This window comes from Zootoca vivipara, chromosome 6, assembly GCF_965207765.1.
Source record: "Zootoca vivipara chromosome 6, rZooViv2.hap1.1, whole genome shotgun sequence".
Taxonomy (NCBI): Eukaryota; Metazoa; Chordata; class Lepidosauria; order Squamata; family Lacertidae; genus Zootoca; species Zootoca vivipara.
The window spans coordinates 27,327,010-27,398,276 of NC_142589.1; the positions used below are offsets into that span (position 1 = coordinate 27,327,010).

General features: G+C 44.0%; 3 protein-coding genes across 8 annotated transcripts in view; 2 read left to right on the forward strand and 1 right to left on the reverse strand.

The window, feature by feature from the left end:
* Window positions 1-8,325: 8,325 nt before the first annotated feature.
* Window positions 8,326-28,374, reverse strand: CCNE1 (cyclin E1). The gene is made up of 12 exons (XM_035119649.3): window positions 28,234-28,374; window positions 27,381-27,423; window positions 26,851-26,941; window positions 24,861-24,929; window positions 16,967-17,112; window positions 16,738-16,873; window positions 14,827-14,973; window positions 13,452-13,547; window positions 12,231-12,365; window positions 12,033-12,144; window positions 11,781-11,938; window positions 8,326-8,919 (listed from the first exon to the last, which is right to left on the reverse strand). Exons 2-12 carry the CDS (start codon window positions 27,392-27,394, stop codon window positions 8,797-8,799), a joined length of 1,227 nt encoding a protein of 408 aa, XP_034975540.1. The 5' UTR covers window positions 27,395-27,423; window positions 28,234-28,374; the 3' UTR covers window positions 8,326-8,796.
* Window positions 28,290-55,482, forward strand: LOC118087211 (uncharacterized protein F13E9.13, mitochondrial). 5 transcript variants are annotated; one of them, XM_088671849.1, is made up of 8 exons: window positions 29,530-29,637; window positions 30,379-30,454; window positions 31,301-31,365; window positions 31,979-32,061; window positions 38,623-38,803; window positions 47,045-47,195; window positions 48,035-48,162; window positions 53,607-55,482. In XM_088671849.1, the coding sequence occupies exons 1-8, from the start codon at window positions 29,604-29,606 to the stop codon at window positions 53,795-53,797; spliced, it is 909 nt and encodes a 302-aa protein (XP_088527975.1). In that variant the 5' UTR covers window positions 29,530-29,603; the 3' UTR covers window positions 53,798-55,482. The 5 variants fall into 5 exon arrangements, with proteins under 5 accessions (XP_088527973.1, XP_034975544.2, XP_088527975.1 ...); XM_088671847.1 differs by lacking the exons at window positions 29,530-29,637; window positions 31,301-31,365 and adding an exon at window positions 28,290-28,580; XM_035119653.3 differs by lacking the exons at window positions 29,530-29,637; window positions 31,301-31,365 and adding an exon at window positions 28,567-28,772.
* A 13,585-nt stretch (window positions 55,483-69,067) lies between these two features.
* C6H19orf12 (chromosome 6 C19orf12 homolog) overlaps window positions 69,068-71,267 on the forward strand; it is a 6,481-nt gene continuing 4,281 nt past the window's right edge. For both annotated transcript variants that reach the window (XR_015950500.1, XM_035121025.3), the window contains exon 1: window positions 69,068-69,595. The gene's annotated coding sequence lies outside the window, so the exon portion shown is untranslated. The remainder of the gene's footprint in view (window positions 69,596-71,267) is intronic.

The following is a 71,267-nucleotide window of genomic DNA, read 5'->3' on the forward strand; positions in this document are numbered from 1 at the left end:
CTCAGTGTCCGGGATGAACGATGAGGGTAATGAATGTTGGAAAGCACTTAGCTCAGTCGGTTTGGGTCATCACCTGGGTAGCTCAGTTGGTTAGAGCATGGTGCTGAGAATGCCAAGGGTGCAAGTTCGATCCCTGTTTGGGACAGCTGTATATTCCTGCATTGCAGGCAGTTGGACTAGATGACCCTCATGGTGCTTTCCAACTCTACAGTTCTATGATTCACACAGTGTGAAGTTAAACTATACAACTCTCTCCCACAGGAGGCAGTTATGGCCACCGACCTAGAGGGCTTTAAAAGAGGGTTAGACCTGGCATCCCCAAACTTTGGCCCTCCAGATGTTTTGCACTACAATTCCCATCATGCCTGACCACTGGTCCTGTTAGCTAGGGGTCATGGGAGTTGTAGGCCAAAACATCTGGAGGGCCACAGTTTGGGGATGCCTGTTAGACAAATTCACGGAGGAGGAGGCTGTCAATGGCTGCTAACCATCATGGCCCTGCTCTGTCTCCACAGCTGGAAGGAGCAAAGCTTCTGAATACCAGTTGCTGGAAACCACAGGAAGAGAAAGTTCTCTTGTGTTCAGGTCCTGCTTGCTGGTTTCCCACAGGCACCTGTGTGGCCGTTGGGAGAACAGGATGCTAGACTAGATGTGCCATTGTTCCGATCCACATGTTGAGCATACCTTCTTCAGTGGGGACTCGGGAGCCTGAAGTTGGGAGTGGACTTGGGCCGGTCCCACTCTCATCCCGGATAGCAGATCTTCTGGGTCAGGCCAGTGGCCCATCTAGTTCAGTATCCTATTTTCACAGTAGCAAAACAGGTGCCTGTGGGAATCGCACAAGCAGGACTCCAAACACAAGAGAGTTCTCCCCCTCTTCTGGTTTTCAGCAACTGGTATTCTGAATCATTATTCAGATCATCCTGGTACATGTTGCAAGCTTCCCCCCCCCCCCAATATCGCCAAATCTTCATGCATGGCAGAAAGGAGGTTTTGAACAGAAAAGAGGTGATGCGGTGAACAGCAGCAACCGAAATAGCAAGGATCCCACATGATGGCTGGCAATCCTAACCTACCTTACAGGGTCGTTGTGAGGATAAAACCAGGAGGGGAGAACTATGCAATCTACCTTGAGCTGCTGAAAGGTAGGAGAGAAATGGACTTAATTAGAAAAAAATCAGAAGTTGTACAGATTCCTCGAGTCTTTTAAATCTCGCGTTTTGACTGTTTCATCACCTTACGCAGGTTCTTCCAGTTGAGTGATGCCAAAGGGACCACTTTCTCTGCAGATAGGGATTTGAAAAGAGATTAATTAACCTTGAGAGATCGGTGGAGGTAGAGGGGAAGTTTATTGGCTGCATTAAAGCATCTCTTTGCTGGGGTATTTTAAGCTGACAGACCCAAGCATATGGTATTTCGAGAACAGCGAGGTCTGTGCATATGCATCCTTTCACAGAGAGAGCATTAGACAAAGAGTGTAAGTATTTTACTAAGCCTGCATAATTGTGCATATGTGTGTATGTACGGGAGAAATAAGCGGAAATGAACTTCACACATAAGGGGTGGGGAGAGAGAGAGAGAGAGAAATAAATGAAATGACACAGATTTATTTTCATCTCTCAGGCAGGCTGCCTCATAGCAACCGTGAAAGCTGCGGAGATGTAAACTTGAGAAAACAAGAAATATTTTAGCAAAATCTTCCTGAATGTATGGCAAGAAGCTATAAAGTTTGCGGCAGCTTTTGATTTAGTGGGAGGAAGAAGCAGAAGGAAATCAGACCCCTGGCAGGTGGAAGGCATGCTGTACATTTGAGGCATTTGACTCCCCCCACCAAAGAATCATGGGAACTGTAGTTTGTTAAGGGCGCCAGGAACTGTAGTTCTGTGAAAGGTTAGCTGCGTTTCGTGGGAAGCTATGTCCATTGGCTAGGGAAGTAGTGGATTGCATCAACCCAGCCAAATGGATAGGAGGGCAGGTTTACTGCAGTTGAATCCTGACAAGACAGAAGTACTGTTTGTGGGGGACAGGAGGTGGGCAGGTGTGGAGGACTCCCTGGTCCTGAATGGGGTAACTGTGCCCCTGAAGGACCAGGTGCGCAGCCTGGGAGTCATTTTGGACTCACAGCTGTCCATGGAGGCGCAGGTCAATTCTGTGTCCAGGACAGCTGTCTACCGGCTCCATCTGGTACGCAAGCTGAGACCCTACCTGCCCGCAGACTGTCTCGCCAGAGTGGTGCATGCTCTAGTTATCTCCCGCTTGGACTACTGCAATGCATTCTATGTGGGGCTACCTTTGAAGGTGACCCGGAAACTACAACTACTCCAGAATGCGGCAGCTAGACTGGTGACTGGGAGCGGCCGCCGAGACCACATAACACCAGTCTTGAAAGATCTACATTGGCTCCCAGTACGTTTCCGAGCACAGTTCAAAGTGTTGGTGCTGACCTTTAAAGCCCTAAACGGCCTCGGTCCAGTATACCTGAAGGAGCGTCTCCACCCCCATCGTTCTGCCCAGACACTGAGGTCTAGGGCCGAGGGCCTTCTGGCGGTTCCCTCGCTGCGAGAAGCCAAGTTGCAGGGAACCAGGCAGAGGGTCTTCTCGGTGGTGGCGCCCGCCCTGTGGAACGCTCTCCCATCAGATGTCAAAGAGGAAAACAGCTACCAGATTTTTAGAAGACATCTGAAGGCAGCCCTGTTTAGGGAGGCTTTTAATGTTTAATAGATTATTTTATTTCATTTTTCTGTTGGAAGCTGCCCAGAGTGGCTGGGGAGACCCAGCCAGATGGGCAGGGTATAAATTATTAATATATTATTATTATTATTATTATTATTATTATTATTATTATTATTATTGTTATTTACTGTCATTTTAAATATGTCAATAAGAGTATAAAGAAAGCAAAGGCAAAAGCAATGCATTTAGGGGGTGGTGCAGGAAATTTAGATCATATTTGGTTGAGGGTAAAAACTGAGCAATGGGTCTCCCCAAAATTGAGAGCAGTTCCTCTCTATGGCTTGCATGAGGTGTGGGGAAAACCCTTTGCACCAGCTTGAGCTCCTTGGAGAAAAGGTGGGCTACAAATGCAATAATTAAATAAACCAATTTAGTTTCCAATTGAAATTAGACAAGGAACCAGCATCCATGCTTTTTAGGCAGCTATTGAAAACTCAGGCAGTTCATAACCTATACTGGATTTGTGCTTTATGTTTCCAATACTTGCTTTTAATTGCTGTGTACTGAATATACATATCCATGATAGATAGATCTACAGTCATGTGAGGAAAGAAAGCGCACCCTCTGTGAATTCTGTGGTTTTACATATCAGGACATAATGGCAATCACCTGTTCCTTAGCAGGTCTTAAGAATAGGTAGATAGGACCTCAGATGAACAACAACACATTACATATTACACCATTACATATTACACCGTGTCATGATTTATTTAACAGAAATAAAGCCAAGATGGAGAAATTGTGTGTGAAAAACTAAGTAGATTCTTACTGATTCCATAGGAAATAGGAGGCTAAGTAGCAGGCAGGAGCTGCTAATCAATTGCCCTTGCTTAATTGATCATCAGCAAGTGTGCTTGCCAATGAAACTGGGAAGGGTTCTAAGGCGATCTCCAACCAATTTTAAGTCCATCATTCTACAGTGAGAAAGGTTATTCAAAAGTGGAAAACACTCAAGACAGTTGCCAATCTTTCCAGGAGTGGACACCCCAGCAAATTCGCCCCAAGGTCAAACTGTGCGATGCTCAGGTACACCAAGTTTTACATCTCAAGCTCTGCATGTCAAATGTTCATGACAGTACAATTAGAAAAAGACTGAGCAAGTATGGTTTGTTTGGAAGGGTGTCAAGGAGAAAGCCTGGTCTCTCTAAACAGAACTTGGCAGCATGGCTTTGGTTTGCAAAGTTGCATCTGAACAAACCACAATACTTCTGGAACCAGGTCCTTTGGACAGATGAGACCCAAGTGGAGATGTCTGGCCATAATGCACAGCACGGCGTTTAGCATAAACCAAAAAATACACAGCATATCAGCGCAAGTTCCTCATACCAACTGTCAAGCACGGTGGTGGAGGGGTGATGATTTGGGCCTGTTTTGCAGCCACAGGACCTGGGAACCTTGCAGTCATTGAGTCGACCATTAACTCCTCAGTATAAGGAAGTATTCTACAGTCAAATGTGTGGTCATCTGCCCAACAGCTGAAACGTGGCTGAAATTGGGACATGCAACAGGAGAAGGATCCCAAGCGCACCAGCAAATCTACAACAGAATGACTGAAAAAGAACATAATTAAGGTGTTCCAATGGCCCAGTCAAAATCCAGACCGCAACCCAATTGAATCGCTGTGTGGGACCTTAAGAGAGCTATGCCTAAATAAATGCCAGCAAACCTCAATGAACTGAAGCGATGCTGCAAAGAAGAACGGGCCAAAATTCCTCCACAACAACGTGAGGCAGAGAAAGTCCTACAGAAAACAATTACTTCATGTGGTTCTACAAGCTATTGAATCATAAGGTGTACTTAGCTTTTCACACTTGGCTTTTCCATTTCGCCTTTATTTCTGTTGAATAAATCATGACACAGGGTAATATGTTATGTGTTATTGTTCATCTGAGGTTGTATTTATCTAATCTTAATACCTACTAAGGAACAGATATCGTTATTGTGTCTTCATATGTAAAACCACAGAATTCAAGGACGTTGCACTTCCTTTTCCCCATGGCTGTTATTTGTTGTACACTGCTACGGAAAGCAGTTTAATTCTTAAATGAGAAATAAACCGATAGCCTGCAGTCATCGAGGATACTTTCCCTACTGTCACTTTCATTCTGCCAGCACTACTATTTGGGAACTACTTCGATATGTTGGATTTAATTTATTAATTTTATATCCCACTTCTTTTCCTCCAAGGAGCTCAAGGTGGTGTATGCATCCTTCTCCCCCTCTTCCATTTCAACTTAGCTTATACAGTGTTACCTCGGTTTACAAACACAATTGGTTCCTGAAGTCTGTACTTAACCTGAAGCGTACTTAACCTGAAGCGAACTTTCCCATTGAAAGTAATGGAAAGTGGATTAATCCGTTCCAGACAGGTCCGCGGAGTACTTAAACTGAAAATACTCAAACCAAGGCATACTTCAACCGAGGTATGACTGTATAAGAAATTTACTCTTTTGAGTTATAGAATCATTGAACGTAAAGGTGTTGAACACAGGAGCTGATCTGCATGTTAAATTTACACGCTGCTATTTTGACTTGAGGTTAAGAATGACTTGCTCGGGGATTAGAGCAGCTCAGAAATGGGGTTAAGGTGAACTAATCCACAGTAAGCAACTGAGTTTAATTAAACCTGGCACAATGTGTGCAGGAAAGCGGCTTGCTGAAGGGGACGGCCCCGCCCCCCCCCCCAGCCATGCAACGCAGGCTGCATATGCACCGACCCATTTGTAGCACAAAAGTTTGTCGTTTTTCTCAATCCAGAATCCAGGGCCAGCCCAATACATTATGCTGCTCAAGGCAAAACAAAAAAATGGCGTCCACACTTCCCCCCTTCATTTGCTAGAGGCAGCATGCCCATGGTTACCAGTTGTAGGGAATCTTAAGTGGGGGGGGGGGAGTTTGGGGCTTCCCATAGGCATCTAAGCAAGGCATCACTGCGAGAAGGATGCTGGATGAAGTGGGCATTTGGTCTGATCAGTCACGGCCCTTTTTATATTATTGTTCCCACTAACCAGTTAAGATTAACCATGGTTTGCCTGTGGTTATTACAGACAGAACCCAAAGCTTCCAAATTCCTCTTCATGGTCATGCTGGAGGGCTGAGGGAGGCCACAAGTGTAAGGCTGAAGTCAGCCCACTCTTAAGGGACATTCCAGTTCTCTAAATTCCTAGTATACAAGGTTTGCACCTTCACGTGTAGCCAAGCAAAGGTGGTTCTTGTGTACCTTTTCTTAATAATGCCAGTAATGTAAGACTCAGCCATTTTTACATGCCAACTTTCTATTTTCTCGCTGCGGTGTTTGGAAAAAGGTTAATAAGAAATATAAAGATTTTTAACCAATTTCTGCAAAGTTTACAGGTTCAGTAGGCGATCCTTCCAGGATTAAAACACCCGTGCCAGGAGAGGCATGAAAACATCCGCATTACCTAAACTTTTATAGCCAAGCCACGGATCGTTCTGCAAACCTTGCAGAGTGCAGCTGTTGCCGCCTCTCCATTTTTGAAGACGTAGAAGTGCTTTGGCTGCCACCAGTGTGGCGGTGAGTGAATATCTAATTCCCAGCCAAGGCTATACTTAGTTTTATGCCAGCCTTCTCACACACATTTTAGAGGCTCCAGCTGCTTCGGCTGAGAAAAGCAACTGAGCCTCAGCCTACAATCCTCATAGCGTGCCAAGTAGAAATGTAAGTTCAGGACTGAACCGCCACAAAGATGGCAGTGAAAGGGCTAGAACAAAGCACCCCTCAAGGACACACCTTACTACTCACTCCACCGCAAAGAAAATAGTTTAAAGATACATGATGTGGTTGTATTAGGGAAGGTCTGGCCCTATAAACTATTCGGATGGAAGGACACAAATTGTGAGCTGATGTGCAAACTGGAAAGTACTGGCTTTGGCAATGGCAACTGGCCAAAATAGGCATAGCTGGACTCGCTTCTCTCTCTCACTTATTTTTATTTGCCATCTGAAAATTATTTGTAAATCAAAAACCAATTAAACTTGTTGGCTTACTAAAGTTTGGTTGGAGGACTTCTTCATTCACACCATGCCTAGGTGGCGTCCTGCCCTACCCAGTGTTGGGTATTTTTAGGCCAGGCCTGTTAAAAGTCCAAAAGGTTTAGTGGAGATTGGAGGGGAGAGGATTCACTTGGTGGTGGCGGCGGCGAGAAGGAAAAAGCAAGAGTTGGTGTGGCTCGTTTGCTTTCATCTCTCTCTCATGGTGCAAGCTACAGCCCCTGCTTTCACAACTGCCTGCCACCAGCATCTTTTCTACTCTGCCAAATCAAGCCAGGCTGTAGAAGTTCTTTGTGGGGAGAGGTGGTTAGAGGTGCTTTTCTCACATTTACCCTGTGGGAAGCATGGATGTAGCTAGGAGGGTGCAGCTGCCCCCGCCCCCGCGCAATAAAGTAAAAAAAAGAGAAAAAAGTAACCAACTGACCAATTGCTTTGCAGATAAATCTGCTTTGCCCCACCCTCAACATAAAGCCTGCCCCTTCCAATAAATCCTGGCCACACCCATGGTGGGAATTCTACTCCTGCATATTAAGTGAAGAATAGTAGGAACTGTGCTCAGACTAGGGTGCTGGTTGGGGCTATGAGGCTGCCTTCTTTGGAGAGGAAGATACCAAATCAAATATTAAATCAGTTTTCCATAGAATCATAGAGTTTGAAAGGACCCCATGGGTTATCTAGTCCAAGGCCTTGCCCACAGCTGTCCCTGGGTGGGCTCAAACTACCAACCTTCGGGTTAACAGCCAGACACAACTGACCCATTGTTTTAAATAGTTGTTTTAAACGATAACGTTATGATATTATTCTCTTTGCCAAGCACTTTTGTTTTGTCTTTTTACAATGAATCAGTATACATTTTATGACATAAATAAATATTATTGTCCAATAAAATTTTGAAGGGCGAGTGGCCTGTTTCTGGAGCACCAAGAAGTAATTTAATGCCTTGGGGTCATTTGAGTTAAATTAGGGATGTGTAAATACCTCCCCCTGCCCACTGTCAATTGTGGCAGCATCTTCTGCACTACAGCCTAATAGATTTGAATCTAATCAGATATGAATCCAATGATAATACAAGACCAGACTTTTGAATGCATAGCTGCTACTAATCTGTAACAAAACAATCAAACTGTCAGCTTTACACCATCAAAGTTGATATTTACACTCATTCTGTTACTGTCCAATTTACAGCCGCCTTCTGAAAGTCTGATATTTGTAAGACACAAACAGGATAGACCTTCTACTGTTTCAAAAAGCTGTCTGAATTAGGAAAACACATGTTTTCTGCATCATAACCTCCAGGGCATCTCCAGAACACTGATTGCCAAAAGATATCTGAGATTAAAAAAACATAGGCCAGGCCCCCAACCAATATGGATGGGGGAAGTGGGGGGGGGGGGAAAGAGTCCAATTCTCCATCACAGCCCTGATCCAAACATTTCCCTCCCCTGGAGCTGCTATTTAGCTGTGAATGGGAGAAACCTACAGCCTTCCTGAATTCTGTACGGCAACTGTAATTGGAAATAAGAGTTTTAGCTGTCTTTCACCTTGCAGAGTTATGACATATAAAACCAAGACTGCATAGGACGCAGCTGATAGCATTTTATTTAAAAATTAAGACGCATAAGACCATTTATACAAAGTGTTTTGTTAAAAAAGGATCAAGTTGTAAACCAGGAAGGTCCTAGAAGGAGCTTGCCATCCACAGCTAGCAAAAACCAAAGTATGGTTAACACCCCAGAAGTGCAGAAGGCAGAACCCCTTTTTCTCTTCCCACCCCCTTTTCGAGTCAGCACAACGAGTATCGCCCTCCTTAGCAGCAATCCAAGCAAACGCTTGTTGTTTTGGGTGGCTGGCGTACCCCATCAGTTCATTTAAAAATCAAAGTGTCCAATAAAAATAATGCAGGTTTCCTCCATCATAGAAAAGTGAAGACTTTCCTCTTTAGAATACATAAGACATTTGGGTAAGTCATTGGCAGCATCTCACAGTAAAGAATCAAGACTCATAAAGGCGTTTTGGCCAAGAGGTCTTCAGGTTGAGCAGCTTGTGAAAAAGTTACAGCTGTTTGGGTGTCGGAGACAATTTCTTACTGCTCTGAGGTGGGGTGAGGACACCCAGGGGTAGAGAAGAACTCCTCTTCTTCTCAGCCAATGCAGCTTGTTTTTCTTGAACTTTGTCCTAGGAAAGAAAAACGCCGAGAGTGAATGATCGACTGCTCATTCATGTGTCCAGAATGCCTGTGTTCTTTTTAGGTTTCAAGAGCAAACTCATGACACATACTCAAGAGAGGAAAATATACAGAAAGCTGCATCCGGACACAGAGACGTAGTCTATGCGTTTGTGTACTTACAACTTTAAAATACATGAGAAGGACCCCAATCCTTTGGTGTGTGACCATGTTTTAAAATGAAGAGTGCCAAAACATACATCTATATCATATGTGGTGGGCATTCCAGCACAAAACTGAGAATCTATACATATAAAAATGTAAACCAGCCATGTGGGTGTGTTTCCACTTTTCTCCGAAACCGGTTGACCAATTGCGTTCAAATTTTGACACAACGTCCCAAGCGAATATGCGAGTGACCCCATACCATTTGCATAGACAGATGTTTCACCTGGGCCAGGTAAAAACCCCAAAACCACGTGTTCCAGAACTCACAACTCAGACGAAAGTGAATGCTAAAGCACAGGAGAGGTTGCAAGACACTGGTACTGCACCTAGGAAAGCTTTCCTCTCCACAGCATCTCGACTCAGCTTTCCAGACTGGGCCAAGTGGAGGTGGGGGCTCGCCTGGGTGGGGGATGGGGGGAGGAGGGGGTGGGATAGGTCATGGCCGGGACTGGGTGGGGACAACCACAGGGATGAACCGGGGGCGGGGGGGAGGAGAGGATGGGATAGCTCATGGGTCGGGACAGGGTGGGGGGAGTCACAGAGATGAGCCTGTGTAAACAGAACATGCGTAAAACATTTCAACAAAATGAAGGGGGACTCTGAAGGTGAGGGGAGTCTGAAGGGGGACACTGAGGGTCCATTTAACAGACTGAGCCACAGCAACGTGTGGCCGGGCCAGCTAGTTAGTTATGAAAAGTCAAATCTGTACGTGAGCATGCTTAAGAATTCAACATTACAATGAGGGAATATTACTCCCCATTGCTACAGCTCAAACATTATTTGCTGCATCGGGAATGCGATTTAAGTTGCAAAACTGGCAAGAGTGCTTTACAACCCTTTCCCATTAATCGGAAAGGCAAGTCACTAGGTTCTAAGTTATAGGCTAATGGGACAGGATTGCAAAGCTTCCTGCATCTGCACTGGCTCTGAATGGTTTTTATATATTAAATTGTTTTTATTGTTGATGTTACTGCTTATCGCTTTGAGACGATTCAGAGAGATTCAAAAATGGAATTAAATTTTAAATATGCTCTCCTGATCTACTCACTAAATCACACAGATCAAGTCTGTTATCAAAGTCGGTCTCTCAGGTTTAAGTCCAACACTTTAGACCAGGAGTGGGGGACCTTTGGCCCTCCAGATATTGCTGAACAGCAGCTCCTATCTGCCCTAGCAAGCATGGCCAATGGCCAGGAATGTTGGCAGCTGTAGTTCACCAAGAGGGGCTAAAGGTTCCCCACACTTGATGTAGACAAACAGTGAGAGATGAAGTGATGAGACTTTCCAGGACTCACTTCATCACAGCCCAGCTGTATATGCTTGAGGGCCAGGGGTTGGGAAGGTACCCACCATACCACACTGCTGTCCCCTTGCATTTAACACTTTTGAGGGAGTTTCTGAACATTTAGTGTTGCATTCAACTAACTTTTACTCATAAGTTAGACCAGCGTTTCTCAACCGGTGTTCCGCGGCACACTACTGTGCCACGAGACGCTGGCTTGTGTGCCGCGATGAGAAGGGCGATTTGCATTGACCCGCCGGAAAGGAAGCACGTGACAATGCAAATCGCCCTTATCGTCGCCGCACGACGCGGCAAAATTTAGAGTCGGCATCCAGCCGGAGGCCAGAGAGGGCGCCGCCGCCACCGCCTGGGGAGGAGGAGGCAGGCGGGGAAGGCTGCGCAGGGCTTCCCTTCGCCGGGCCAGAGCGGCGGCGGCTGCCTGGGGCGGCTGGGAGGGAGGCGGCGGCAGCTGTCTGCCCGCCTGGGGTCTGTGCGTGCCGTAATTTAAAAGAAACAACAGCAAGAGCTCAAGAATTTGAAAATTCCCGCGACGGCTGTGATTTGTTCTCGCGAGAGGTCAGCCTTCCCCCTCCCTCCTCCCCCACACACACACCGCTCGCTTCCAGCCTGCCGGTGAGTGATTGCGGGTGGGGGGGGAGGAAGAGGATGACGACGGAGAGGCTGCGAGAGCGCGACCGGCGACTGAGCAGGCCCGGCGCAGAGAGCCCGCCCGAGGAGGTGCGCACGTTCGCCGGCCTTCCCCAACCGCTGCGGCGGGTGCGACAGAGGGAGAGAGATGTCGCCTTTCTGACGGGAGGCCGAGCGGCGCGGCGGCGGAGGCGGCAACACCCGCCTGGGCAGCAGGTACCGCTTGCGAAGAAGGAGCCTGGCGGGTGGCTAGGCGGGAGGCGCGAGCGAGCGAGGGCGGGTAGGCAGGCGGGCGGCGGACCAGGCTTGTAGGCCCGGTTTTGGGCCGGGCGGCCTGAGGAGAGCCACCCCCAGGCTGCTTATGACGTGTCCCCGCTCACTCCGCAGGCTCTGCGCCTGGTGGGTCTGCCTGGCTACCGCACAGTTCTTCAGTGGCATGCTTTACGTCTCCCCTCCAAACTAAACTAAATATAGGGTGGCACAGAGTTGGTGTGCCGCGGGATTTTTTTTCATAGAACAAGTGTGCCGTGGCCCAAAAAAGGTTGAGAAACACTGAGTTAGACCCAGTGAAATTAATGGCCAGGACTAACTTGGGTCTATTAATTTCACTGAATACAACCTTCTCTCTCACACACATACATTCCACCTTTTATTCTCATGCTCTACAAGCAAGGAGACCTTCGGCTACTAAGATGTATCTATGAGAACACTTACCAGCAAGTTAAAGGTGTTAATGTGCATCTGTATATTGTGCAAATCTTCCGAAGGAACGCCTCTGAAGTGTTTGAGCGGTGAGCTCCCCACCTCCTTGATGGCCACAGCAAAGGGAACCATCCACTTCACACAGTCCTGTATTTCACATAATTGATAACCTACAAAATCAAGAAGACACCCGCCTTTGAAAGTCATGCCTCTGCTTGACTTAGAACCGCCGGATTTCTTTCCTTTCATTAAAACGCAGCTTACCTGAAACCTTCTGCATCAGCTCACAAGAGGAGAAGTGATATAATGCAGAAGCAGCTAAAGCGCCATAGGAGTAGTCCAAACAGCCAACATCCAGCACACAGAGATCCAAAAGCTGGAGAGAGAGGACAGAGAGCTTGAAAGGAAATGTTTCTAACGAAAGTGGCGGGTGAAACATTTAAGGGCAGAATTCGTCCTTACCTCAGCTATCTGCACAAATATCTCCTGCGGGTATTGCGGTAGCAGCATTTCACAGATTTCATTTAGATAAGCGACCTGCATGTATATGTTTAGCCAGGACACAACCGTGAGGGGACTCAGATTCCAATTGAGTGCCTAGAAGAGAGCATGCACGTCAGGAGGTAAAGTGAGTTTCCTTAGCACCCACAGGGTATTTGTTGCACTTGAGTCCTGCTTGCGGGCTTCCTATAGGCAGGCACCTGATGACCAGTGTGAGAATACTGGACCTTTGGCCTAATCCAGAATGCACATGTGGCAAATGCAATCCTGCTGCCACACTGCACATTCATATACAGTGGTACCTCAGTTTAAGAACAGTCCTGTTTACGAACGATTCGATTTACGAACTCCGCAAAACCGGAAGTAGTGTCCCAGTTTGCGAACTTTACCTTGGTCTAAGAACAGAATTCGAACACTGGAAGGGCACTGGCGGCGGAGGCTTCATTAGGGAAAGCGCGCCTCAGTTTAAGAAAGGTTTTGGTTTAAGAACGGACTTCCAGAACGGATTAAGTTCGTAAACCGAGGTACCACTGTACACACTTATGAAAAAATAAATACGAGAGCCAGTGTGATGTAGCGGACAGGGTCTTTGACCAAGGCGACTGGAGTTAAAATCCCTACTCAACTATGAACTTCCCCAGGTGACTTTGTGCCAGTCACTCTTGGCTTAACCTTACACAGGGCTGTTGCAATGATTAAAGAGAGGGCTGGGTTGGAAAGAGAAAGGAATCCCATGCATTACCCTGAGGTTGCACTCACACCTACTTGTTACCAAGTACTAACAAGAACATATTGCAAGTTACAGAATTAGTATACGGATGGAATTTGGGTCACTTCCACCATGGACTTACAAAATGTACTACTCTTTGTCAAAATCCACCAGCAGTCTTTCATGCTGAGCCAAGCTGTTTCAGATGTCTCAAAATGGACAGGAGATTTCTATCTACACAGCTATAAAAGAATCACTGATAATGGGAGATAAAGAACTGAAAGACAGACATACCACTGATTAACTAACATGCTTTTGGCAACAAAAAGTGCTGCCTTTTCACCATGGCTGATTGCACTGAGTGGCTTGGGAAAAGGTACAGAGGATGCGAATTTTAAAAAAGCAGAATGCAATTTTCCCTACAATCCATTCCAAACACACACACACACACACACACACACAATCACATTTACCTTCATAATGATGAGTTCCATACTAAGAATTTCTTCTTCAGTACAAGCCCCATCTGTAACATATGCAAACTGCTGCAACTTTGGAGGATAGATTTCCTGAAACATGGAATACAGGACATCAATGCATTGTCAACTGTGGTAAATGGCAAAAGCCAGATGTTCCAGACACTGACAGCTATCAATGCCTAATTTTCGGGGTAGCAGCACTGTTCTGATGTACAGGGATACTTCCTGAGCTCAGATCAATTAGGCCCAGCAGCAAATGTAATAGCAACTTTATGGCTGCTGTTAAGAGCACAAGATCCATCAAGGATCATAGCCTCTTCAATCAAAATGGCCAAGACGGCAGGTGACAGAGCCTTTTACTTTGAAATGTGTGTGCTTGGGTGCTTTCAGGCAGAGAGGCAACCTACAAGTACCATGAAACGTAAATAATTCTTGGAAGAGTAAAAATGTTTAAATGTGGCATTTCACTGTAGGATTTAGACCAGAGGTTAGAACTGGACTACAGTGGAACCTCGGTTTATGAACACCTCGGTTTATGAATTTTCGGTTTATGAACGCCGCGGAGCTATCTGGAACGGATTAATTCACTTTCCATTACTTTTAATGGGAAAGTTCGCTTCAGTTTATGAACGCTTCAGTTTATGAACAGACTTCCGGAACCAATTACACCCATGTTTCAGTTTATGAACGCTTCAGTTTAAGTACTTTGCGGACCCGTCTGGAACGGATTAATCCACTTTCCATTACTTTCAATGGAAAAGTTCGCTTCAGTTTATGAACGGTTACTCCGCGGACCATCTGGAACGGATTAATCCACTTTCCATTACTTTCAATGGGAAAGTTCGCTTCAGTTTATGAACGCTTCAGTTTATGAACAGACTTCCGGAACCAATTGTGTTCATAAACCGAGGTACCACTGTAGAAGGAGGCAGAATGTACTTCTGATAACATGGATTGTTACTAAAGTAACCCATGGTTTAAAACAGACGTGTTAACTTCTTAAGGCAGCTTTCCCCAGCTGTTTCAACCAGAAGGTTTTGTGCTCCAACTTCCATCAGCCCCAGCCAACATCACCAAGGATGATGGGAATAGTACTCCAACATCTGCAAACTACTAATAATTCCTCCAAGTTTAAAAGATTATATTTTATATAAAAATAGTATTGTAGAAGCAGAACAACAAAGCCCAAACCATTTCAATCCCAGATTGCATTCCATCAAAAGATGGCTCACAAAAGGATAGACATCCAGCTTCTTCTACTTTAAGAGTGTGATCTTATGATATTTACTTGAAAGCAAGTCTCACCATGTTAAGTGGAGATTGCACCACAGAAAATGCATTTAGGTTTGCAGGGCAAGAATTGTTTTACCTCAAGCTTTGCGGCTATGAATAAGGATGAAATTCCAATAAGTTGCAGAAGTGTCTTTACAATGTTCTGTTGAGTTGCCATGAACCGATCGAAAAAATCCTGTGCCAAATAAAATGTCTCTCTATGAAGCTTGTAGACTTCGCAAACCTGCAGGAGACAGAAGGGTGTCATTCTGCTTCTAAGCTGCATAACTCCATGATGAACCAGGGACCTTCTTAATGTGAAGCTCAGTGGAACTACAGCTGTACCTTGGCTTTCGAACAACTTAGTTCCGAGACATTTTGGCTCCTGAACGTTTTGCAAACTATTTTTTGAAGCCGAATATCCGACATGGCTTGCAACTGGCTGCAGGAGCTTCCTGCAGTCAATTGGAAGCCATGCCTTGGTTTCCGAACGTTTTGGGTGTCAAATGGAATTCCGGAATGGATTCTGTTCGAGAACAAAGGTACAACTGTATAGTGTTTCGTAAAGATGAGCTGATTTAGTTTATGGCATAGCTATGCTTTGCTGCCCCAAAATATGCTCATTTTTTGTACTACAAGCAGAGCTGATTCAATACATTTTGCTGCCCCAAGCAAAGGACTACATGCTGCTCCCCACCCTGCAAAAAAGTACAAAACCCAACCTAACTGGAAGTTGAACCTTACTTCAGCAGCCACCTCACTTTGCACTCGGCCAGCTGCAACTGCAAATGGAATGAACTACTTGCTAGCAGAACATAATGAAGTTTTCCTAGGATCTGGAGCACCCTGGGGCCTTTGTTTGGAGGCATTGGTCTGACGCAGAACAATATGAATACATGCTGAATGCCCATGACATGAAAACTGAAAGGAAGCCCCTGTGGCACCAGCAAAAATAAATAAAGTCTCCCTGCACTGATAAATGCAAAAAATGCAGAAAAACACCTATTAGAGGGAAGAAAGGATACAGCAAAGTTTGCCACAATAAAAAGATGGCATAAGGACTGGAAATATTTCCCCTCGTTGCCCCTCTCTAACATTTTGCAGAGAAACATAGAAGTGAACCAAAGTGCAGTAAACATTTGTTTCTTCACCGAAGAATAAAGCCTACAATGAAGAAAAATTTGCTGAAACTTGAAGAATGTTTTCCTTAAGTGTTACTGTCTTTGCAGAGAGAGTATTTGTTTTCCTGTAAAGAACAACTGCTGGACTTCCAGGCTATGACAAGGAAAGTCAATTAATGATTTGTGAAGGGGAATTATTTTTGCCTTGCCTATGGCTGTTGCACAAGGCAAAACAGCTCCAAGAAACTGAGGCATGATTGTAGGGGCCAGGACCTACCCTCAGAATCCATCCACTGAAATGGAAATGAGCATCCTAGGACTTGTATGGGCATGAAAATGGCTTATCATATCCTGCTTGAGAGCCAATCCCTACCACGCCCAAATGCACACACTGACTGACAATACTGAGAGCCCTGGGCACTGTTCTGGCTACCCAACTGCTATCTGCTTAGCTATGAAGTGTCCCAACACTTGTGTCCACTTTTGTTTCCCATGAAACTTTTTTTATATATATAAAAAAGCAGGAAGCACCTTAGTGCTTTAGTTTTCTAAAAATCCCAATGCTTTTGAGAACAACCTTCCTAGCTGCCACTTTTATCAGTGCGCCTTTTTGAAGCTGTTGTGTGCATGCCCATCTCTGAACTCTCCCCGCCACCTTCCTTCCCTATTAGCAACTCTTGATATTCCTCACCTGGAACTCTAGTCCATTCTGAACCAGCTCTATGCTGGGAATAGAACTAGGAGCTACTCAAGGAAGAAGTTCCCCTACTATCAGTCTAATTTCCAAAATACCCTTTGCTCCCAAGGAAACTCCAGACAGACTATGGTAACAATCCCACATCGATGTGTTCATTGTTTCAAATGTTAGCATAAGAAGACAGTCTCACCTCCATTAGCCAGTCTAGAAGAATCACCCGCATTTTAGGTTGCAAGAGTGGATGCCTTTGCAGATATAGTTTATCCCTCACATATGCCTGTTCTTTTCTTATCATGCTTTTCCACACTTCATCCCTATTTGCCCAGCTGCAGGGGAGAGAGAAAGAACAAGAGGAAATGTGAAAACCAAGTATAACAGGCAAGAATGGAACAGGAGGCCATGAAATTAGGAAAAATTACCCCAAAACAGGCAATGGCGAATCTCTAGATGAAGCAAGGCTTTGGTGCATGAAAGGAGAGAACTTTGGGCTTCCCAGCTCATCATCTTTCTCTGGTGTTGGGATCAGCATATGGGGATGTGCGCACACATCATAGTTTGAAAACGGCTATTGAAGAAAAAATAAAAAGGGAGAGCCATTAAATTTCACAGTTATAAAGTTCATTGAACAGTTGATTAGTCCTCCCAACAAATTCAGGAAGAGTTAAAAGGCAAGTGTTTTTAGTCACTGCGCTCAAATATATTGCAATTTACCTTTCATATGTTCCCCTCTGAAAAAAAGCTATTGTTGCTTCAAGAGAAGAGACAAATGGTCACCAACTCAGCAAGCGGTCTTTTTAAAAGAGCACTTGTGACACTGCACTTGCTCTGCCAGGCACAAAAAATATTCTGCTTGAAGGAAAACAGGCTTTCAGTTTCAGAATCCCATCTGTTTATTTTCCACCTGATGGCAATATCCTTGATAGTAGAAATCAAGAAACAGAGGGATTAGGACTTCAGGTGGGGAGGAAACAGATGGAAGTCCCAAACAGTTACCCTGTTTTCTCTGAGTTCCTGTGGTAATGAACACAAAAAGAAAAACAATGCTGGCTGCTTTAAAAGGGGGGGGGGGAGGTTGTTACCCCCACTATGCATGCACAAGAAAAACTAAAAATGAATTTAGCTGTTTCGGGATTACAATACAACTAATCTGAACAGAAAACTTCAGATGCCAAACGCAAATTGGCACACATAGCATTTCTCGCATTCTGGAATTGTATGCTTTGGGAAATTATACTCATGTGAAACTAGCGCACCAAGGAGAAACTGAAGTACGGTATGTTAGCTATGTACAAGGGAAGGAATACAAACTGCCAGCAGTATATGAAATCTTCAAGCTGATAACTGATGTTGCAGATATTTTGCAAATAGGATATATAAAGGGTATGAAGGGCAGCATTAGCAACACACCAGAACACTTCACCCCAAAAGTTATTTCTAAGCTTCAGAATTCTTTTACAATTGCACACAACTTAACTTTTCTGAACAGTGGCCTCTTCTATAACACCTTTAAAAACCACAGCTCTCTATTTAATCAGAGTGAAAATTGCATGCGCAAGGGTTTACATGAGAAGCAGCTCAAAACTGCTGATATGTTATAACTAGATCACTGAAAGTTACCACTGGGGTGAGCATAAATGGTGACTCAACATGAAACCAACATCTTTACGAGACCATGTTTCTGGACTCTATATGTATCAATTAGTTTTCAAGGAAAAACCCAAAGGATGTCAGATGAAGCAGAATGGAACTATATTCAGCAAAAGTTCCATCTGTAATCTGACCATCTGTAAATTCCTCCAGAAAGTTGTGCTGCTTTCCTCCTCTTGCTCCTTGTTTTGCTTTCTTCTCCTCAACATGTTTGTTTAACATTTATGCCCCTAAATCATCTATACTGAAGTTACAGTGGACCTATGGCTGGTAGGAAGCAACAAACCTAGAAGGCAGCTTGGAACAAGGCTAGATGCCTAATGCTTAGAAGTCATTTAGCAACCTAGAATCTGGATTCACATCCAAAACCTAATCCACTACAAAAGTACAACATAAGCGACACCTTGTGGGTGCAGATCTCACTGTCTCAAAGCCTTTTGACAAGAAAGGCACAGGTAAGTGCATGTTACTTGTTAGGGCCAACATCCATTTTAAACATTGTCCATTTCCGCAAGTCAGATCTAAATTATTCTTTGTCCTGATTGGGATGGGAGACGCACACACTCTTTCCTTATTCTGAAAGTACCAGGTCTCACAACACAACAAATGCCAAAGAAACAAAATGGCTAGTTCTGCAGCAATCATAGCACACAAGGTGCTGCTCTTTGGTTTTTTCCAGCTTTGGAAAGCAAGAAGAGTTTTTATCAACTCAAATGAAGGTGCAACATGGAAAGCAACACATCACTTCTACAAAAAGCACCATCACCAGGTAAGGGTATGGTGACAAAACAAGATAACTGGTATTCAGCAGGTGAAAAAGCATGTTGAAGGGAACAAAATTACAGCTCTTTCTCCAGCTGATTTCAACTAACATATCACAATTTATCACAAGCTGCTTTTTAATCAAGCTACCTGTGTATGAGTTAAAAGGAACAGGGCTAGTTTGAGAAATAGTGAGCATTTTTAGCTATGATACAATCGTCTCGAGAAGCACATGCTGAAAAAAATCTGCTTCTGCCAACTGGACAATATAACCGCCCTTTCTTAATGTAAAAAGGGAGTTGTGTTGCAATTAAAAGGTCTAGCCTTATGTTAGGCTGAAACTACCAATGAACTCTGCAAACTGTAAGTGGGACTGACAGTGCTTCTTCTATGCATGATATAGACCAGGCATCCCCAAACTGCGGCCCTCCAGATGTTTTGGCCTACAACTCCCATGATCCCTAGCTAACAGGACCAGTGGTCGGGGAAGATGGGAATTGTAGTCCAAAACCTCTGGAGGGCCGAAGTTTGGGGAAGCCTGATATAGACAGTGAAATATCGCAAGACAGTCCATGCAGTCAATGGAACAGTCAAGCATATTTTAGTTCATAATTCACTGGGTTTCCTTTTTTTTTAAAGCTTCTCTTGTTTTTCCAATAGCTGGGTATATGGTGTTGATACAAGATCCATTCCCATTAGTGACAGAAACCAATTCATACCAAGTAGTAACTTATGGAACTGTGTCTAGTTCTTGGTGCCACAAGTTAAGGATATTGACAAGATAGGTGTGCAGAGAAGGGTGACCAAGATGATCAAGGTTCTGGAAACCCAAGCCTTACAAGGAATGGTTGAGGGAGTGGGGTATGTTTAGCCTGAAGAAGAGATGACTGGGGGAAGATATGATAGCCATCTTCAAATATATGAAGGGCTGTCATATGGAAGATGGAACAAGACTGTTTTCTCCTGCTCCAAAGGTTAGGACCCAAGTCAATAGCTTCAAGTTACAAGAAAGGAGGTTATGACTAAGCATCAGGAAGAACTTTTTGATGGTAAGAGCTGCTCAACAGTGGAACGGACTTCCTCTGAAGGTGGTGTAGTCTCCTTCCTTGAAGGTTTTAAAGCAGAGTTTGTATGGCCATCTGTCATGGGTGCTTTAGTTGAGATTCCTACACTGTAGAGCAAGCATGTCAAACCTGCGGCCCTCCAGATGTTTTAGCCTACAACTCCCATGATCCCTAGCTAGCAGGACCAGTGGTTGGGGAAGATGGGAATTGTAGTCCAAAACATCTGGAGGGCCGCAGGTTTGACATGCCTGCTGTAGAGGGTTGAACTAGACAACGCTCAGGGTCTTTTCCAGCTCTATAATTCTATGAATGTCACACCATAGACTACAGAGCAGCTGTTGAGCTATCAGATGATGGTTTCATAAGCCTTCAAGATAGCCAGAACATAATATTGTTACAGCAAAGCACTTTCTCCATATAGCAACAGATGCCGTGCTAGCAGCATTATTGCTGAGCAAGAGCTGCAAGGCCAATGCATTTTATGCACATTTTTGCTTTGGAAATGTAACCATGCAGCTGTCTGAGCTTTCTTCTACACACTATTGAAAAGAAAAGGGGTAGGTAAAACAGTTAATGTAAATTATTCCTACAATCTCCACAATATCTAAAATATTCTGCAAGTGTAGGCAGAATATTGCAGTTGTACATGATGCAAGGCAACACCACATGGAATGACATATCTAAGGGCTATTAAACACACTGTGATGTAGGGCTGGGAGAGATCTGGTTTTCAAAATCACAATATCTCACCAGCTAAGTATCACAATATCTCAATATATATCTGTAGTAGCAGAGGGCTTAGCTGCACCTTCCTGCAGCGGCAGAGGGTCCTGCCGTATCTCTCCATGGTAGCGGAGGCTGCACTGCGCTTCCCCATAGCAGCAGACGGCCTTGCCACACCTCCCCAAGCGGCAGAGGGTCCCGCCATACCTCCTGCAGAGGATGTGCTCGCTTTCCTGCAGCACCAGAGGGCCTTGCGCCTCCCCGCAGTGGCAGAAGGTCCTGCCATACCTCTCCATGGCAGTGGAGGGTGTGCGGCACTTCCCCACAGCAGCAAAGAGCTTTGCCGCACCTCCCCATGGTGGGAGAGAGTCCCACCGTACTTCCCTGCAGTGGCAGAGGGTGTGCTGAGCTTCCCCGCAGCAGAGGGCCTTGCCGTGCCTCCTCGTGGCGGTGGAGGGTGTGCCGCGCTTCCCAGCAGCAGCCGAAGGCCTTGGCGGAGCTCCGTATGATGGTGGAGGGCCTTTGAATTTAGTAGGGCTTGCTTGTGAGTAGACATGCTTGCCCTGCTTACCGAAAAACACCCTCCCCACCAATCTCACATAGTATCCAACCTCCCATTTCAGCATAAGGCAACCAGCTAAATCTTCTCTCCATTATCCACCCTGAAGGCTTCTCATCCCACCAGTCTCCTTTAAATGAATAAATAACCTTCCTTTTTATATAGAGGAAAGTTATTTAGGGGGAAGCAACAACATAAACACCACCAGAAAATAATATCTCTTCCCCATCTTTCCCCACTGGCTGGGGTGAGTGTGAGACAAGAAAGAAGCGGTTTCCAGTTCTTTGTTTACATTCAACAATATGGCGATTTTTCACACAGCCCTATTGTTATGTGGCATAATTGGGTTAGCAACTACAAAAGCGCTCATGTAGGAGCCATGACCTAGTTCTGAGTAGTGGACCTACTGGTAATTAGACACCGTGTTTTCTCAACCATCTTCTTTTAGGAATATGCATGGTTTAATTTGTACTGTACACTTAAATTTAGTATGTAAGAAATCTTAAGAAACAAGCTGGTCACTTATTTCCATCAAAACTTTGCCAGGTCAGTTGACGGATCTCACCTCTGCAAAATGAAAAAAAAAAAGACTAGACAGTGTGGTAAAACCTGAATACTTAATATTGTATCTCCCCTATGATGACAAAAGGGAAGGAAACTCCCTCCTCATGGGGAAAGGTCCAGAAAGTGAATGCTGAACAGATTGACCGACAACTGGAATAGTTTTGTAGGAAGCAGAATCCATAGCAAACAAAGCCCATCTGCTATGGTAGCATTAGCCTCTAGATCTCCAGCTGCCTTAATTGGGAAGGTATACCACATTTTGGATTAGCCTGTGGACAAAAAAAAAAGCAAAAAACAAAACACAGCAGCATTTCCTGATCACTCTTTCCACAGTTTAACTACCACCCTGAAAACTGTCACAATAGACAAAGGAAGCTGATGCATTCTTTTCAGCTCTAGCCAATTTCATCTCTGTACACAAATATTATGCAGGCTCATTTGAACAAAAATGGAGCTCTTCATAGTCCTATGTATCTGTGCATAGCAAAGACATGGAAATGAAAAGTGGGACTTTTTCTAAAAAAGATGCAAAGCCCAAATATTTTTGGTTTCCTTTTCAAGGGACCCTACTGCTCACTGACAAATCTGGAAGTCCAGGGCCTCTGGTGATGTGAGAATTCACAAATTTTGAGACTTCCATTTCATCAGGAAGCCGTGAGCAAGCGGGATTCAGCTCTTAGGGGAGAATCCAGCTTTTCGGGGAGGGGGAGGGGGTTTTGCGTGGAAAGGAGGAATGAAATTTACAGCATGTAATGCTTTGAAAGAAAATGTGATGAAAATGATGTACAGATGGTATATTACACCAGTGAAATTAGCTAAAATGTATAAAACATGTAATAAATGTTGTAAATGCAAGGAAAAAGAGGGAACCTTTTATCATCTGTGGTGGGAATGTAAAAAAGTTAAAAGCTTCTGGGAAATGATATATTATGAGATGAAAAAGATGTTGAAATATACATTTATAAAAAAACAGAAGCATTTTTACTTGGTATTATTGGTAAGGACATTAGTAGACAAGATAGCAAATTGTTTTTATACACAATCACGGCAGCAAGAGTATTTATTACTGGCACAGAAATGGAAGCAAGGAGAATTACCGACAAAAGAAGAATGGCAGATGAAATTAATGGACTATGCAGAATTAGACAAAATGACAGGAAGAATTTGAAACCGGCAGGATCACAGGTTCCTAGACGATTGGAGTAAATATACGAACTATCTGAAAATCAATATTAAGCAATTGAATATGCTAGTAGGACTGCAAGAAGTTTTTTTTAAGGAAGACTATATGAAATATTGCAGATAAAACTTAGGAAAAGGACTAGTAGTTATGGAAATCAAAGTAATAGTGAAAAATGAAATGCAGGGCTAAGTGAGAAGATTGAAAATCACTAGACGTAGTTGATGGAAGTCCAAAAAATGTTGAATAAGATAAGATGTTATGTGGAGTTTGGAAAATATATGTGATACAGTGGAACCTCTGTTTATGAACACCTCGGTTTATGAATTTTCGGTTTACGAACGCCGCAGACCCATCTGGAACGGATTAATTCACTTTCCATTACTTTCAATGGGAAAGTTCGCTTCAGTTTATGAACGCTTCAGTTTATGAACAGACTTCCGGAACCAATTACACCCATGCTTCGGGTTAAGTACGCTTCAGGTTGAGTACTTCGCGGACCCGTCTGGAACTGATTAATCCACTTTCCATTACTTTCAATGGGAAAGTTTGCTTCAGTTTATGAATGCTTCAGTTTAAGTACTCCGCAGACTGTCTGGAACAGATTAATCCATTTTCCATTACTTTCAATGGGAAAGTTTGCTTCAGTTTATGAACAGACTTCCGGAACCAATTGTGTTCATAAACCGAGGTACCACTGTATATATATGAGAATTAACAAATTTTGTCTCAAACCTTCTAATTAAGATTGTGGCTTGAATAAGAGCAATTCGTACATTCATAGGTAAAGCTAAGACATCCATACCGCAACTCAAAACACTTGGTCACTACATTGCAATTTATCACACCCTCCCAACATTTCACAGCTTAAAGATAAGGACATGACACCTACTGGGTTCTACTGGGTTACATTTACTTGGCAACAGCCTGTCCTCTTCCAGTAGAAAAGTCTGGACAATGGGTGATATTCAACTCCTACTCAGAGTGGATCCACTGAAGTTAATGGGCATTACACACTTAGGTTAATTAATTTCAAGGGTTTCCTCTGGTTAGGATTTAGTTGAATGTAACCCATTGTGTTTATTTCAATTTGGTTAAACATATTACTGGGAAAAACATAGTCTAAAATATTGTATTTGCAGTGTGTGAAAAGGCACCCTATTCATGGCATGATGCCTTAGTGTTCAAGTGAATATGCATCAGATGTAGGCAGCATCTCCCACCTCTCTCTGCTCAAAAATGCAGAATCTACAGGCTCTGGGCAGAAGCTGAAACCCTGAAAAGTGAGAACTACAAACAACTCCAGCTAACATCACAGTCCCTATTTTATCCTACCACAGGTACAAGGGACAAATAACAACAAATACCGTATATTCCAGCGTATAAGACGACCCCCAACTTTTCCAGTTAAAATATAGAGTTTGGGATACGCTCGCCGTATAAGAAATACGACCCGGCGTATAAGACGACCCCCAACTTTTGAGAAGATTTTCCTGGGTTAAAAAGTAGTCTTATACACAGGAATATACAGTATGCCTCTGGGCCTGGGAACTAGAGAAAGTTGGAACTTATCATATCCTCTAAGACTCATAGGTGTGATGCAGGGATGGGGAACCTGTGACCATCCAGATGTTGCTGGACTCAAACTCCCATCATGCCTCAGCCAGCATGGCCAGTGGTCAGGTTTGATGGAAGCCCAGCAAGAGCTGGAGGTCCACAGGTTCTCCATGCCTGGCTTAATGCTTTAGGACCCAACAGAGCTATACCAATTTAAACAGTATCACTGAATAATAGTCCAAAGCCCAAGTAATTACCTGACTCTCATTCTGTTTCTTCTTGGTCATTTCTGTTCTGGCAACTTCTTCATCTGGATCCTGTAAAAACTACATGGAAAAGAATGAAGTGAGGTTTACCAGTCTGCAGTAAGGGGGGGGGCAGGGAGAAGTGGCTCTGGGATTACCGGTATATGACTCCGGCCCTGCTTGTGAGCTTTCCACAGGCATCTGGTTGGCCACTGTGAGAACAGTGACTAGATGGGCTTTTGGCCTGATTCAGCTGAGGTCTCCCTATGCCAGTGTTTCTCAACCTTTTTTGGGCCACGGCACACTTGTTCCGTGAAAAAAATCACGAGGCACACCACCATTAAAAAAGTTAAAAAATTTAACTCTGTGCCGCCCTATATTATAATTATGACTGTAAGAAACACTTGCCAAATATTGCTTTCCGGCGGGTTAGTGTTGTGTATTGGCGGCCGCCAGGCTCGTTTGCACTGAGCTTTGGGAAAGAGGAGGAGAAATATTGCTTTCCGGTGGGCCAGTGTTGATTATTGGCGGCCGCCAGGCACGTGACAATGCAAATCGCCCTTCTCGTCGCCGCACGTCGCCGCACACCAGCCAGCGTCTCGCGGCACACTAGTGTGCCGCGGAACAGCAGTTGAGAAACGCTGCCCTATGCTATAGTCTTAAAACAGTTCATGAACATTAGCTATCGTAACAAGGAAGTTAAAATACAGGCTTTACATATGTGATGGCTGTTCACATGGGTTCCACTACTCATTTTGGATATGGTTACATGAGCACAAATGTACTACCATCTATTCTGGGAAGATAGAATCCACCAAAATCTACCAGCTAGCACATGTCTACATAATTATGTTTTGCCTTTTGCATTTAGCCAAGGTTAAACCTAAGTGCAAATGGAAAAACCTGAAGGAATTTGCAGTTTCCACCGTGCACATTGCAACTATTTTACTTATTGGGGGGGGGGGTGCTTGGTACTGTGCTTGGTACTTTTGCTAGCTACAATAAAATAAAATAAAAATAACCACCATTATGAAACAAGGAAGTTAACTTTTTAGAAGTTACTAAGTTTCCAAACTAGTGTTCAATTCTTCTCAGAGCAGATGACTTGATGTGGAGAGGGTACTTCCTGGTTCTTGCAGCCAGAAAGATGGAGCCATAGGTGGTACTGGGCAGCGGCCCTTGCCCCAAACAGCTATTTGTGTACCTGTTCAGAGATACCTGCTGTTATTAGCACGTGGCCTGTAGGAGAATATATGTTCTGTAGTAACATAGCTGCCAAGTTTTCCCTTTTCTCGCGAGGAAGCCTATTCAGCATAAGGGAATTTCCCTTAAAAAAAGGGAGAACTTGGCAGCTATGTGTAGTAGATAGAGTACATGCATTTCATGCAGGTTCAATCCTGACATCTCCAGGTAGACCTGGGAACATGTTCTGTCTAAACAGAAAGCCACTGAGCTAAATGGACCAGTAGTCTGACACAGACCTGGTTCGTGTAACATGGTCAATGAAGCTATGGCTTAGTAAGACTACAATCAATCTTTAGCTACAGTGTGTGGCTAGTAAGGAGAGAGTGTGACCACAAGTCCCCACTCAGGAAAACATGCTAAATGAAACCTTGGCTTAGCAGTGTGGTGCAGCAGTAAAAAGGACTCTTCTTTGAGAACATGCCTGTTTGTGTGGGCTTTGTAAGCCATAGCTTGGCTTACTGTGGCAAGCAAATCAGCTTCAGGATAAGGCAGCTTCCTTTGCTCCTAACCTTGCCTGGGACTTACCATGCCATTCTTTGCTTTACAGACTATTTAATCAAACTGAAATAGGCAATCAACTGACCAGTATGCTAATCCTATCTTCAAGAGTAGATAATGTCATGAAAAAGGTTTTGGGTGAGTGTGAGTCATAACGTTCTTTTTTCTTTCAAATGGATACAGTTGCTAGTTACATGATCTGATTTGGGCAGTACTCTTCGATGACTGGAGTTGTTCCCCTACAAATACAGGCACTTACTGTGGCGACATCAGCTTTTCTCTTGCGGGTTCGAACAGTGAAGTCGGTGGGATCTTCATCTTCAGTGGGAGTGTTCTTGTCCTTGCGATCACTGCAGAGAGTGGAAGATTCAGTCCTATCATGCCATACATTATAAAAACATGTTTTCACTGAAGAAAAAATTTATGTGAGTGCACCCTTTCACCCACTTGTCAACATGCTTGTTCATACATGGTGTTGAGAGTTTCTTTTGTATTTGCTATAGGGAGTTCCAGGCTTACAAGTTCCTCCTGAAACAGGATTTGCAGGCCTTGCTAAAGGTTAGAGCAGTGGTTCCCAAACTATTTTCATTCCCCAGACCACTTGGAAATTGTTGGTGGCCTTGGCAGACCTTATTTTTTTCTGCCTGTTATAGCAACTGTAAATCAGTGAGCTAGATGCTGCGTGATTTTAAACTGCATTTTAACAGACATGCCAAGGACCACCTAAACGAAGTGATCCATGGACTGCAGTTTGGGAACCCCTAGACTACACAGGTGCATAAAACTCACCTGGATTTGGGCATGGTGGCCTGGAGAGATCAAGACTTCAACCCTGGGGGGAAAAGAGAGAACTGCAGTGATGAATCTGCAAAAGCTTTCAGTTCAGATAAATATCTCAGTTGTTAGTGTGGCTTACTTTTAAAGAAAAAAGGTAAGATGGAGGAAAATGTATTGGAAGAAAGAATGAAAATTTAGGATTGATAAAGGCTTAGAAAGGCAAGAGAGAAAAAAACATTGATATGCAACTCAAACACTAAAAAGGAACAGAAAAGCTTCCAAAAAATGTTGCAGGCCCAAAGCCGCCTTCTGCAGCAACAGCATGGAGATAAAACAGTTGCACATCTGGGGGATTAAGAAATTTCATGCAAACCCACATTTTGATAAGCTTCGTTGGGAAGTGTGTGTGTCTTTTCACCCAGAAAAAGAGGCACCAGGTTAGGAAAAAGGGGCTATCCCTCTTAACACCTTATTAACTGCACCCATCCAAGTTACTCCATGTGAAAGCAATTAAGGGAAAACTTGACCCAGCCACCTCTCAATACCCCCCCCCAAACCAATAAATCCAAAATAATATAAACAAAATCACCACCTACATACAAGGCAGCACGCTAATTCCCACCACCACATATTTATAACGGGGTTAACCCCCCCCCCCAAAAAAACACCCCAAAACAAAGAAAGTGTAAGAATGGAGAGAAAATGCACCCCTCTCGCCTCGTTTCGGGGTACCCGAGGGTAGGATAGGCTGTCATTTCACCCCCCCACCCCCACCAGTGCCCCTGGAGAAATGCCTGGGAAACCCCTCTGAATGCGGATCCCCCAACTGTGAGCAAGGGTGAGGGGGCCTCCCCCCCCATTTTACCAAGAGCAGAGGTCGGCCGGCCGGCCGGCGCTGGCAGTGTGGCTGGCGGATTCGTGGGCGGGCCGGCGGGACACAGGAAGGCGGGCTCCTCCTAGCTGCTGCTGCCGCCGTCCTCTCGCCTCCTCACGGCGCGCCAGCTCCCGTGTCAGGCCAGCGCGGCCTTTTCTCTGCGCGCACAGGGCGGGCCCAGGCCCCGAGCGCGGGCATTTCAGCCGCCTCAGGGCCGCCGCGGCGACGACGATGCCTCCGGCTTGCCTCATTCCCCTCCGCACTGGAGTCAGGCTAAGGATAAGGCTAAGGCCAGGCCCGGGCAGGTGGAGGCGCCTCCGCGGGGGGGGGGCCTCCAGGTGAGCGTGAGGCCCCGGCCCAGGTTGGCTTGTGGGGGTCCCGGGGGCGGGGTTTGCGGGTGGGCGTGGCCGGGGCGGGGCTTCTGCGAGGAGACGGCGCTGCTGCTGCTGCTGAGCAGGAAGGAGAAGCGGGCGGTCGCTTCCTTCCTCGTCTGGGAGCGGGAAGAGCGCGAGGAAACGCCTCTCTATACGGTCGGCTACTCCCCACCCCCTTCTTCCCTCCGACTTCCCAGTATCTCGGTGCTTCTGAGCATAAACAGAGTGCGGCTGATTACCAATTGAGTAGGAAGTGGGGATATTGAGAGGAAAGATCAACAGGATTTTTTTAAATGCCCCCCCCAGGATCTTTTTGGGGGAGACCGCACAATAAGTTGTTGAGCTTTCTTTGGGAGATCGTGCAATGAGTTGCTTTTAATATGTAAAAAACAAACAAGCATACAAACCCGGGGCCCGGGCTTTTGCAAGGGACCTCAGTTTGTTAAGTATTTCTATTGCTTTCTAACACTTTTTTTAGGACTCGGAGAATGAGTCTCCCCGGGGGAAACGCATCTGATCATGTGCAGAGTGCCTTCTGCTGGTAGCAGTGATTACAACACATGTCTGAGATCAATGAATAAGGTTTCCCTAGAGCAGAAGATTTCAACCTTTTTGAGTCCATGGCTCCCTTGACCAACTGCATTCTTTCTGCGGCACCCCCGTGGGGCTCAGGAGCCCAGTTATGTCACCCTTTCCTGCAGAACTGGCAGCCCCTTGCCCTTTCTTGTGGAGCGTTCTGTCAGCCTCCTCTCCGCTCTCATTGAGAGGTGCCTCCTCACACTGCCCTACAGGGGCCAGGGACTTGTCTGTCCATTCCAGAGAGCAAGGGCTGGTGGACTAGTTGGCTGGGCTCCCTCACCCGCTTGCTTGCTTGTTTGCTTACTTCAAGGCTACCTCAGCTACTGGCAACCAGCAACACCTGACCAGCCAGAGCTTGTAGCCAGTGTTGCTGTAACAAACAGCTGTGCAAGTCTTTGGGAGGCTGAAATGGCAGAGGGCATCAGAGGAAGGAGGGACAGAGGTCAGTGTTGCCCACAGCACCCCTGACCATCATTTAAAGCACCCCAGGGGTGCCACTGCACACTGGTTGAAAACCACTGTTCTAGCAGACACAATGGAGCCTTGGCATAAGTTTGTATTTTCTGTTTAGATCATTTGTACTCCACTCTGCTGCTAAAAAGGCTCCCGGAGTGGCTTACATACAGTCAATTAAAGGAAAGCAGTTCCTGCAAACAGTAACAGTTTACAAAAGCAGGACACACATGGGGAAAGGGACTGGGAGGGAAGAGGAGGGTGGGGAGTCAAACTTCAGAACCAGTTTTTAAAACTGTTCTTGTGATGACCAGCTTGCATTGTTCAGGAGTAGGAGGTGTCTGATGGAACTGGGCCTCCAGTAAAGCTGATGAAATGAGCCCTGCTTCCCATGTCTCCCACTGGCGGAGGACATTATAAAGAAATTATCCATCATTACAACTTACTTTTTCTGTTAAGTAGTTTTAAATATGTGTAAATTGACTGATGCGGCTGTTAGAAAACAGGACTGGCCAAGTGATGGAAAACCTGGTAAGATATCCTATAGATAAAATTCCTATTCTGTATAAAATGAGGGCCCACAGAGTTAAGAAGGTTGTGAATATCTTGAAAGAAAGTAAAGAAACAAAAGCAGACTGTTCTCATTTGCAAGATGTTGCTTCTGGGGCCTGTTACTTGATTAAAGAAACCAATTAGTCATATGCTTATGAGGATCTTTCCATCTCTCTAGATGATGAAGTTTTTGCAGCTTTTCGGGCGATTGCGATCAGTCATCATTGGGATGGTCCATGTGAAAGCGCTGCCAGGTGAATGCCTCATTTTTTTAATTGTTATTTGAAGCAACAGGGTAGGAGAGAATATTAACAGGTGCTAGGGGAAAATTTATTATGGCAAAGATGTTCTGCGCTTCAAAAAATGCCAGGCACTGCCAGGTACCTTGGACTATGTAAAAGGAAAGCATGGCTAACTGATGCTTAGTTCAGTTATCCAAATGAAATGTGTTTATGGATTTTATACTCCTTAAAATGTTGCTCTCAGAAAATCATATATTGTTGTTGTTTAGTCATTTAGTTGTGTCCGACTCTTCGTGACCCCATGGACCATAGCAAGCCAGGCACTCCTGTCTTCCACTGCCTCCCGCAGTTTGGTAGCTTCCAACTCATGTCCAACCATCTCGTCCTCTGTCGTCGACTCGTCCCCTTCTCCTAGTGCCCTCCATCTTTCCCAGCATCAGGGTCTTTTCCAGGGAGTCTTCTCTTCTCATGAGGTGGCCAAAGTATTGGAGCCTCAGCTTCACGATCTGTCCTTCCAATGAGCACTCAGGGCTGATTTCCTTCAGAATGGATAGGTTTGATCTTCTTGCAGTCCATGGGACTCTCAAGAGTCTCCTCCTGCACCATAATTCAAAAGCATCAATTCTTCGGCGATCAGCCTTCTTTATGGTCCAGCTCTCACTTCCATACATCACTACTGGGAAAACCATACCGTAGCTTTAACTATACGGATCTTTGCATTTTACTGGGTTAGCCCAAGGCTATGTAGGACTTGTTCCCAAGACAGTATCTTGTTAAATTATCCAGACACTAATATAAAGGAATATACAAAACTAGGATACTTTGCCTGACTTTTAAGTTTAGTGAACCTTTCTATAGCTTCATTACAAGAACAGGCTTTGGACCTTACCTTCATAGGCATGATGGCGGTGAGAAGATCAGAGGTATTTGCTTCCATTTTTAATTAAACACAGTTTAGTAACCCTAAACTGTGGTACATCTTAACTGTGGTCTGTTGAAATAAGCCAGCTTCCTATAGCAAGGTCTGAAGTTGGCTTTTTTCAGTAAACCATAGTTAAGATCAACCACAATTCTTCTGAGTTTGGATGTAATATGAGCTGAAGTTAATTAAAAAATTGGAGCTAAAACTTATGATCTTTTCAGAAGAGGAAGGCAGCATCACTGTGGCCCGTTCCTGTAACCGTATTTTATTATGGTATCTGAACAAATCCTATATTATTATTATTATTATTATTATTATTTTTTATTACCTGTTACAGTCCATATGAAGTCCTGCCATTTATATAAGTGCCTTATTGTTCACTTTTTCAGTTACGGTACTTAAATGGTATTCATTTGTAAGAAAGCATTACAAGGGGATTCTGGAAGGGCTGGTGAGCAATATGTGAGATTTGTTCTTGTCACTGGTTGATTTTACGACAAGGGAGGTTAATTTGTCACTTACCAAAGTATAGAATAGCTATAACCTTGACGGCATCAAAAGTTAGTGTGTGTGTATGTATTTGTGTGTGTGTGGTGACAACTTTATATTTGCAGGAACCCCAAGGAATACCTTGCCATTGCCTCAGATCATTGAAGAAGCCTGTCAGGAAGCTGAGATTTACAGGGCTGCAGGAGTTGTAAGAGCTATCTCTTCCTTTCTCTTTTGTTTATTGAAACTTCCTAGTTAATTCTGGATCGAGATAATAAGTGGTGATGGTGTATTTGAAATTCAAACAAAAAATCATGTTTTGTAAAGAGTCTGAAATAGCAATCCATCAATTTAACTGGAGTGCACATTTTAAAATATATATTTAGGTTCCAATTTCATTCTTTTGTTGCTTTTTTATTTATTTTGAGTACTTATAATGCACTCTTCATTCAATATTTCCCAGAGTGGGGAGCAATGAAACTAGACAATAATAAAAACATACAGAAAAAAATGTAGCATTATACAAAAATTACACAGCACTGTGTTTTCAAGTTGGTTACAGTCTGCCACGCCCTTTTCCTCATGGTATCAAGGAGTTTAAGATGAAGCAGGTACAAAAGGAGGGCCCACAACAAAGTGAGCTCAATGGACCAATGGTCAGGCACTCTCTACATCTCTGCATGTGTTTATTACATACATATCATATATGTTCAAGCCATCGTCTTTTTATCATTCTGGTGCTCACTTCCTGGCTGTTGTAGTTAAGGCTTTTCCAGAGCAGCGTAGCCTAACTCATAAAAAGGCAATACAGCAAATGCAGCTTGCACTTGTCTGTACGTATTGTACTGTTGCCCAACCACAACTTCACTGTGATACATCTGTCGATGGAAAGCAGTCTTTTTGTTGTGTGTATTTAGAAGGCAAGACCTGAAAGGCCACTTTGAGCCAGAGGCAACAACAGTCAGGTACCAATGAATTTCCATTGGTCCTTAGGTGTTGCAGTAATTTCCATAGGTCAGCAGATTTTTAACGGGGTGCATGTCCTTTGAAAAGGTCAGGGTATGCTTTACACATTCCATTGCACCCTGTATTCCCGTGCTGCTTCACACTTCTCCATCAACCTGCCTGCAGTGAATATATAAATTCCTGGCATGGTGGTGATGTGATGCCCTAGTAACCAGCCTTCGAGCAGAACTTAAATGAACCATAGTTTTGGTTCTGGTGTTATTTCTCAACTGATTTCTTTTTTTTTAATTAGAATAGATTGGTTTATTTTTTATTTTTACAGTAAGCATTCTGTAGGGCTTCATAAAGTCGCACCTCTTTACAGCTAGAATCAAGCGAGAAGTCTAAATTTAGTCTGTCAAAAGACAAAAGGAACGAATGCCAAAAAAATGGGAGAAAGTTTGATGGGTGTATTGATAAGAGTTGATGAAGATACCGGTATGTCACAGGAAAGATTTTTGGGACAGGTGAGTGATAGAAATGGCATATAAGGAAGGATGGGGGAAATGTAGGATAAGTCAAAGATGCAGCAGATTTACATGTGGCCTTGAAGCATAGCTGTCAAGTTCTCCCTTTTTTAAAGGGAAATTCCCTTATGCTGAATAGGCTTCCTCGCGAGAAAAGGGAAAACTTGACAGCTATGCCTTGAAGTACAGGTGGAGAAAGGGTTATATATACAGTTATAATACAGTTCTAGCTTACATATAGAGTGGCTTACTTCGAGTACTGTGCACAGCGCTGGTGGCAAAACCTCAAAAACAATATTGCTAGAGCAGAAGCAGATTCAGAAGAGGGTGACCCAATTGATCATGATGCTGAACAACCTCCCTATTTGGGGGCTTTTTAGTTTAGAAAAAGAGGAGAGTAAGTGTGGGGACATGAGAGAGGTGTATCAAATTATGCATGATATGGGGGAAGGAATCCTAGAGAAGTTTTTCTCCCTTCCTCTTAATACTACAGGCTGAGGTCATCCAGTGAAGCTGAATGTTGGAAGTCTCAGAACAGACAAAGGGAGTTACTTCTTCACATAGTGCATAGTTTAAAAATGGATTCTCCCCACCCCACTCCAAGACGTTTTAATTTTTCTCAGTAGCCTGGGTGCAACTATTTCTTGGACCTTGAGATGTGAATCCAATTATGTCTGCAAAACGTCTGCATTCCATAATGTTATCATTATAAGTTGTAGATCTGGGGAGCAGCAACACCACTCCATCCTTTTCTTTGCTCCCTTGTTTGTTTTAACAGCCTTTCTGTTGAAAAGTTCTGGAGGATTCAAAAGCTGGCTTGCCAATGCAATTTTTTACTTACTGTGCAGTTTGGATTTTACCATACCATTACTGTATGGACCATAGCATTTTAACGCTCATGTATTACCACTGATTTGAGGGGATCTATGCTAATGTGATTGTTCTATCCATTGCCGCCTTTCTTGTAGCTATAACTCTTCCCTAGCCCCTTAAAAAATTTTTTGCTGAAACAGTGGAGTAGAAAAGAGAGGATTACAAGTACATCTTCCTGTCTCAAAGTGGTATGCAGACATGACTGATGAAAGCAGATCTGCAAGGTTTTTTCTATATAGAAGGTGGCTTGTTTGATGCATTAGTGCTTTTTTAAAAGAACATAATAAATATGGAAGATTTATAATGTTGGAGCATATTAATGAAAACAAGTGAATGCTCAGACATGATGCCATCTGTGCTGAAAAATTGTAGCTGCGATATGCTTGTTTTGCCAAACGCAATCAAAATTGCCATGACAAGATTATATGCAGTGACAGATTCCAAGGAGTTTAGAACCCTCTCAATTTTGCCATGTTCTGCTTTCATTTTTACAGAGGACGGGAAATATACCAACATAATTGCTTTTACCAGATCACTGAACTTCTTGCCTCACATGTGGCCTTTTGTAAAACGTCAGTGTAGAGGCTGCACCTTCTAGATTTTGATGATGCCTTTTCTCCTAAGTATCTTCCATTCTCTTCTAAATTTTTAAACAAAAATTATGAATGGTAAAGAGACAAGCAAATCTCTCCCCCCCCCCAACACCCTTATACTAGAATTCTGACTACTGAACATGCTCAGTACTTATTTGGCTGTTTTGGGGGAAGTGTGATTCTCTATGGGGCAGGTTCTATTAAGTAGTTGCACTAATGGAAGCCAGAACAAGTCTTGCTAGTGCAATATCACCTCCCTCCTGCCATGCTCCCCAATTGATTCTGGAGGACTGGAGAACCAACAGAACAACACACAAGGGGAGGAGAGGAGAGATCTTTCCATGGGGCAAGCTGAAATGTGGAAGATCAGAAGAGTGGTGTTGACTTCCTCCCTAAGGAAGTCCCTGTAAAAAGCTTGCCCCTGTAAAAAGACTAGGAACCCCTTCTGCAGCATATTCTTGACGCAATCAAGAGTGAATTTGTGGCCGGTTTCTTCTGCGTTATTGGTTGTTATGTGATGCTTCCTCAATGCTACCTAGTTTTTTGCTGTTTGGAGGGGTGACAGCACAACAAAACTGGAACAAAAGTATGATTTGAATTTGTGGTATGAAGTTACGGGATAGGTACTGGTTGGAAGTGAAGCATTAGAACTGCCTCAAAGCTTTCACATGCACAAATAGTATTGAATGACCGCCCTGATGACATCATGAACTTGGGGTGCATTGCATGGTATTTCCACCCCTAACTCCATTAATCCTCACAAGAGGCCTGAGTTTGGTTTGGCTGAGAAAATAGTGACTTGCTTCTTTTCTTAATCTCTCAGTAGAAAAACAGGTCAAAAAACAGATCCACCAGCTCTTCTTAATAAGCATCTCTACTGTCTTCATTTAATTCCTTTTGGTTATCAGATCCCTCGATTATTGCAGCCAATGCTCCCTGTTCTCTTGGGAAAATTAAGGCTTGACTTGGTGAAAATGAAAGTCACAATTTTTTTTTAAATACATTTTATTCCAATTTTCCAAATTCAACAAATTAACAAAACCAATCTTTTATACAAAATCTTATATTCACATCTTTTACCTTGCTCCGCCGAGCTATGACTTCCCCCCCTCCCTTCATGCAGGTTTCTTGTTAATTCCTTTTTTTTGCAGTTCCTTTTTTAACATATTGGTCAATTCGTAAGGTTTATTTTAGTCCTGCAAGAGTTTTTAATGATCTACAGTTTTTCTCCATATAGTCCACATATTTACTCCAGTCCTTTTGAAACCTTGTCTCCCCCTGGTCACGAATCTTGCATGTCAATCTAGCATGTTCAGCATAGTCCATCATTTTTATCTGCCACTCCACAATTGTAGGTAATTCCTGTAATTTCCATTTTTGGGCTAACAAAGTCCTAGCCGCGGTTGTTGCATACATAAACAGTGTTTGATCTTCTTTTCTAATCTCTCCTCCTATTATTCCTAACAAAAATGCTTCTGGTTTTTTTGGAAAGGTATATCTAAACATCTTTTTCAATTCATTATATAAACTTTCCCAAAATCTTTTAACTTTTTCGCATGTCCACCACATATGATAAAATTCACCATCTTTCTCTTTACATTTCCAGCAACTTTTATCACCCATTCTATACATTTTAGCTAACTTAACTGGAGTTAAATACCATCTGTACATCATCTTATATACATTTTCTTTCAAGGCAGTACATGCTGTAAATCTTAAAGTTTGATTCCATAATTTCAACCACGCATCATATTCAATATTATGCCCCAAATCTTTTGCCCATTTAATCATCACTTCTTTTGTCAACTCATCTTTTGTATACCACTCCAACAACAGATCATACATCTTTGCCAAAAGCTTTGTTTTGCCTTCTAGCACTTCTATTTGAAATTTGGATCTTTTATCCTCAAAACCTATTTTTCTATCTTCTTTAAGCACATCATTTATTTGATGGTATTCTATCCATCCTGTTAACACTCCTTTAATGTCCTCAAAAGGTTTTAAACTCCATCCTTTTTCAGTTTTCGTCAAGATTTCCTCATACGTGGCCCGCCTCTTTTCCATATTTACTTTCTTAACTGTTAATACCTCTGCTGGTGAGACCCACCAGGGTGTTTTAGTCTCTAACAGCCTTTTATTTCTTTCCCACACCTCGTACAGAGATCTTCTTATCACATGATTCGTAAACCCGGTATGTGATTTCTTTTTGTCATAACATAAATATGCATGCCATCCAAATCTATTGTTAAAACCTTCCAAATCTAACAAGTCCGTATTCTCTAGAGTTATCCATTCTTTTATCCAACAGATACAGGACGCTTCATAATAAAGTCTCAAGTCTGGCAGGGCGAATCCACCTCTTTCTTTCTTATCTACCAAAATCTTATGTTTTATTCTAGGTTTTCTCCCCTGCCAGACAAATCTTGATAAAATCTTTTGCCACTCTTGGAATTGCCTCGTACCTTTAACCACAGGTATAGTTTGAAATAGGAATAACATCTTAGGTAATACATTCATCTTTATTGTTGCAATTCTTCCTAAGAATGACATTTTCATATTAGTCCATCTTTCCAGGTCTTTCTTTATTTCCTTCCATACTTGTTCGTAATTATCACTGTAAAGATTAATATTCTTTGCTGTCATCCATATTCCCAAATATTTTACCTTTTTAGCCACGTCGAGTCCATGTTTTAACTGTAATTCCTGTTTTTCTTCTTTCGTCATATTCATTGCCATAACCTTGGTTTTTTGTCTATTTAATTTGAATCCTGCCAATTGACCAAATTTCTCCATTACTTCTATAGCTTCTGCAACACTTTCCTTTGGATTTTCCAATGTTAAAACCAAATCATCTGCGAAGGCTTTCACTTTAAATTGCTTTGCACCTAGAAAATGAAAGTCACAATTTAATGGCTTTTGCACTTCAGATTCATTTGAAAGGGATATATACTGTAGTATCTAGTAGGTATCCCTGGCTTTCATTTGTATCTTAATTTTGGATGAGTGACTGTATTGTATTTATGATTTGTTTGAGTTATTTTTGTATCTATGATTGATATGAGTTACTTTTTAATGTAGCTCTATTTAAAAACCTTTCTTTTCCCCCCTTTTTTGTAATATGTTTAAAGAGAAATAAAGTTTATATTTAAAAAAATGAAAGGGATATATACTGTAATTGAGCGCAATGTTAATTTTAAATGATTGTTTTACAAAAATCATGCTGTTGGGTCAGCATTTAGCGGGGGGGGGGGGTTTGTACAAGCAGAGTCATTCTCAAAGTTATCTTCTGCAGAAGTATTTGAAGGTGAGCAGGGTTTTTTTTTTACACCTTAGTTTGTTTGCTGCTATTATCTGCAAGGGGCCCCTAAAACTCTGTTTAATGAGCTTGGCTACATATACTGGGAATTTTTATTGACATTGTTAAAGTAGTATTCCTCCTTATTCCTGTATGAATTACTGGGGGGAGGGGCATAGGAGGGGTCCCAGCTACCTTACCTCTTGTGATGGCTCCCTTAGCTAATTTTATTAGAAGGATATGACAAAGACGGAATTTGGCTCAAACAAAGGTTGTGGCTTGCAGATTTAATAAAAGCTCACCAGTCTTTTCTCCTGCAACATAAGCACTTTTCTGGCAGTGGAAACCGAGAAGTCCTAGAATACTGTATAAGGCTCCAGATTCTGTGCTAAGAAGGCAGTTTCTGCGCTGCTGTGCATGACTGCAGTGAAATTCCTTGTGCGTTATCTGCCAGTTTATCCACTGCACACAGATCCCTCTTGTTTATTTCTGAGCAGCTCTTCTGATTTTTAATAGCTCTATATTAATTCCAACAGGATGGTTTGATTGTAGAAAATATGCATGATCGGCCGTACACAGTTGGTGTTGGTGCAGAAATCACTGCAGCCATGGCAGTCATTTGTGCCACTGTGAAACAGACGTGCCCCCGTCTCCCAGTGGGTGTTCAGATCCTAAGTGCTGCAAACCAAGAGGCTGTAGCCATCGCTCTTGCTGCTGGTAAGTGAAGTGACTTGGGATTGCTTTTTGTTTTGGCATTCTGAGACCTAAACACAGGCTGCTTACCAGATTTTATGTATATTGTCATTTCTAATTGCATTTATATCCCACCTTCCCCCCCCCCCAACGAACTGAAGGTGGTGTACGTCTTTTCTCGCCTCTCCTCATTTAATCCCCAGCAACAGTGAGGTAGGCCAGGCTGAGACACAGTGACTAGTCCAGACTCCAGGGTCACCCAGTGAGCTTCAAAGCTGAGTGGGGATTTGAACCCTGGTCTCCCAGGTCCTAGCCCGACATCCTGACCACTACACCACACAGGCTCTCACGTGCTTGCTCCAGCTCATCACACTTTTCTGCAAAGCCACCATGACTGCTTTATTCCCACAGCAGTGTGGTATTTCCACAGTCAGGAGGTGGGTGGGGGTATACCTGCGGAGTGAAGGAAAAAGTGGACATCAAGCTGATGGCAAAGGGCACTAGTAGTACCGCTTCATTTTATACAGGATGTCTAAAGCGGCATTCCTAACCCATTTACCTGGAAGTATGACCCATTGAATTCAGTAGTACTTCTGAGTCTTCCTCTGCATAAAGGATTTCATGTGCCTTCCTATAGAGCAGGGGTGGCCAACTCCAGAGACACTGCGATCTACTTTAAAATTTAAAATCTGGCAGTGATCGATCCCCGTTCAGCTCAAAGTTGTTGAGTTCTTTTTTTAGGGAGGGGAAAGGCCCTGTTTTTTAGGGGTTCAGCTCAAAGTTGTTGAGATTTTTTTTTTAGGGAGGGGAAAGCACACTATTGGGGGAAGGAACAGAGGCAGCCACTAGCCTTCTGATTGCTGACAACATAAAAGCCTCCGTTTCAAAACTCAGGCTTCCCCTCAGACTTCCCTTCTGCAACAATAGAGAGGGGCCGGGGCCGGAAGGGGACTGGCGATCGACCGCCATCTACCAAAGCCTCACAGGGATCGACCAGTAGATCGTGATTGACATGTTGGACACATCCAAGTATTCTTACCCTTTGCCCACGAGGAAGACCAGTGGTTGAACACACTGGATATTCTTCGTAAAATAAATCACTTGAGGCAAACCTCTTTTTAGTGGTGTACCCAGGGCCATCTTAAGGGTATCCAGTGTGGTGCAAAATCCCTCTGGCCTCCCCCCGCTTGCTAGGCGCTGTTGGAACGGTGGCTAGCAAGCCTGCTGTTGCGAGGGGGTTTGGCGGGAACAGGACACCGAAAGGAGTCCTTTCGGGCGCTGCTCCCGCCACATCCCCTCACCTGCGCGGGCTTGCTAGGTGCTGTTGGAACGGCGGCTAGCAAGCCTGCTGTTGCGAGGGGACATTCCAGGAACAGTGCACCGAAATGAGCCCTTTCGGGCGCTACTCCCGCCTCCCCGAACATGAGCAGCGCGCGGGGCTGCTGGGCACCCCAGCCCAGCGCCCCTGATGGGGAGGCGCCCTGGCGCACTGCGCCACTAAGCCAAATGGGAAGGACGGCCCTGGGTGTACCTTCTCCCATTCTCAACTGGTATTAGCTTACCTACCAACTTTTTCAAATCCAAGAGGGTGAGGTTTAGGCTGTACACCCCTCAAGTATGTGTGTCCTACTCACAAGCCCTGAGCAGGCATAATGTTCTCATTTTCACAAACCTCCTTCCTTCTCACACATGACTTGCTCTCTCTCTCTCTCTCTCTCACACACACACACACACACACACTTTTTCAGAGCTAACAAAGGTATGGCATTATGCACGCACCAGTGTTGATGCTAAGCTTGGTTAGCTTTGACCAGGGGGTGCAAATTGGCTTCTACCCTCTTTGTAAACTGCAGCTAACCATGGTTAGGCGACAGTAGGAAACTGTGTTGTTCGGGTGGGATATTCTCTTTGATTTTGCCAGCGGATATTTTCTGTGCTGTAGAGCAAAGCACATTATAAGTTCTTTTTCCCCATAACCGTATTAACACCTGCTTTATGCTTCTTCGTGATAAATATCCATCGATGGCTTCCTTCCATTTAGTTCTATAAAATGGTATAAGGGATTAATTTAAATCATTATCATTGCTCATCTAATTCCAGTTACACCTCAGGATATCACGGTAATCTACTGTAATGAACTATTATACCTCTGTTGAATTAATGAAATTCACTTAAGAATAAATTAAATTAACCTGAATTTAAGGAGATTAACTGTAGGCCAATGGCTAGTGCCCATCCTAAGTTTTGGATTCAAATTTTAGCTCATCTATGCAACCATTAGGTGTTCTTAAAGCTCACCTTTGGTCACCTTCCTCTGAAATGGGAACAGTAGCGGCCGCCTCCAGTATTAGAAACTGAGAGGTGAAAGCTAGGAGGTAAATGGCACCTTAAACCTAGGTTACGGGCACAACAATGAAATGTCTAGGCATGCTTTTTTATAACAAGAATACAAACCTGAAAATGAACGAACTTCAGCTAAAATATTATGTTCATTTTCCACATGGTCTAGTCCTTCCCCTGCCCACCCCCCTAATATTCTTAAGAGGTTCTCTTCTCCCATCTTCAGAAAGTAGCTGGAAGTGGGGAAGCAGAAAAAGGTCCTCCTTTCCTTCCACTCTGCAGTTTTAATCTGAATTTTAAACTGCGCCCAGAGCTCAGGAACTGCTCGTGCTAATGAAATTCCCTGTCGCACAACGCGCCTAGAACAATGGGAGTTTCGAACGCTAGCTGCCTCCATTCACAGGCCTGTTGCGGAGATGATGGAAACCTGCACAGTTAAGCACTTAGCAAATGTTGTACAGTAAGAATCATTGTGGGCATACTATAACTTGGTTTATGAGTAAGTTTCAGACAAAAGCACAGAAATTATATTTAAGCAAAAAGTCAGTTTTGTTTATGGCACGAGCATTAATAATACAAATTGCTCTAATGCAGCCTTGTTTTTGCCTGCTGGAATGCTCATTTAAAAGTTTTAGCATTTCATTTATTATATGTCTGATTCAAGAATGATAGGTGATTAATGCTAAAAACATACATTACCGGTACTTTTATACAATCCCTTTAATGTATCTTGATGCAAACTGTGACAGATGAATAGTCTATTATATCTAACATCTGTTTCCTAGATTGGCACTACTTTTACATATTGCATTTTATTTTCAAAAAACGATAATGCCATTTTCCCCCTACTTCACTGTTGCAGATGAATGCTTTGGTTTACTTAAACCACTAGGATCTTCAGTCAATATGCAGAATTGATTAGAGAGCAGATATGTCTTCATATTCAGGTGCACTCAATAATTTTAACTATTTCTTCTCCTCTCTCTTTCACATTCTTCCTGTGATTTTAGAAAAGGCTACTTGGAATGATTTTGCCCCTTTTCTGCTTTGGCATTACACTCTAATCTTCATTTATATTGAATTAAATTGGCCACTGAATTACCTTTTCAACTTCATTCAGAATAGTTTCCTAGAACTTAGAATTATATACCGATTTCTAGCAATTCACATCACCCTTGGATCCTGATTCTATGCATATTTAGCTAGAAGTAAATACAACTGAACCCAAGGGACTTACCTCTGAGTAAGCATGGATAGGCTCTGGCAGCTGTTAGGCATGCATAAGCTGACAAACATAATTATCAGTTCTCTTCACACAGTTTACCACAAACTCAATTTAGCACAGTCACTAAGGCCCAGTGCAAATGTATTGCTGTTCCCTGAAAGCCATGGTTTGCTAATCAGGGGCCAGCTTTGGGGCCATACATTTCGATTCTGGCAAAAAGACCTATCCCCTTTCCTTATATTCATTATATCCAGGCCCGTCCTAGCCATAGAGGCTAGTGGCGTGGAGAACCATGGCGCCGGGCGCTGGAAGGGCGCCAAGTGAGCGCAGGGTTCCGACGATCTGGCCAGGACTGCGCTCCACGAGATGAGAGGCTGCGCCGCGTCTCTCTCCTTCTCCAAGGACTCCGCACTGTGCCTCCTTCTCGTATCCCCAGCGCTGGGTTCCGCTCAGTCGAGCTTTGCCACCAGCGCGCGCACAGCGCCCAAGCAGCTCTTACTGGTCCCACGGTGCGCGCGCTGGTGGCGAAGCTTGACTGAGCGGAACCCAGCGCTGGGGAAACGAGAAGGAGGCGCAGCATGGAGTCCTCGGAGGTGGCCTCCCGCTGCTGCCGCGGTCCACTTGGCACTCTCGGGTCCTTGGAGGGGCTCTGGAGGGGGGGGCGCAGGAGGGACCTTGGCGCCAGGGCACTGGATGGGCTTAAGACGGCCCTGGTTATATCTGCATTGATGTTAGGCATGGATAATACTTTAAAAGGCACCCTTCTTAACCAGGGTTTGTAAGCAACTAAGGTTTACAAGTCAGCTGGTTCGAGTTGACTGGGTAGCATTGGTTGTGGATGCAACACGAAACCATGGTTAAAGATGACAAGGAAGAAAGAGTGGAATTTGCGTTGAAGTTGAGGGGAGTGTGCATTCTGAGGGCTGGCTTCTTCTCCACAGGAGCCCAACACTGTATTTGCAAGCAGTCCTAGGTAGGGGCTGAGGCCGTGACAAATATACAGAAATCAGTCAGTAACGCTGGTTTGGATGATTTACCCAAATAGTGGCATAATGCAGATCTACGAGTTACGGCCTTTCCTGCCAACCCACAGGAGACATACCCACTGTGGTGTCACCCGTGGTGGCATGTCCCCTGTAGATCAGTGCTTTGCATGTAGAAGGTCCTGGGGTCTATTGCCAGCACCTCCAAACAGGGCTTGCAAAGGAGAAGTCCTGGAGAGCCACTGCTAGTCAGTTTTGGCAATTCTAACGAGTTAGTGGTCAGACTCAGTGTAAGCAGCTTCATATGTTTCTCCTTCTGCATTTAGACTGAAATGCAGTGAATAAACACTTTGTTTATTCTAAATCACTGAACCTCTTGGGTTTGCCGATCGGAAGGTTGGCGGTTCGAATCCCCGCGACGGGGTGAACTCCCATTGCTCTGTCCCAGCTCCTGCCAACCTACCGTAGCAGTTCGAAAGCATGCCAGTGCAAGTAGATAAATAGGTACCACTCCAGTGGGAAGGTAAACAGCGTTTCTGTGCACTCTGGTTTCCGTCACGGTGTCATCTTTGCCCAAGGCTTTTATATTTTTTAAGATGACAATTTTTTTGTAACTAGATCTTTACTGAACTATAATTTAATTTTTGTTCCTGTATGCAAAACTGCCAGTTTAAAGGCTGTTTTAAGTGGAGAGCAAAGCCCATCTTTATTGCTGTACTGAAGGTTCGATGTAAAACCAGTAGTGTAGTTTGGTGCTTTTGTTTGGTGCGAAACAGACTCCCAGTGCGTTTCCATGGCTGCATCTAGTCTTCAAATGCTTTTATTTTTTTATTTTTAAAATTATTTATATGCAGCCCTCTTAAAAGGTCAGAGCTATGTAAAAACATCATGAACATTTAAAAGCAATACAGAGTGTTTCTAGATTACACGCACATTCTCAACTTTTGGATTCTTCTAGGGCTGTTGATGGTGACCTTAGCCATACAAATACATTGTACCCCTGCTCCTAAAAAAATAATAAAATAAAATCTGTGCAAAAGCTGATCTGAAGGAGGTTGATGGAAGAAAAATAGGGCATAAGGATACTGTGAAGAAATAAGAATGGATACTTCAAACAAAATTAACATCTAAGAGCCAGCATCCACTTTGAGGGATCAATGTTTATTTTCTTCATTTATACAGTTACTTAAAGGCTGCCTTTTGGGACTTAGGCCACTCAGGGCAGTTTTCATAGTGTAGTAACACAACACACACACACACACCCCAAAACAGCAGCATTAGCAATCATTTTTTAAAAGGCCAATTAATTAAATAAAACAACAATACAGTCGTACCTTGGTTTACGACCCGCTCGGGTTGCGAACACTTCGGGTTACGAACTCCGCAAACCCGGAAGTGTTTTCGGCGCGTGCATGTCCTGCGCATGCGCAGAAGCGGCGCACTCGGTTTGCGACCTTTTCGGGTTATGAACCGCGATCCGGAACGGATCGTGTTTGTAACCCGAGGTACTACTGTATAAAAATCCTGCAATCATGAAGCTATCTGTTGTCATATAGATCTCCAAGAACAAAAGCCCCAAATATATGGTTTTTTAGTTTTAATGGCCTCAGGTTTGCAGTGGTGGGACAAATGTACCCCTAGGCAGAACGAGTTCCACAGTTTGGAGGCCAGCACAGAAAAGGCCCTGACTCTTATCCCCACCTACAAAGTTATCCTTACATCTCTGCTAAAGAGATCAGCATTATTTTCTGGGTTTTTTTTTATTTGAGGCATTGCTTTACAGTGGAACATCTTTCTTTCTTTTTTAACACCAAAAAGCAATTTATGTCATTGTCTTAGCCAAAGCTGCATGCCATCTTGATTATTCCTCCTTTCTGAGGGGGAATGGCAAGAGTTTTCCCATGTCTGAAACGGCTCGCCAAGCTTTGTTCACAACTGCTTCATTATTAACAGGTGTACCATGTGTTCTTCAGTAGTGCCTAATTTCCTGTGCGTAGATTCTGATTTAATTAACTACATCTGTTTGAGGCTGCACAGAATGATGCATATTATTGGGTCTCTGGAACATTTATGGCGGTGATAAAGATACAGGCACTGCCTACACTGCAGCTATCATTTTTCCATCCTCTTGATAACATTTGGGAACACTCAGTCCGCAAGTCTGGGTTAGATTGACCCCACCTGAGACCTCATTGTATTTTTTAGTATCTGATGTAATAATTAGCATTCATTACATGAAAGTTACAATTCTGCACACCTGACTGGAGCGTGCTGCTAATAATTTCCAAAAAAATAATAATCATGGATTTGATCCCCAGAAGCCAGAATTTCTATTTCTTTAGTGGTATTGTAGGAGTTCTGTCTATATATTGCAGTGGAGTGCAGAAATAGATATGGGCTGAAAGAACTAAGGAAGCCTAAGGCAAGCAAAGCCATTTTCATTTACAAGCTTACATGTGGCCATCACAGAGTCATGAGGTTAATGACAACAACCAAACGTCTAACACCGAAGAAGAAGCAGGAAGGAAGTAGCAAGTTGTTACTCAAGAAGGAAACCAGTGAGGGAACAACAGGTTGCCTTCATCAACCCCTTCTGGTTCTTGTAACTTATTGCAGCATTGTTGCTTTTCTCTGGACAGGTAAAGCCGTGTGTGTGTGTGTGTAGAACAGGCCTAGGCAAACTTGGCCCTCCAGATGTTTTGGGACTACAACTCCCATCATCCCTAGCTAACAGGACCAATGGTCAGGGATGATAGGAACTGTAGTCTCAAAACATCTGGAGGGCCAAGTTTGCCTATGCCTGATGTAGAAAGTCCCAGATTTTTTGTTCAGTTAAAGATCTGGTAACAAGACTGGGGAAAGTCATTTGCCTGAAACCTTGGAGGGGCACTGCCAGTCAGCTTGGATGGTACTGGGCAAAGCAACCAATAGTTTTGATTCTTGTATAAAATAGTTCCTTAGATTTCAGGGCAAAATCCATGACTTTAAGGGAGAACCTGGCATCATAGTGACTGGTGGTGGAATTGTCTTTTCTAGATGCAGAAACAGAGCTGCAAAACTAGCACTCATATTATCCTTAAGACACACGGTTAGAGGAGTGCATTGGCTAAATGGTTGGATTAATTCAATCGCATCTAGTTCTGGGAGGCAGAATTGACTGAGTGGGGAACCCTTTCCAGCGCAAGGGCCACATTTCCTTCTAGATCACCTTTCAGAGACCACATACCAGTGTCGCTTATTTGGTAGGGCCAAAGGCAAAAGTTGGTAGAGCAAGAGATGTAATTTTTTACCTTTACACCCCTCTGTGCCCTCCATTCATTTTGGCCCTAGACCTGATGTTGACCACCCTGCTCTTAAGGGAACAGGGGTCCATCCCAGAAGACCCAAGATGCACAGCCCCTTGATGAAGAGACCTTCTTGCTTTTCCCAAAGTACTGTGCTTGATGACTTAACAAATCAATGAATTGTAATGGGGGATCAAATCAGGGCATCAGTGTTCCAAGACACAGTGACTTGCAAACGGTCACCTAGCAAACATCACAGCCGAGCGGTGATTTAATTTTGGATCTCCTGTGTACACACTCCGTGTGCTAATGGACCACTGACCTTTCGTAATGTATCCCATTTCGTGCTGGGATACATCTGGTAAGTGACTGTGATTTATAGTTCCTGCCTGGCCCTCAGTCAGCTTTATCACAGTATTCTTGTCATTTGCAGGTCTTGACTTCATTCGAGCGGAAGGCTTTGTTTTTTCTCACGTGGCAGATGAAGGGATTCTGAATGCCTGTGCTGGCAACTTGCTAAGATACCGGAAGCAAATTGGAGCAGAACACATTCAGGTTTTTGCTGACGTTAAAAAGAAACACAGGTAATTAGGGTTCACGCCAAAATGTGTTTCAAACCTATGCTTGCCAAACATGCGCTGTCAGTGAGTCGGCTTTTGCTTGCATTTAATTTGTATGGTTACCACTCACAAGTGACAGAAGCCCCAAGTTTAACAACTGAGTCTTCCACCAATAGACCAGTGGCTCTCTTACTGCAACTGCAAATAATCTCACTCCCAACTTAGCCTTTTAAAGTAGTGAGAATTTAGGAGATTTTGCCACTCAGAGGGATGCCCAGTGCTCAGGTTGTGTTTTCAGGCTTCCCACGATGCTGGACTAGATGGGCTGCTATTATGGTTAACAATAGTAATTACATTTGTTATTTGTTGAATAATTGTATTTCTCACAGAGTGACCCTAATGCAACTTGCATTAAAAATTAATGCTTGGTCCAGCAGGCTCTTCTTAAGTCCTTAAGCATTCTGGGATATAATCTGGGAATGTGTGGACTAAAAATATTTGCTATAGAATTGCAGCTGGAGAGATTGAATGTCTGAACACCAGCTACACTGATGTGAGTGTGGAATGTCACTTGATGAGTGATTTGCTCACTACCTTGATTTATTACAGGCATCCCCAAACTTTGGCCCTCCAGATGTTTTGGACTACAATTCCCATCATCCCTGACCACTGGTCCTCTTAGCTAGGGATCATGGGAGTTGTAGGCCAAAGCATCTGGAGGGCCGCAGTTTGGGGATGCCTGATTTATTACATTATGATGGTTCTGGAAAGCTGGCCCTCCACTTCGTGGTAGGGGAGGAAAGCTTCAGCAACTACAAGTATGGCTGCCAAAAGTAAACAGGTTGGGTTTCTGTTGTTGACAGTTCTCACGCTCTGACAGCTGACGTCAGTGTAGCAGAGACGGCTATGGCTGCTGAATTCTTTCTGGCTGACGGGGTCATATTGACTGGAGCTGCCACTGGATTGGAGGCAGATCCCAAAGAACTGGAAGGTAGTATGATTATGACGATTATATTTATTGTATTTACTTATATCCTGCCTTTCCCACAGACTCAAGGCAGCTTACAGATAAAACAGAGCACACAAAATACAAAAAGCTGAAAAGGCACATGAAAGAGCATCATTAAAAAGTAATTAAACTACAGTACAATGGAATTAAAGCGTTGTAAAAAAATCTATTAAAATACAGATAATGAAAAGAATAAAAACATCACAGTGCTATTAAAAGCCCTTTCCTGGAGGAGGAGGAGGAGGAGGAGGAGGAGGAGGAGGAGGAGGAGGAGGAAGAAGAAGAAGAAGAAGAAGAAGAAGAAGAAGAAGAAGATGATGAAAAAGAAGAAAAGTTGGTTTCGAAAGGCCTGTTGGAATAAAAAAATCTTTACCTGTCAGTGGAAGAACAAGATGAAGGCAGCCAGTCTAGCTTCTCTAGGAAGGGAGTCCCAAAATCTGGGATCAGCCACCAAAAAGCCTGCAATGGCACATGAAGTATACAGATTCACTATTGATAGAGAGAGAGAGTTTCCCTTGCTAGATTCTGAACTCAGATGAACCCTGGAAAACCGAACATTCTGTGGGTGTATTGCTTGCTTACATACACTGTATTGTTATTTTTTTTTAATCAGTGCGTGCAGATTTGTTTGTTTCACACATGACGTGTGTCCATTGTTTTAGCTCTTATACAGTATAATGCAATGGACCTCATTTTCTCCAATGTAAAGGGTGTATGTTACCAGTAGTATCCTTTCTCTTGCCAGTTGTGGCAAATGTTTCAGTTCCCGTCAGGTATAAGTAGCTGTCGTGTTAAGCAGCTAGCCAGGAAAGTGGATATGTACATATATATTTCTCATTTCTCTTAATTAAAAAAAAGAAAAAGACGGAAATTCTTGCTTTTTGATAGCTGTTGCTCATGAATGATGACATTCTTCATAACCTTTCTTAAAAGGTTATCTCTAATGAAGGTAAATAAAAAAAAAACATAACTCGTAACATGGCAAGAAATCGGAGGTTGCGCTTAGGTCTGACATTCCAGCAGGAAGAACAACATCTGACAGAGTGGGGTGTAAATAATAGTGACTGGACACCAGAGGGAGTTTGATTTTGCTAGCTGGTTCCAAATGCTTGATGTATGTCCTATTAGAAAGCAGCTGGAGCAATAAGTGCCTGATAGGTTTGGGAGCAAAGATGCTAGCCTTGATGTCCTTACTTCAAATAGGCAAAATAGTCTGTTTTGATGCCCAATTAGTTCATTGATTCACGAGTCAGCAATGACAACCTCTTGAAATAAGGAAGAGTCCTATATATCGTTCTCTTTGTCAAAGGTCTCCGGTCTTCTGAAATGGGCACTTGTTCCTTTAGGAAGGCTGTCTAGCCAACTCTGCCACCAAGGGCAAGATCCAGCCAAACTAATCCAGCCATTTATCCAATCTGCTCTTCAAGACTCCCACTGATTTGAAAACAACAACATCAGAAGAGCCTTCTGGATCATGCTAATGGCCCATCTGGTCCAGCATCCTGTTCTCACAGTGGCCAATCAGATGCCCAAGCTGTGCGTGAGGGTGATAGTGTTGTGCTCACGTGCGGTTGATTCCCAGCAGATGGTGTTCCGAGTCATACTGCCACCACTTTAGGCAATACGTTCTAGTGCTCCAGTGTTCTGCCGCATTCTTCCTTCTATATAGCTCAAATCTTCTCAGCTTCAGTTTAAGCCACTTTCTGCTTTAATAAGTTTATATCTACACCAGGCATCCCCAAACTGCGGCCCTCCAGATGTTTTGGCCTACAACTCCCCTTATCCCTAGCTAAGAGGACCAGTGGTCAGGGATGATGGGAATTGTAGTCTAAAACATCTGGAGGGCCGAGGTTTGGGGATGCCTGATCTACACCATACATTTAAGTAACTGTTATGCCATTTTAACCACCACGGAGAATCCTGAGGACTGAAACTTTGTGTTACAACAGGCATCCCCAAACTCGGCCTGCCAGATGTTTTGGGACTACAACTCCCATCATCCCTGACCACTGGTCCTGTTAGCTAGGAATTATGGGAGTTGTAGTCCCAAAACATCTTGAGGGCCAAGTTTGGGGATGCCAAACTACAGTCACCAGGACCCTTTGGTGGAAGCCATGACTGTTAAAAGTGATGCAAAATAGCCTGATATCTCCAAAACCAAAGTTTTTTTGGACTCTCAGTAGCTACAGAAATGTAGTCTTGGCCAACTTACTATCTACTTTCTTAACCTAGTTGCCTTTTACCATCTAAAGTGTTAAAATTCTGTGAAATGCTGCAGGGTATCATTCAAGGAATGTCATCTGCAATACATCTAACGGGCATGATTTCTTCAAATAGGGGGATTGCTGTTGTTGTTGTTGTTGTTATTTCCTTGGTGTGGAGTTCAGATGTTTCAAGCACAGAATATAATCAACGCTGACAGTTTTTTTTACCTTCTCTTTTGAAGGGGGATAATGGAAGGGAGTGACCAAGGTGGTGCAATGGATCAATGCGTCTGGCTGTTGGCCAGAAGGCTAGTATTTTGAGCCCGCCCAAGAACAACTGGGAACAGGATTCATGCGTTGCAAAGGGTTGGACTAGATTACCCTTGGGGTCCCTTCCAACTCTACAATTCTGTGATTCCAAGAAAACAATACATTGGAGGTTTCTGCGACACACCTACACACCTACATGGGGTGTGGATTCTTTCCTGTAATTGCTCCTGAGTGGCATTTGTGGCCTCACAGGTAGATAGCATAGCTGCATGGTGAAACAAAGCAAACAAGATGTGTGTGTGTGTGTGAGAGAGAGAGAGAGAGAGAGAGAGAGAGAGAGCGCTTGTCTATCTTCTAATGGAGATCTATGACAGCAAATTGAGCCTGTCTGTGCCACTGGAACCCTGCTGCTGCTTAAGTGTAGACACAATTGGATTCCTTTCATCATATTACAAAATAAACCCATTGACAGCTTAAGCCAATTTGTGTTTTGATCTGATCACTTGTCTCTTTGAAAGCTGAACTGAAAAGGGAGGAAAGTGAGATTATATCACATTTGCTTCCAGCACTGCTATGCTTCTCCTTTTTTTTTTTATGTTGGTCATAGGAAGTGGGAGTTGTATGCCTTGTTGCTGTGTTTGCCGGCTCTTTCGAATTACTGGAGCAATTTTTTTAAAAAAATACAGTGTGCTACATGGCAGTTTAATGACAGCATTGCATATGGTGCAGTGGTTACTGAATACATCTTGGTATAAAGAGGAATGTTAACACTTACAGTAACAGGTCAGCCCAGGAATAGGGAAAGGCAGAAGTAATGGAGCAGACCACCAAGAGCAGGCCTAGGCAAACTCAGCCCTCCAGATGTTTTGGGCCGAAAACTCCCATCATCCCTAGCTAAGAGGACCAGCGGTCAGGGATGATGGGAATTGTAGTCTCAAAAACATCTGGAAGACCAAGTTTGCCTATGCCTGAGCAAGAGGCAGAGTGCAGAGGGACTCTTAGCTCTGCTGCAGACACTCATAGGAGTGAGACGTAATCTTTAGTCCATGGGCTTAATTAGGTCCACCAGGCTTTGTAGGTTGGTCTCCCTGGCTGTTTTGAGCGGACTACAGCCATCTTTCGCATGCTTGACATCATATGACATTGGGTGCAGGCAAGTTCACCCTGAGGCTGCACTGAAAGACTCGTATGTATGCTCCCAATTTGATGTTATTGTTTTTATTTGGCACACTTTTCTGCCGTCCTGCATGGGAACAGAAAAAGGTGCCTTAAAAAGACAACCACTTGGCTGCAAAGGAATAAATTGGAGCAGACTTTAGAGCAGGCATCCCCAAACTGCGGCCCTCCAGATGTTTTGGCCTACAACTCCCATGATCCCTAGCTAACAGGACCAGTGGTCGGGGAAGATGGGAATTGTAGTCCAAAACATCTGGAGGGCCGAAGTTTGGGGGTGCCTGCTTTAGAGTGTACTCCAGATTCTTTCTTTGCAGCCATAGCTTGGATTCAATCAGAGTATGCCGAGGAAGAAGCTTGAGCTTTGCATCCCTTGGCATGCCAGGTGGACAGCCGTGCCATCCAGTCAATGGGGCCTATGGAGGGTTAGCCTCTTCTGTGTCTGGCCCTTGGACTGGATCCCTTCCTCACTGGGCTACTTGAAACCAACTTCAGCAAAGTTTTTGCTGTTGACGAAGGAAGGCCAAAATCCCTAGCGCCTCCTGGTATTTATGCCTAGAGAAAACAAATGTTGTTTGCTGTCAGAGCAGCTGAAGTGAGGACATTGTGAGTCATGGGTGGTGGATAGGCGTTCATTCAAAGCTCCCCCTAGTGCTTTATTCCTTGTGTTCTGGGTTCATAATAGAGAAGGACTTTCCTTAGAACGCTCTTCTATGTCCTGGTTTGAATGCACACATTCTGCTTAATAAACTGTGCCTGCTACATACCCTGTTCTTGTGCTTCCCATTCCCCAATTTGGACGTTACAGGAGACGATGGCCATATGAAGATTTTCTGGGTTAATCACAACATAGTGGTCAGGAAACCAACAAGTCAGAACCTTAAACCACTGAGTGAAGTTGGTTTGGTTTTCGTTTTTGTTTGTCCTGAGAACCATAGTTTAGTGGTTTGGAAGTTACAGGTAGGTAGCCGTGTTGGTCTGACGTAGTCGAAACAAAATGAAAAAATTCCTTCCAGCAGCACCTTAAAGACCAACTAAGTTTTTATTTTGGTATGAGCTTTCGTGTGCATGCACACTTCTTCAGATACCTGAAGAATCTGAAGAAGGTATCTGAAGAAGTCTGCATGCACACGAAAGCTCCTACCAAAATAAAAACTTAGTTGGTCTTTAAGGTGCTGCTGGAAGGAATTTTTTTATTTGGTTTGGAAGTGATAGGCAATTGTGATTGATTGCTCCAAAGGTCCGAGGAAGGATGGAATGGCAGCAGGATGGAGCATGTGGGCAAAAGCCTCGTGCATTTCTTAAGAAGATGTATGATAAATACCTAGGGGTAGGCAACCTAAGGCCCGGGGGCCAGATTTGGCCCAATCGCCTTCTCAATCCAGCCTGCGGACGGTCCGGGAATAAGCATGTTTTTACATGAGTAGAATGTGTCCTTTTATTTAAAATGCATCTCTGGGTTATTTGTGGGGCCTCCCTGGTGTTTTTACATGAGTAGAATGTGTGCTTTTATTTAAAATGCCTCTCTGGGTTATTTGTGGGGCATAGGAATTCATTCATATATTTTTTTCAAAATATAGTCCAGCCCCACCTCATGGTCTGGGGGACAGTGGACCAGCCCACGACTGAAAAAGGTTGCTGACCCCTGATAAATACATTTGAACTGGACCCATGTCCCTTAAACCTTAGAATTACGTGAAGTTGTGAATTGAAATACACACTTAAAATATTGCCTTCATTTATAGGGATTTTTTAATCAATTTCCCTACTTTTCTCCAGAAGTTGGATGTGCTGTGAAGATTCCAGTGCTGGTTGGATCTGGAGTGACTCTGGAAAACTTGAAGAACTACTTGGGTGCAAATGCCTTGATCGTTGGTTCCTATTTCAAGAAAGAAAGCTATTGGGCAAATAACATTGACCCGGATCGTGTGAAGTGGTTTATGGATTACGCTGCTGAACTGAGAGTGTGACATTGTTGGATCCTACAGTAATCATACACAGCCCTTAAGCCGCAGTGCGTCCCAGCACCTTATCTTGTAACTTGAAGCCTTTGGTTTGGGTCCTACCCTCTGGAGCAGGGGAAAACAAGCTTGCTCCATCTTCCATGTGACAGCCCTTTAGATATTTGAAGATGCTTATGATATTTCCTCTTTCACCTCTTATCCAGGCTAAACATACCCAACTCCCTCAACTGGTCCTCATAAGGCTTGGTTGGCAGGCCCTTGATCATCTTGGTCACCCTGTACAGCTTCCAGCTTGTCAATATGTTTCTTAAATTGTGGCCAGAACAGGACACAGTACTCCAGGTGTGATCTGACCATAGCAGAATAGAGTGGGACTATTACTTTCCTTGATCTGGACACTATAATTCTGTTAATGCAGCCTAGAATAGCATTAGCTATTTTTGTTGCTGCATCACGCTGTTAGCTCATGTTAAGCTTGTGTTCTACTAAGTCCCCCTATATGCTTTACATATAGGCCAGGTGTCCCCCATCTTATATTTGTGCAGCTGGTTATTCCTGCCTGAGCGTAGAACTCTACATTTGTTCCTATTGAAATTCGTTTTGTTAATTTGGGGCCAGTTCGTTAATCTGTTGCGGAATTTTTTGAAGCACCGGTTACCTTGTTCTAGGGATCCTGTGTTGGACTCCAAATCCCATCATTCCTGACCATTGACTGTGCTGGCTTAGGGCTGGTGGGAGAGTCTAACAATATCTTGAGGGCCACAAGTTAGCCACCTTTGCTGTAAGAGCAGGAAGATCAGTAAGAAGTTCTAAATCTGAAGTCTCTCCCCATCTTCCACCCACCCCTGCTGCCCCAAATCAGTCCAAATGTTTCCTTTGTCATGCTACATTTTCCCCCTAATGAAATCAACACTAGCTTCAAAGGCACACATTTAGATTTCCCTGCCATCAGAACCCAAGACATCAACTAATAAAACAGCATAATGTTTTTCAAGTGTTATAAACACAATTCTAGGAAGCCATTTAGAAACTGCATTAAGAGACACCGATAATGACTGTTTAGGAGTGGTGATAGTTGTGAGGTGGGTTTGTGTGTGTGTGTGTTTCTTTTTACAAATACTGACTTGCTAGAAGTCACATTCATTCATTACTGGGAAGGTGAAGCTATAATGTGTTACTGCAGTGATGCAAGTTAACAAGGAAAAAAAAATAAGATTACTCAATTCGCTCCTTTAATTCAAAGTGTAATCATTGCTGGTGTAATCATTGCTGGTGCCGTTGGAGCTGTGTCCAGACAAAACTGCTCGTGTGGAAGCCCAGCATCTTAACTATTGCTGGTTATTCGCAGTAATTACTACCAACTGTGCCAGGGTCCCAGCATTGTGCCCATACTGCAGCTGCAACATACGAAGTGCACCTAAATTGTTCATCACTTTATGACTATGCTGAATGTGCAGCACTGAGGTGGGCTTTATCACTGATAGCACCAGTCTTGTAGAATGACCTCCCTGTTGAAATGCGAGAGGCCCCATCATCATTGGCATTCTGCCGGCTCTTGAAGAGCACACCTGTTTAGGCAGATATTCCCCTGAACTTGAGATCTAATTGTGTGGTTTTTGTTCTAATTATTAGAAATTTTAACTGGCTTGTTTTCTTGCCTTTTTAAATCATGGACGCTTTTGTTGCTTTGATTGGATCCGTTTATTGTGAGTTTTAATTGCTTACAGTTCTCTCTCGCACACCCAATGCCTGACTCTTCTGATGGAGCGGGGCAAAGGGCTGGGGCATGTGAGGCAGAAGGAGCGAGCAGAGCCACGTAGATGTTTGCAGCGCCGTCAGCAAACCACCCATATGGGTGGCGGCGGCTGCCGCCGCGAACAATCAATCCTGCTGCCGTATGGACGGTGCACGCATGCGCCGTACGTAGCAGTGCTGTGTATGCACCGTATGGTCGGTTTGCCCCGCTCCCCGCCCCGGGTACCGTTCATGCTTCATTTGTGCCTGGGTATGGGGCCCGTTTTGCCACTTAAGGGGAAATGGAAATTGCCACTCAGCTCTGCCATGTCGCCTGCCACTGCGCTGCCTGCCGCCTCCGCTGTTGGCAGACAAGCAGCACCAGCACCAATTTATGGTGAAAGTTCTCGTGAGATCTCACACTCCATGAGATTTCAGCAAGATCTTGCCATAAATCAGCACCAATGCCGGCACCGCTTCTCCACCAGTGGAGCACCGCCTTGGGGGCTTCCACTACCTGAGGAAATACAAATGCTCATAGGGACAACCTGGGGGGGAGTGAGTAGCAAAGAACCACATCCAAAGCAATGTTTCTTACACACTTCCAGATTATGCACATGACACTTATTCAACAATCAAAGGATCACATCAGCCTTTGCAGTTCCAACCAAGGTGGAATCTACACAGACATTTTAAAAAATGCTGTGACAAAGCTTTTTTAGAAAACGTTTTGAAAAATACATTGAATTTTGCATAGCTCACAGTCACCATCTAGTGTCACTTTTGTATATTGCTCTTTATAAAACGTTTATTTGCAGCTGTGTAGATGAGTCCCCGATGTCACCATCATGAACCAGTCAAAACTATTTAGCTCTCCAGAACAGCCTTCATCATAATATCATGAGATTCCATATTACCATTTATCAATGTCTTTCTTTCTTAAGACTTTGACTAATTTTCCTATTCATTAAATGTCTCCCAATATCGTATTTCACCTACCTGTGAAACAGTTCAAGATTAATCACAGTTGCCATGCCTAGCCGATTCTCTTTTCATGCATGCAATGGCTACCATAGATTCTAAAAGTTTATTATTTTCAGGGTTTTGGAGTGAACATTCACTACATACAGTTCTGTACTATGAAAGTTTAGGCACAGGCCTTTTCGGTTTGGCTAGGCCATAGGCTCAAAAGAAAATGGAACTATCAAAATGACACAGTTTTATGAAATTATTATTTTCTTCAACATTATTTGTTTTAGTCCTTTAAAATAATAAAATCACCTTGGCAGAAAGATGATATATAAATGCAATGAATCTGGATGAATGAATAAATATGCAAATTTAAGAGTATGGTTTTTTACACAGATCTGTAGAAAAAAACAAGAAGCATTCGCATGCTGCAACTATGTCCCAATGAGCTGCAAAAGAGGAAGAATGCAATGCACCTGTGGGGGGGGGGACGACGACATCCATTTCCTGAATGTGCACAGTATTTAGAACATGCATCAAAAGCTTCATGGCGTCTCTGTTTAATTACTGCAGCTCCACGTACCAAGTCCAAGCACTTTAGGAGCTGCAGAAAAGCCCATAATTTGGCCTTAAATTATGAGGCACCAAGAAAAAAAAGGAACTAACTCTGGGATTTAGTGGGCTAGCATCAAAGTGAATCTGATTTTAAAATCCACAGGGGAAGATTGATTGCCTCCCCTTTATCATGTTCACCGCTGCAAGTATTTGTGTAGTAGCGTTAAGCATCTGCTTGTCTGTTGCAAGCAGATGCTGTAAGTAGGATTTGACCTTTCTGTTTTGGAAAATTGCTTGAATGTTTAATGTTAAAATATTAAGTTATCAGAGCAGCTCATCTCTTTGGGAGAAAAGGAATGCTCAATTTTACACCAGGCGGGTTCTCAAAGTAACCATAAGAAGCATGAATAACTTTGGAGGAGAACAAAGCAAGCCATGTTAATGTGGAGGAAACTCTGGAAGTAAATAACAGCTGTTCAAGGAGACATCTCTTAAATATGTATTAATTAATTTGAAGTGCATCGCTTAAATATGCAAAGAGATTATCTTGTGTTAATTTACATTAAAACACTACAGCACTTGCCAGGTTCGTTATAGTATCCTAAGCTATCACTCCAGCCTACGCAGCAGCATTTTGTTGGGTGTTGATTGCTTTCGATTTGCCCTTTTAAAAATGTCAGATAGCTGCCTCTTGTCTGGTAGGATCTGTCCTTATGCACACATTTCAGGCTTGCAAAGTTACTGCAGTTTCTATCAAGAGCAATATAGGCTTAGACTGTAAAGAGGAAGGACCAGGTAAAGGAGGGCACAAAAAAGGGTCAGAACCACAGGTTTTTGCTGACTGAGGAGTCCCCAGTCCTGAACGTGTGGTTAAAGGGACCCCCAGATTCCTTATTCCAAACCAATTGTAGCCAGTGTCTGAAATCTTGTTCTTTTTTTTATCCAGGATGGGGCTTCCATAGCTGGACTAAAGACTACATTTCATTGTCCAGTCTCTGAAAATGGTAACAGGATAGTCCCTGTTCAGGGAAGTCTTTAGTGTTTGATGTCATATTGTGTTTTTACTCATTTTTGTTGGGAGCTAGTTGTTGTTTGTTGTTGCTGTCGTCGTCCCTGTTGTCACTTGTGAGTGGAAACCTGTTGCAACAGGATCTTTAAAGATCTCACTCTGCTTTGCAATGCAGACTTTACTGCACAATCCTTTATTTTGTATCAATTCTGTTGAGTTTAATGGAATTTGTGCCCAGGTAACTGTGTATCTGAAGAAGTGTGCATGCACATAAAAGTTACAGTACCCAGAACAAACTTAGTTGGTCTCTAAGGTGCTACTGGACAATTTTTTATTCTTTTTATTTATTTTCATTCATTCATTCCTATACAGCCTTAGGCATATCTGCACCTGAAGGCAAAGCTGTAGTAGAAATGAGGAGTCTTCTTGTTCCAATCATCCACAATTGGACGTTTCCATGTATCAGAATTTACTTATTTACTCACACTCCTACAAGAATTGCATTATTTTATTTTAGTCCTTTCATTCTGAAATTGCTTTTCTGTTGAGCTGTGCAGGATCTCTAACAGCGCAGCTTGCTTGAATCTGGGGGACTCAGGTAAGGAATTATGGTGGTGATGTCACCCTTTGCATTACGCAGAGGCTAGATCCTTGTATTCAGCATGACCCCTGTTCTCCTAAGACAACAGCACTGAGATGTGGGGTTCTTAATATTTACTGCTTGGTTATCTTGGCCTCTTGAAGCATACTGTCCTCAGTTTCTTAAACCTTATTGCCACATTAGTCATGAGGACTAGAAACCTAAGAGATGAAAGTTTCAGGACTGCAGGTTTCTGAGCTGCAATAACATGACAGAAGGGGCAGCCTGCATTTGTCCTGTAGTTTGGGTATTGCCATTTAGGATTTCCAGATGCAGAATGCAGTTTTTTGCCAGTATATTGCTGGTTAACTTCTTTTAATTGGAAGCAACAGATAACTATTTCTAGTAAGACCTGACTTTAAAGATAATGCAGCCTGTAAAAGATTCGTATGTTGCTGGAGATTGGTGCTGCTGGAGAGAGAAACTACGGCACTTTGTAGCACTTTGCATTTTCAACAGTTTATCAAGGTCTGAGAGTGCAGATTTCCTTTGGGGGAAGTTAGTTCTTAAGTTTACAAAGTGCCCCTGCCATAAATACCCGTAAAAAGGACAATTTGGTAGGTCATGTTTATTTTTAAGCAGGTCAAAGGACATCCGCATGTTCGACTACATAAATCTGTCTGGTACAGTACAGAAATCCGCATGCCTCCATATCTCAAGGGGTTTTGCTTCTAGATCTGTAGAAATGCAAAAATATTGCTACACAAAGACAAATAGAAGGTGTGTGGGTGTTTTCCTCCCATCCATCACTGATACTTGTGTTTATTGATTTAAACCATTTATATACTGCTTAGCTACAGTAGTCTTGCCCCTAAGCAGTTTACAGAGTCGCCGTAAAGTCATCACCAGGTGTGCACCCAGAAAACTCTTGAATGCATGAGGCTTCTTGTTGGTGGCTGATATTTGCACTGAAAACTAGAGCTTTCAACCTGCTACATTGCATTATAATTAAAAAAAAGATGATGATGATGACAACTATGGTGGATGCAGTGGTCAAGGGTCTGCCTCCCACTTTGCTGCTGCTCTCCCTTGATTCACATTTGTGTCTGTTGTCTAGGAAGCAGTCAGGAAGCAAGAGAAGCAGTAACACACATGCCTCTCCACCCCACATGCAAAATAATACTCATTTCCCTTGCCATCTATCTGCTTTGATCTAAAATACAGAACCTGATGGATGCCCTAGGTAAATCAAACGTTTTCCGTCTGCCAAAAGGGTTTTGCAAAAGCTTATTTCATGCCATTACCATTTTTCTGTTTCCAGCAGTAAATCAAAAAAGTATCAGCCCATTCATCCACTTTAAAAAAGTAACGCCTTGCCTTTGTGTAATTACCCAGGCCCAGTGGAGACCTCCATACACAGTAAATCTGTTCATTTAAAAGGTTTCACTTTTAAGTACAGCGGTGACATAAATTGGTGGAGAGCAAATTTATTTATTTAATAGGTATATTCTGTTAACTGGCCTGATAACTGTTAAGACTTCTGCTGCTTCTTCATATGGCACGGCTCTTGCTAATGTCTCTGATTTATTTCTGCAGCGGATATTTATGTAAGAAGGTCTAACTCCATCTAAGAGTGGTGGAAATTGGTATGTGGTTATGATTTATTCTCATTACTCGCCTGTACTTAACTGGTGTTCAGGGGACCTTCATTGTCTCTACAGCAGATTTCTGAGAAATTAAGTGGCTTAACAAGTAGCAAGAAGGGAAACTGAAGAGAATATGGCTGAATTCAGAGATCACTTTGTTCCATTTCCCCAACTTTTCCTTGCCTGATAATTTCCATTTTTTAAAATGTGATCTTTCACACGACATAAAAGCCACTTGTGGAAATCTAGTGGAATCCAGCTGATGTTTTAGTGCTCATTTTCATGTTAATTGCTTCCAGGGAAAAATCCTACTGCAACCCCATTAACCTAGGAAATTGTGGGAGCTTTCCCCTGTTATATTTATTTTTTGCTGTTTTTGTGGATCACGCCATGAGACAAAACCTGGGGCTGTACAGTTCTTTCCTGACATTTTCATGGGTGAATCGTCGGGGGAACAAAATAACACTTGTGAGGAAAGGGTGGCGACACATCCAACGTTGTCCGGTTTTGCATCACACCACAAACACTGGCTTGAATGAAACTTAGTGCAACATGGTATATCGATCAGAAACCCAGAGTTCCATGACGCGACAGGAATGTTAAAAACTGGGGCAGAAGTACTAGTGTTATATCCAGGAAATGCACCAAGAGGTGTAAGGCTGTTCCCTCCAAGGGCCGACTCATACTTGAACCATTGCCCAGTAATCAGAGGTGGGTGGAGGGAGAGAACCAATTTTTTTCATGGTCGCTGCATCACTGCTAGATTTATTGGACAGCTTTCTTCCTCTTCCCCTTCCTTTATGTTGCTGCGAGTAGCACTGTACTCAGCATTGCTATGGAAATCTTAAGAAACCTAAACGCACCAGTGCAGGTTTGAAAACAGTGGTTAGATTCAGGCTAAGGAGAAGGCCTTGAAGCTCCCACTTGGCTGCAAAAGATCTCCAATTCAATCTTTCATATTTCCATGTAGGACTGAGACTCCTGCCTGAATCCTTGGAGAGCAGTTATCAGTGTTACACCCAGGATGGGGAACCTGTGGGCCACCGGACAATGTTGGACCCCCAGTTCCCATCAGCCCCAACCAGTGCAGCCTACGGTCAGGAATGATGGGAACTGTAGTCCAGTAAACATCCTTCCACAGGTCAACTGCCACTGCTGCAGACAATCCTTGGCTAGAGAAACCAATGACCTGCTTCGGGGTCAGGAAGCTTTTCTGTGTTACTGTGCCTGCAGAATTAAGCCTGGGCTCAAATTAAGCCCTGCTTCTTCATTCGTATACAGTGGGACCTCGGTTTTCAAACGTAACCCATTCTGGAAGACAGTTCGGCTTCCGAAACATTCGAAAACCGAAGCATGCATTTCCGGAAGCATTTACTTAGGGAAAACTCGATACGGAAGCCTTGTGGCACCTTTGACTTCCGAAAAGCATTCAAAAACCGAAGCAGTTACTTCCGGGTTTTAGGCATTCGAAAACCGAAACATTTGACTTCCGAGAGGCTCGAAAACCGAGGTTCCACTGTAACAGAACAAGGAAAAGGTCTGCTGGAATACGCAAAACCATATTAATGTAAAGCCTAATACGGGTAGTCTGAAATCAACTATAATTCTGTGACATGCCTCTCCCCGCCTCCCCCCCTTCCCTTTACCCAGTCAAAGAAAATGTTAGGGAAATATAATCGGCAGTGAAACAATTAAAAGAATTGTCTTTCGCAAAGAGGGTTCTGCACAATATTTTTATAAATTGAAGTCGTATGTGTGGTTGTTTTTTGTTTAGGGATATATATGTATGTTTGTCATGCTCACAAGCCATCTCATTCCCCCCCCCCCCGGCCTTTCTTCTTAAATCCTATTTGTAAATCTCAAGGGTGTCAGTTCTAAAGCAAGACAGGCCCAGCTGGCAGAAACTTGCAAGTGAAAGGCTGAATTTTTTAGCAGCTCCGAAGTTATTTTTAGAAAACATCTTTAGCTTTCCAATAAATTAAGATTGAAAGGCAGCGTCTTAATAAAAACAGAACAAGGAAGAACAATACCAGAGCAATCAAGCGGCGAGCTAAAAATATTGTGCTCGGGGACGGTGTGGAGCCGTTCTCTTCCTTTCCCATAATCCCTTGACACTTTTGCTCTTGGTTTTAGCATCACTGTCCGCAGGTTTCCATGCTTTCTCCCACGAATATTAAGTCCAGAAATTTGTTCTTTGTGAGAAGAGAACTTGGGTATGTGTAGAGTAGGGCTGCCACCCAACTGAAGAAAAGTTTGTAATTGATGAATCGTTTAAATGGGCATAAAGAATGCTTTAAAGAGAGAGGAAAACCTGTGGAAGAGCATATGGGTTCAAAGCTGCAGTAGTCCTGTTGGAGTGCTGGACTAGGACCTGGGAAACCAGGGTTCGAATCCCCACTCAGCCACAAAGCTCACTAGCCACTGTCTCTCAGCCTATCCTACCTCACAGGGCTGTTGAGAGGATAAAAGGAGCATTTGTACCACTTTGAGTTCCTTGGAATGGGACATATATATCATAGTAAATAATAATTATAATCTTATACCCCTCAGTCAGAACTAGGCCTTAGGTAAGCTACTGTACTGTTCTTTCAGAGTCAAAGGCCTTTGAGAGGAAGAATCAGTGGGGGTTTTCGGGGGGGGGGGACACGGGTACTCATACCCCTAAACATTTTGTGAATCTAAGTTTGGCCTCATTGAGGGACAGTATTTTAATATGAGTAGGAAAATGAGAGTACCCCTAAACATTTTTTGGGGGGGAAGCACTAGGAAGAATAATGTAAAGTGCTTTGAACTTTGCTATAGCTATATATAATTGCTTTAATTTTAGAAAACTCTAAAACGAATGCTGTGTAGACTCATAAATACAGATTCCTCCTTTTCCTGATAAAACGCGTTGCGTCAGATGTAGGTATTTTTTCACTGAAGTTGATTCCCCCTAATTTAAAGCACAGGGTAAGGTGGCAAAAAAATGGCTCATTAAGAACGGCTACCTCTGTGAGATTTCATGAGCTATAGCACACCCTAGTGATACCAAGAAATTAGAAAACAGAACCAGGTGGTTTAATGTGCCTCACAGAAGCTGACACACTCAAGAGTTATTGTGAGCTGGCAAAATTCCTTTGAGTACCTTGGGGAAGTGTGTTTGATTTCCATTTTTAAAAAGGGAGGGTGGGCATTGTAAGAGCTGTAAAATTGTTGCAGCGCAGCTGCATTCATCTCATCATCAGATGCTGCAAGGAAAGGGGAAGCCAAAATGTCAGTTTGTGGGCCCACCCTACCATAAACAGCAAAACAGGCCTGAAAGGTCACATAATAATAGTCACAGTTGTCATATCCATATTAACTCATGTTTTTTAAAAAAGTATGGAATGTTTAGGTACATTTTCAAAGTGGTTGTTTGGGAATTTAGAGGGTAACAGGTGAGGCAAAGTGGCCTCCTTACCACTTCATTGCTTCTGTGCTTGCAGCCTAACTCATGGACTGGCTGGATGCAGGGCGGGGGGGGGGGGGGGAGAGGCAACAGCAGGAAAAAACCCCAAATGATAAAGCCTCAGTGCCCAGGCAGGGATTGGTGCTGAGACGGTGCTGAGTGGTCCCGTAAGATATCCCCAATGCATCCTTCCTTCCTTCCTATTCCAGTGACTGACTGCAATATTTTGAATTGGGACAGAGACAAAAATCTTTCCTGCAATCATAATGGAAGGACCTGTTTTGTGTGTTTATGCAAATAAAGTTTGCCATCGTGTCGGGTATTTATTTAAATGCCATGCAATTCTTCCCCTCCACATAGGCAGACAACCCTAAGGGGGGCGGGGGCGGCGGGGGAAGAAACTTCACCCCGAACAAAACAAACAGAATTGTTCCTAAGAACAATTTCGTTTCAAATCCACAGAACAATATTTCATTCATCCTTAATTATCTCCCCACTGGTAAGAGAAGCATCACAGACTCCTTTTGTTCTCCTGATTTTGCATGCAGTGTGATTAGGTAGCAGATTTATTTATTTTTTGTTTTAATATATATATATATATATATATATATATATATATATATATATATATATACACACACACACACACGCCAGTGTACACATGTGGGGTTTGGCCTCATTGTTTGACTGGTAGAGCAACAAGCAAGAGGAACACGCGTCCTGCCAAATTTCGCAGCCCCCCAAGGTGCACAAGTTCCAGGCTCCCTTTTCACTGCAATCCCCTCCCTTGCACTGCTTTGCTACCGGAACGGCGACCCCATTGTCTTCCGCCGCATTATTGTGAAGCGGCTTTTCTCTCCTGCTGTTTGTCCCCTGTAATCTGTTTGGTTGCTGCTGCTGTCATGAGAATCTCCTCTTGAAAGGAATCACTAAGTGCTCACAGATGCCTCTCTTGAACCTGCTGGCAAAGATGCAGGCTTTGACTAAAGTACCAGGCCTGTGATCCTACTGATGGGGAAGAAGGGGCAGAGTGAGACAGCAAATAATAATAATAAAAATCTCTCTGGTTGAGTTTATAATTTGTTGCTTTCATGGTGCTCTGTTCTCTGTGCTTGTACTCAACGTTATCTGCTCTCCCCTGTGGATTTCTCTACAAAGCATGATGGGAATGTTAGCATGGGAAAGGAAAATTAATACTGGCTGGCGATGTTTGCCTAGCGCACAGGCAAGGCAGATCACACAGCTACAAGCAAAGGGAGACATCTACCGTTTGAGAGATAGTAAAGGAGGCACCATGGCAGCACTGCAGGCTTGGTAGGCAATTTGTCCGATGTTAAATACCACGTTTGGGAATTCTGTTCAAAAGGCAGGCTTGGTATAAAAGCGAGAGAGTTTGCAGAGGCGATCATGGTTGGGAAAGCAAAATCTGTGAGAAAAAGCTGAAATAACTCTGGTGGAGTGGGGGTTGTTGATGGATGGCTTAACCATAGCAAAGGATCTGAGACGAGCTGCTCTCTGAAGTTCTGCACGCAGGGAGTTTTTCATGGGGAAATCATGCAAAATGTGATATCCTACCTACACGCTGGGATTGGTAGGGCAGGAAGCAGGGAGACTGACAGTAGAGGGCGCCAGAGCCAGTGACCAGCAGAGCCATCTCATTCTGACACTGTCCCATCTGCCTTCTCCCTGCTGAGCTCCACAAGGGGAACACTGAGATGAGGAAGGCGACAGGCAGTGCCACCCCACTGGACTGATTGGAAGTAAGCAGGCAGGCTGGGTGGGGGCTGGCTGAAGACAGAGTGTGGTTGGTGGGGCAGTGCCCCATTTGCCCTAATGAGCCAGTCTCCAATGGCTGTATCCCAAAATTCTGCTGCACTTGGCTGGCCCATCATTTTGCTGCCTGTTCCATGAAAAAAAAGGGGAGGGAACTGAATCTCACGTCAACCCAAGAAATGGGGCAGGTTCTGCAACTGCACTTGAGGGCTGTTACCATTCGCTTTGCTGCCAGTGTGCTCCCACTGCTGGCGATTGAAGCCTAGTACACATGCCATTAGACACAGTCCATATCTATCCTGCAGTTTCTTGGGAAACCAGTCTTCCTCCAATTGAAAAACACAAGCCATACTCACTGTACAGTTAAGCTATAGTTACCAGATGTCCCCGTTTCCTGGGGACAACCCCCAGATTTACAAATCTGTCCCTGGACAAAATCCGTCCCCAGAATGTCCCCGGATTTCATTTAATGTCCCTAGATTTATATTTTAAGTGTTGTAGATTTATTAGTAGGAAATGAATGTTGCATGATTGGTTCAACGGCACAAAGACACATCATATGAGGACTTCCAGCGAGGCAAAATGGCAGGCGCCACAGCAGCGAGCAGCTCCTGAAGCCAGCCAGAGTGAACTGCACTACCAGGCTGGCTCCGGGCCACTGCTACCACCACTGCCAAGGGGGAACCGGGGACGCCTGGCGCCAGGGCAGTCTCGAGCAGGTCAGCGCCCTGGCGCTGAGGGGCGGATATCGCTCCGGCACCCCCGCCCTCGCAGGGCGCAGCATGGTTTCCGCGCGCCTTCGCCGCGCAGCGCCCTGCCTGCCGGCCCAGCGCCCTGGCGCACCACGCTACCGAGGCTCTACCGCTGACCCACCCCCATGATCCAAACTGAGCTGGGAGTGATTGCACCCAGCCACCTGGCCAACTGCCCAGCAGCGCTCCAGGGCCAGTAAAAACCCCAGAGCTGATGCAGGGAGAAGGAGGAGAAGGAGAAGGAAGAGAGAGAAAGAGGAAGGAAAATAAAGAGGGGAGCCCCGACCTTGCCGCACTGCTGCCGCCACTGCGACTGAGGAAGAGAGGTAGGAGAGCACCAGGAGGGCAAGGCCATGTGGCCGTCCCCAGGCCCGACCCAAGCCTACTCCACAGCAGATAAGATAAGGCCGGGGCCCAGAGGAAGGCCACATGACAGAGGAGACCACAGAAGAGAAGATATTACTTCTTAATTTTTAAAAATATATATATATATATTTCTCTCTTTCTTTTTTTTAAAAAAGTGCCCCCGGATTCTTTGGAAAAAATCTGTTAACCTTAAATTAAGCTGAGCAAGGCACATGTGAGGAGAAGAAGAAGAGTTTGGATTTGATATCCCACTTTATCACTACCCGAAGGAGTCTCAAAGCGGCTAACAATCTCCTTTCCCCTCCTCCCCCACAACAAACACTCTGTGAGGTGAGTGGGGCTGAGAGACTTCAGAGAAGTGTGACTAGCCCAAGGTCACCCAGCAGCTGCATGTGGAGGAGCGGAGACGCGAACCCGGTTCCCCAGATTACGAGTCTACCGCTCTTAACCACTACACCACACTGGCAGGTGAGACAGCCATTGCACATGTGCAGATGGCAGTTTAATGAATAGGAGGGGTTGTTGCAGGGGGAAGCTGCAGTCACACATAAACCAAACAGGTAATGCACATAAGGTGAAGATATCCCCACACCTCCTGTGATGTGCAAATATGAATTGAAAAGCAGCTGGGAAGGTCAGACAACCTTGCGATGGTTTAAGTCACTAATGTGTATGTAGCCAATTTGTTTTAATTTTTTTTGTTTATTTGAATATTTATGAGCCACACATTCATAAAATATATGCAGGTGGCTTACATCGTAAAATACAATAAAGTTAAAAGTGATAAATATCTATACAAAAATAATTAAAAACTTCAGTAAGGCAGCAATGTATACTGGTAAGTTAGAAAGGGGGGGGATAAAAATCCTGAAATTCATATACAGTATATGATGGGATACTTGTGCCTTCAAATGCCCCAGGCAAGCATAAACCAGGATGGGCAGGCAGTGGCTGCAACCTAAAGCACAAAAGAGGTTCACAAGCATGTGCTTTTCTCACCTGCCATCTATCCCTCCATCACTCTTCCAGAGCTCATCCATAATGCCACTTAATGTGACTAGGGAGCTTCCTGTACCTCCATTCATTCTCTGTGGTTCATCTGATGCTCTCCTCCTTGCTACGCTCCCCACCTCCCGCAATCCAGGTTTTCTTATATCAGGGATACTACCCCAACAATATGGACTGCGGAGGTAGAAAGCGTAGGAAGGCAGCTTTTTGGAGGAGAGCATCATATGGACAATGAAGGCACGGGAAATATCCTATGGTCATTAAACAACACTGTGGGTGATGCCCTAGTGATGCTCTGATGCCCAAGGTGAGCTTGACTCGGGGACAGTGAAATGTAAGAGCACCAAGAGGAAGGAATACTCCTGTCCATTGCCTGTACTTTCCATCACATCCTCGTTGTTACTGGAGGACAGCTGTATTTGGAGATACAAGCCTCCCATGACCACATGCAGACTGATCTTCAAGTGTCCTTAAGAGAGTTTCCACTAGCTAAACACTGCTGGGCATGTTACAGGGCTAAATTTTAATGCAACCGCCAGATGGGGCTGTTTATGCAATACAGTAAAAGCAACTTCAGAGGCAACCTTTCACCTCCTGCTGTTCTGATCCCCTCCCCAACAAAATTCATCAACATCCTTGGTTTTTTGAATGCGAAGTGACCCAACTACTGTACATCTGCAGGGGGGCATCAGGCCAGCAGACTCCCATGATAGATTCTGCATTTAAGCACATGATAGATTCTGCATTTAAGCAGCAGGAGTTGGACTCCTCAAGGTCCCTTCCAACAACTCTCTGATTCTATGAAACCCTTGTCTCTCAGCAGCTCCTGATCCTTGTGATATAACAACAATGGTAATGTGTGCGTACTTTGCAGGGCCGTTTTAAGGATCAATGAGATCATGCATGTGGAAGGTTGCTAGATACAGTACTTACTATGATATATAAGCCTAAGCAGAGAGAGTTTAGCATGAAATTCGAGTTGCTTGGGAAGGCAGGAGGAGAGACGCTTTTAAAGGATGAAAACAAATGGAAACACGTTTATTCATATTGGATTTTACATTGTCGCGAATTCCCCCTGGGTTTGCTGATAAAGGGTGGGCAAGGCATTAAAAACAACACTTATATGTGTGTGTTAATATACTTAACATTTTTAATATTTAAAGCTAATATACTTATTGAATAAATAGCCTATCTATAATAAAGTATTATTATTTTCCAGGGGCGGGGGAGACGTCCACCCTAAGCATTTCCAAGGAAAAACGAGGAAGGAGGCGCGCGTGGAAAGCGGACACATTTAATATGTTTCTCCGGAAAAGCTTCCCGCTTCTTCCGGCAGAGCTCCGGCGCCTTTGGCACACGGGGAGTCAGGAGGCGCAGCCGCAAAGCTCTCCTCCTGCAGAACGCCTGCCTGTTATGTTAAAAGACAGCTGTTGCAAGCACAGGAGCTCTGACAGCGGCGCGGGGGAAAGACACGCGAGCCATATAGTTTGCAGCTGGAACTTCCGTGCCCCAGATCCGCCTACATTCCGGAAACTTGAGCAAGCTCGGCTGGAACCGCGGCTGTTCGAGGCCCAGATCCGCCCTCTGTGATGCCCCCACGGAACCTGCGGCTGGGCGGGAGCGACCTCGGCGACCCGGCTAAGTCGAGGCGGAGTTGTGCGCGCAGCCCCGGGCCGAGGGAGGAAAGCTTCCGGATCCGGGAACGAATTGCATGGCCCCGGGGCGGAGAGCAGGAGTTTGCAAAGGGGGTGGGGCCGGAGAGACTCGAGGAAAGCGCCCCGTTTGCCTCCCGGGGCTGGACGGAAGGGGCTCCCCATCCCCTCCGAGGCCGCTTTGCAAAGGCGCCGACTACATTTCCCGTCACCCCTCGCTCACGGCCGTGCGTGCTGGGAATTGTAGTCCAAAAATTAAAGCACATTCTCAAGGACTAACGGGTTTCCAGGGCAAGCCTTTCCAGGCTGGTTAAAAGGGCTTCCTGTCAGGTAAGTGAGAGTTTAGGCTTGCGGACTAGCAGCTTGCGTCGACTAGGACCCTCCTTCGCATGAAGCGCGCAGCGATTCTAAACGATCAGCTCTGTTTCTCTGAAAATCACGGCTAGGCACTACGGATTTCTCTTGTTTTGGCCCCGCTGATGACAACAGAAAGACCGTAGCTAACAGTGCGTGGCCAGTTGTCTGTCCGCTGCTGGAGGCTGTGGACAGAAATGCAGGGAGGGACTTGTTAAAGCCGAGATTTCTCGTAATGCAAAGAAAGATCCTTGCCTGCCATTTGGAAGGGGAGGACGGGGGCTGAACGACAGAAGCCCCGGGCATGGTAGTTTTGACAGGCAGCGTGGCTCATGCAAAATCTCTGGCGGGGCGAATAAGAAGGAAGCCAGAGCGGTTTCTATCAAACTAGGGGGGAAACCCCGCAATATGCAGGCAACTGGTGGGCTCTTGATCCCTGCAAAAATCAAAGGAATCTGAATCCGCTATGAAGGACCGCAGGTGTGGCTGGGTTTCAGAGCAGATCTTCGAATCGCAGTAGTCTCCTGTGGTTTGGGGGTGAGATCACTTCTGTGCGTTATTATGCATCATGCCCGTGCAGCAATCTTTTTATGTAAGGGCATCAATCCCACGAAGTCTAAGGGGTTTGTTTGTTTTTTGCAAGCTGGGAGTTTTTGGATTGCAATGAGAATGATGAAACCATGAAATGTATGCTCTGTCTGCAAAAGCAGGAACAGATCAGAACTCTGATTCTGAGAATTTTTAGTTCCCCTACCACTACCGCTTCTGCAGTCATGAGAGCTGGAGACTTGAGATGACAATGAAGCTTCCCCCCCAGGAAGTAAAGCCCATTGACTTGCTTGCAAGTAAATCTGCTTGGTCTCGCAGACCATTGGTTTACCTACCCCAGTGCTGTATACGCTGGCCTGGTTTCCCCACAACACTAAATCATGGTGTGATGTTATATGTGAAGATGATGGTTTCTTTACTGCTAACAAATGGTGATCTGGAGCCATGGTTTGTTGTTGACTTAGGAACCTTGGTTTGTTTTAACTGTGGTTCGGTAATGCACGTAAACCTAGGGGCTTTCCTTTATTGTGATTCGTTTGACCACCCCACCCTACCCCAAAACAAAAAGGCACAAGGCAAGAGTAGCTGGGAAGCAAGGCAAATCTGGGAGACACTAGCCATGGTTTGTCTGAACATCTGTGGGACAACTCAACCATGGCCAAGTGTTTTGTCCAAACTGTTGCTCTTCCGACAGATAATCTCTCTCTGAGGTCTTCAGCAGGGATGAGAGAGGACGTGGCAGAGGGCCTTCTTGGTGGCTGCTCCCAGACTTTGGGACTCCCTTCCTAAAGATGTTAGACTGGCTCTCTCCTTGTTGCCCTTTCACTGCCAGGTGAAGGTGGATTTATTGCAACAGGCCTTTAGGAGCTGACTGTTTTTAGAAAGGTCTGGTGCTGTTATGTTTTTATTGTTGCCTGTATTTTTAATAGATGTTTGTTTTGATAGTATATTGATTGTCTTGATGTTTAATTACTATTAATGATTATCTTTTCTATCTTACTTGTGTATTTCCATTTTTCTCTGTAAGGTGCCTTGGGTCCCTATTTGTGGAAAAGGCAAAATATAATAATAATAATAATAATAATAATAATAATAATAA

Bases quoted from the DNA above. Each gene is read 5' to 3' on its own strand.
- CCNE1 (XM_035119649.3), bottom strand. The intron at 17,113-24,860 runs GTAATTACTTGG...TTTCTTCAATAG, and splicing joins AGAAACAGAATGAGAGTCAG to CCGTTTTCAAACTATGATGT. The intron at 13,548-14,826 runs GTAAAACAATTC...TCCATGTTTCAG, and splicing joins TCATAGCCGCAAAGCTTGAG to GAAATCTATCCTCCAAAGTT.
- LOC118087211 (XM_088671849.1), top strand. From the start codon at position 29,604: ATGGCAGAGGGCATCAGAGGAAGGAGGGACAGAG. The intron at 30,455-31,300 runs GTGAATGCCTCA...ACCTTTCTATAG, and splicing joins CCATGTGAAAGCGCTGCCAG to CTTCATTACAAGAACAGGCT. The intron at 31,366-31,978 runs GTATTTGCTTCC...TTATATTTGCAG, and splicing joins TGGCGGTGAGAAGATCAGAG to GAACCCCAAGGAATACCTTG.